Source organism: Phocoena phocoena, chromosome 4, assembly GCF_963924675.1.
Source record: "Phocoena phocoena chromosome 4, mPhoPho1.1, whole genome shotgun sequence".
Taxonomy (NCBI): Eukaryota; Metazoa; Chordata; class Mammalia; order Artiodactyla; family Phocoenidae; genus Phocoena; species Phocoena phocoena.
In genome coordinates, this window is record NC_089222.1 from 134,008,780 (window position 1) to 134,069,727 (window position 60,948).

The following is a 60,948-nucleotide window of genomic DNA, read 5'->3' on the forward strand; positions in this document are numbered from 1 at the left end:
TGAATGGCTTATCTTACAAGTTTGGCCCGGTATTTGACTAACGTTGGCCAGTTTCTGAGAAATGGGGTGTGATGAACCCAAGTTGATGAATCAGAAGCAAGAATGACATTTCTCTAATCGTGTGGATTTTTTTTTAAGTCAACAGTTGTGGCTCTTACTTACACAGATTAACCTTGCCTGTTTTTCTCCTCTTCCTCTCCAAACTCTATAAAAATGACAGTAGAGGAAAATTTTTAATGGTAAGCCCATGAGGATGAAAAGAATGACGCAGGAGCCCAGATAGATTACAAAGTAGATGAAGGGGTGGTAAATGACTAGTAGAACTAAAGAAACCTCAGAGAAGTGAGCCAGTCCCCACCCCAGGGAACCATGGGAAAGCCGAGGAAGCAGAGACAATAGGGACACAGGAAGTGAGAGGAGGTCTCAAGGCTGAAAAAAGAGGACAGTTTCAACTGTACACAAGACAAGTGAATCTCCATTTTTCCCATCCTCATCTAGACCTGAGATAGGAAACTTGTTCTCTAGAGAAATTGAACTAAAGAGGCTCTCAACTCAAGGAATAAAGCAAGCAAGAGGGAAATTGGGTTGAAAATATGGGAACCAAGCAAAAGTCTATTTACAAAAGGGTGGAATCCTTGTACACTTACTCCACTCTTTCTCAGAACCCTGGAAGGCAGTTAAACTTTCCTCTTGAGATTCTGAAGAAAGAGCCCCAGGATAAAGACCTCCAGATGTGGCTCTTTTCAGATTCCCAATTGAAAAGGCTGCCTCATTTTCCCCTGACTGTACAGTGAAACCTACCCATCAAGAAGCCCCTCCCCACACAGAGGATTTCCACGCAGCTCTTCCTTACCTCACTCAAACATGAACAGAAATCTGAATTTTGCCTGGTGTTTGAGGAAAGCCCTCAACATTAAAGACGAATACCAAAACAAACTAGGAATAAAGAAACCCTGAGTTCTAGAGGTACTGTTAGAAACAGAAAAATATACGTTTTTTACAAACACAAAACAACTTCTACAGGAAAATTCATTCCTCAGAAAGATGAGAAGATTTTGAATTCTCGAAACAAGCACAAGGCGCTTTGTAAAACAGAGGACAGAAAATAGCTCTTGGGAAAATTTTTTAATTGTGGAAACACACATAACACAAAATTTGCCATCTTAACCATTTCTAAGTGCACAGTTCAGTGGCATTAAGTCACACTGTTGGACAACCATCACTCCCATCCCTCTATCTCCAGAACACTTTCCGTTTCGCCAAATTGAAGTATTTGTAGTATTGTTTAGTGTTCCCATTAAACAATGACTCTCTGTTCTCCTCTCTCCCCAGTCCCTGACAACCACCATTCTACTTTCTATCTCTATGAATTTGACTACTCTAGATTCCTCCTATAAGTGGAATCATACAGTATTTGTCTTTTTGTGACTAGCTAATTTCATTTAGCGTAATGTTCGCAAGCCTCATCCATGTTGTAGAATGTTTAAGAATTTTCTTCCTTTTTAAGGCTGAATAATATTCCATTGTATGTCTACACCACCATTTGCCTATCCATTCATCCATCAGTGGACTCTTGGGTTGCTTCTACCTCTTGTTTATTGTGAATAAGGCTGCTATGAACGTGGCTATACAAATATTTTTCAAGACCCTGCTTCAATTCTTTTGAGTATATAGCTAGAAGTTAAATTTCTGGAACATATGATAATTCTGTTTTTAATTTTCTGAGTAACCTCTACTCTGTTTTCCTGGAAAAGGTTTTTATGTAATAGAAGGTTTTAAAAATACTCTCATAATAAAGGTGGGAGACAACATTAAGAAACTCTGTCAGAAAGTAGAACAAAAAGACTAGAAATATAAAACATAAAATAAAATAAATACACAAATAAAATAAAAACATAAAATAAAAGACAGAGGATCAGTCTAAAATCCTACCAAGAGGAGTTCCAGAAAGAAGGAATAGAGAAAATAAGGAGGAAAACAATGTTATCTTAAAAAGTGCATATTACTAAAAAAAAGAAAAGTGCATATTACTAAGTGAAAGAAACCAATCTGAAAAGGCTATGTACTATACAATTCCAACTATGTGACACATTCTGGAAAAGGCAAAACTATGAAGACAGTAAAAGATCAGTGGTTGCCAGGGATTGGGAAGGGAGAGATTAATAGGTGAAGCACAGAGAAATTTTAGGGCAGTGAAAATACTCTCTATGATACCATAATGATGAATAAATGTCATTATACATTTGTCCAACCCACAGAATTTCAATACCAAGAGTGAGCCATAATGTAAGCTCTAAACTTTGGGTGATTATGGTATAGGTTCATCAATTGTAACAAATGTACCTCTCTGGGGAATGTCAATAATGGGGGAGTCTATGCATGTATGGGGGCCAAGTGTACATGGGAAATCTCTGTACCTTTACCTCAATTTTGCTGTGAACCTTAAACTGCTCTTTTAAAAAAGAATAAAGTCTTAATAATAAAGAAAAAACAGAGCCGGATATTTTCCTCAGAACTTAAGGAAATTAGTTTCCAAGTTGAAAGGGCTCACTGAATGCTTAGTACATGTCATCGTGAAACTTCAGATTCCAAAGAGAAAGAAAGATATTGAAGTTTTTAGAGACTGAGAGGGGAATCAGACTACATACTAAGGGGTGAATTTAGAATGGCACCTTACTTCTCAATATCATCCCTGGAAGCTAGAAAACAAGATAGTGATACCTTTAAAATTCTACCTAAAAGTGTGTTTCGACCTAGCAATCTGTACCCAACTAAAAATCAATCAAGTGTGAAGGTAGAATAAAAACATTTGACAAGTACAAGCCCTGGAAATTTTACCTTGCAGCACATGCTTTTAAGATACTGGGGACTTTTTTTTCTGCTAAACCAAGGAGCAAACTAAGAACTAGAAAGGCATGGATCCAATTCACTGAACTCATAGATTCAATTCAGAGAGAGGCACAAGAAAGTCTCAGGAAGCAAGTAAAGAGAAGGACAAGAACCATCCTGCTGAAGGTGTAGAGGCCATAGGGAGGAAGTCAGCAGGAAGAGGAAATCAAACAAATGAATTACAGGACATGTTTGCACATTTGTAAAACAAATTGTTGATGGGGCAATTAGAGGGGTTCATGGAATATGAAGCAAATGAAAAGAATGCAGCAATCATTAACTCTGGGGAAAAAATAAACAAAAAAATATACAAGAAATAGAAATGTGTGTAATTACAACACTGAAAGAGTCATAAAAACTTAGAGGTAATTTAACACAGCAACCCTAGAATGTAACTTTCAACAAAGAAGACGTGGCATTGATAGATAAATGTCACAGCCTTCCATGCACTGGATGGCCAGTTCTGAGAGGCAGTCTGTATACTCCTCAAAAGTCCCGGCAGGATTGAGCCACCCTTGCCTACCTCCATGACTTTACTAATACACCTTTGTATGGCTTTATCCTTCTTCTCTGTCTCATTCTCCCAGCTCCATCACTCCTGGTTTCTAGGATTACATCTCAAATAAACTACCTGCACTGAAAACAAACCCCACTTCATTCTTCTTCCCCCACCCCCTACTTAAATCCACTCTGCAAAGCTAGTCTTTGCCCCACTCTTTGAATGAAATCTAGAGCAAGTTCTCTGATTTGTATGTGTATACAGTGGTCTTTATTAAATAATTTAAAAGCTCCCTGGCCATCAGAAATCATAAAAATGTCTTGTTTCAGTAATTAAAATCTCCAGACCTACCTAATGCCCTCTGACTATTTAGGTCTATGGCAGGTTGGCTGTCACAGGGGGTGGACAGCTCAGCCTTGTGTTTCCTCTCTCTAGTCTCAGCTTGCTAAGCAAGGGTTCTGGCCCCTTTAGGGTGGGAACAGAGGGAAGAAAAGAGAGGTAAGGGGGGCAAGAAAGGCTTTATTTGATGAGTGGTGTCGTGAAATGGCAAAGCTGTTTCTGAGCTGGGCGTGTATTTGAAGATGATGCCTTCTCTTACGGTGTGCTTTTGTGTGGGTTTTGGAGATACCCTCACCTCAACAATTCTTGGGGATTTCTCACCTGTAATTCTCTTGGCAGAGGCAAATGCCTTTCCCCATCTGGCCACCAATTGTTCCCCCTTTGGCTCCTGAGAATCCAGTGGTCTACCCCTCTCTTTGGGACACCATGCCCCTCCAGGCTGTCCTCTTAGACATAAGATGATCTCTCTCATGTGGGCTATCTGCCCCAGGGCTTACTGTCCTTCAACTTTTGCTCTGATGAACTCTGGGTGTGCAGGGCATCCCCAATGCTACCACCTCTTTTGTCTCCATCATCAGAGTCACAGGTCTCACTTTTAGATTTTCAGACATGATTCAGATACCACCTACTAAGTCCCTTTGAGCTCTTGGAGATTTAGATCAGGCTCTGAGGGGACCCCCTGAAGCCTCTTTCCCTAGGCTGGAGGTGAAAGAAAAGTTTCTCACACCTCTCTCCCGTGTATGTTGCTGTCGGGGTGGGAGGGTGTTGGTGTTAGGATCCTCGGCACTCTGACAGCTCTCTCCAAATACATTCACCTAATCTGCAATCCCCTAGTCTTCTACAGCCTTTCTTTACAGGCTGGAGCTGGCTGGTCAGCTAAGAGCAGAATCCAGTTATTGGATTCTCCATTGCAAGTCCTGCTCAGGCAGCCTCAGGCCTCACTTTGGAATGTGAGGATCAGCAGCATCTGTCGTCTTGGAGATTCAGTCTAAATTGAGAGAAAAAAGGGGGGTCCCGTTTTAACATAATATGCAACTTGACTCAACAATAAGCAACATTTATACCGTCCTAACCACATAAACACTGAAGACTGATGTAACCAAAAATGGTGATGGGACCATAATGGGAGATGAGCAGGGTGGGAGAGCCACAGCTTCATCCACCCAGAGTGTAAGTCAAGGCTCTTAGTTGCAAACAACAGACTCCACTCTGGCTTGTTAAAGTAGGGGATGGGTTATCAAATCAGATAGCATTCTAGACTCTCCAGGCACAATACCTAATTCACCATGGGCTGTGCTGGTGGACGCCTCACTGTCTCCAGTGCCCAGCACCTATGCTGCAGCCAGCACATCACACCGCCGACACCCAGGACCGTGCATCAGAGACTCACGAAAGCCAGACCCTACACTACCATGGGTGCCAGAAGACTCCTTCCCCTATAGGCCCCTTTCCTCACGTGCTCACTTCGGAATCAAAACTCTAGCAGGTGCATCTGACTGATGAAGTCTCAATTACATCTCTACACCCCAGCTGTAAGGGAGGCTGAGAATGCAATTTTTATGGCTTCTATCTTCAGCACACAGGAAATGGCCAGAATACGAGGAGTGTTCAAAAAATATCCAAACTCTACAAATAACAAATGTCTATTTCCAGAAGTCAGCAGATAATGATGAAAAGCGATGAATCCAGAAATTGCAGATGGGCATCTTAACTGGAAAAGTGTTGGTAAATACCACAGGAAACGGCTCAAGAGTTGAAAGGCCTGGAAAGAAGGATGGAAGGTAGAGGGTAGTAGGTTAAGGGACAGCTGTTTTTTCACAGAAGTCATTGGGAAATGTTCTTTTTTTTTTTTTTACACCACGCCTCTGTGATACTCTGATGAATATAAACCTGTTAAAGGGGTCACACTTCAGAATCATCAAACTTTAAAGGTGACGCCTCTCAGCTATCCCAGGGCAGCTGGCCTGCTAGACCCACTGGCCGGGGTATTTGGCACGCTGCCAGACAGCGTGTTTTCTGCCGGTCTGTACACAGCTGTCTTCTGTGGATAGAGTTGCTGCGTCTCTTGCTAACCGTGCAACATTGGCCTAAGGAGGGAAAGTGACTGGCTTTTGTGGGACTTTTTATTGTTTTTAATTTTTTTGGTTTATCCACCATAAATAGGAAGATCGTGTTGACGTTTAAAAGAAAATTTTAATGCTAAGTTCACCAACCGTTTCTCAGTGCAGGATATTGCAGTACAAGGCTATGGTTTCAAAACCAGACGGAAGAGCCCACTGTGCCTCTTTGCCTCCTGTACCCGGAGCCAACTCCCAGGTGTGTGCCCCATGCAGAAGGACCCCATGCTTCGTTTACAGCTCTGCTATTGCTGCCTCACAGTTCCTCATAATTTTTGAGCGAGCGGCCCCTGCATTTTCATTTGGCATGGGGTCCCGCAAACTCTATAACCCATCCTACATGTGCCTTAAAGTCCCAGACTAAATGCAAGGCTCAAGAGAAAACTTTAGTTGAGGTTTTAGTGCATTTCTTTTCTTCTCCATCTCTCTCTCTCTCTCTCTCTCTCTCTCTCTCTATCAGAGATTCTTAATCTAGAGGCTCCTGAAACTGCACACAAAATTTTCCGTGGATGTGTGGACATGTGTTTTTCTAGAGAGTTCCTCTTGTTTTATCAAGTTTTGGGACCCTTCCTCCAAAGTCTAGGAACCACCAATTTATATGAGCTTTGACCTTCTAGGTCCTTTTGAACAACCCAGCATAAACGTGTACTTCCGTCTAAATTTTGGTCGTAGGTGGTACGTAAAGTATAACTACATCAAGTGTTCGTTCTGTAGAGGCTGATCCATGTGCTTGAACTCGTCACCAGGCCTCCCTTCCAATGGGGGAAACAGAGCCAAGCAATGGGCAAACTCCCCTTGTTTGAAATGCTTGGAAATGGCACAGCTGGTTGTCAGATTCTCTTCTTAGGCAAAAACGGAGGTGCTTATAAGCCAAGTAGTCGCTATGGCTCTTGTTCTTGAAGGAGCCGTTCTATTGATGTAAGGCAGCTCATCTAAAGGAAAATTCATTTGATACAGTGTGGCTTTAAGAGTTACTTTGCCTTTCATGGAATCCTCTAGATAATAATAAACTCTGAAAAAATAGAATCGAAGCATGTTAAACCTGGATGGGTTCCTAGAGATGGATGAGAACTGCTCTCACAAAAAGCTTAGCGTATGTTAAAGCATTTTAGGGACAGTTTGCCAAAGTTTATTCAGTCTTGTGCTTTTGACAGGTTAAATGGACCCTTTGAGATCTTTCCTCCTCACACAGGCTCGCTTGCTTCATTAACAGAGTCCCGGAACAGCAGGGGGCTGAGTCTTTGCTTTAGCATCTTGCCCAGGACTCCAGGTTAGCAAAGGGCTTCCACATGCCCAAATTATTACATTTGATCTCACTTCTCTTTGGAGTAACATCAACCCAGTTGTTCTGGTAAAGAAATCAAAACTCAGAGAAGTTGCATAATGTGCCCAAGGCCATAGAATAGGGAATGGTGCTGTTTGACTTTTTTTTTTTTTTACATCTTTATTGGAGTATAATTGCTTTACAATGGTGTGTTAGTTTCTGCTTTATAACAAAGTGAATCAGTTATACATATGTTCCCATATCTCTTCCCTCTTCCATCTCCCCCCCCCACCCTCCCTATCCCACCCCTCCAGGTGGTCACAAAGCACCAAGTTGATCTCTTAATCCAGCTCTTTCTTCGACTGTCTCTCCAGCCTTGGGAAGGAAACACTTCCCCAGACAGGTTCTCCTCTTGAAGACTCCAGCAGCTCTACTGGGAGGTGCTGGCACCCATTTCTTATCTGTGTGAACTTAGGCATTTCATGTAAACTCTCCATACTGTTTCTTCAAGCTGACTATGGCAATAAAAATACCATCCACCCCATAGAACTGCAGTGAGAATGAAATGAATTGTTATTTGTAAAAAAAGAATTTTTAGCACTAGCTCATAGTAAAAACCCTGGTGTTTATGTCATTATGATTATTAATAATACTATTATAATTATCCTTACCCCTCACCCATATTGAGAATTATTTTTCAAGTAGCTTCAATAATTTGAAGACAAAAACAATTAGGAGACAAAAAAGAAGTATCTTGGTGGTGTTTTTTTGTTTGTTTTTATATATTTTGTTATTTATTTATTTTTGGCTGTGTTGGGTCTTCGTTGTTACGCACGGGCTTTCTCTAGTTGCAGCCAGCGGGGGGCTACTCTTTGTTGTGGGGCGCGAACTTCTCATTGAGGTGGCTTCTCTTGTTGCGGAGCATGGGCTTTAGGTGTGTGGGATCAGTAGTTGTGGCTCGCGGGCTCTAGAGCGCAGGCTCAGTAGTTGTGGCTCATGGGCTTGGTTGCTCCGTGGCATGTGGGATCTTCCCAGACCAGGACTCGAACCTGTGTCTCCTGCAGTGGCAGGTGGATCCTTAACCACTGCGCCACCAGGGAAGTCCCTTAGTGTCGTTTTGATTCGCCCACTTGGATACCTGGAGAGGGTGACCTCTCTTCTTTATTAGCCATTTGTATTTATTTTGTGCATTGTCCCACCATTTCCTTATGGGTTTTTTTAGGGAAGTGTAGTTGATTTATAATGTTGTGTTAGTTTCAGGTATACAGCAAAGTGATTTGGTTATACATATATATGTGTGTGTATATACATATATAATATTTTTTGATTCTTTTCCATTACAGGTAATTACAAGATATTGAATATAGTTCCCTTGTGCTATACAGTAAACCCTTGTTGTTTATCTATTTTATGTATGATAGTGTGTATCTGCTGATCCCATACTCATAATTTACCCCTCCCCCCCTCCCTTTTGGTAACCGTAAGTTTGTTTTCTATGTCTGTGAGTCTGTTTTGTAAATAAGTTATTTTGTACTGTTTTTTCGACTCCATGTCCTTATGCATTTCTGACACAGCGTCAAGAAGGGCTTTGGGCTGACATTGCCCATTGAATAGAACTGATGTATTTTAATGTGCCTCGGGCCCCACTCCCACTTCAACTCAGGGAACACTATGATATCATGATCACAGACAGTCCTTGAAAATTAATTTCATTGTTCACTTGGAACAAAGTTTGGGAAGCAGAGATGTTTTCTCCGATAAATCAGAGCAATTTCATGGTTGTTGAGGAAAAGATGAACAATATGACCCACTCATTATTAATGGAGGCACTAAAAGTAGAGCGACTCTTATTTCTTTAAGATGACTTTTAAATTTACATGTAAGCTCCTTCTTTGTCCAACCAGTCAACAGCCCACACAAGTCAACCAATGGGCAAGATTTTCAACTGGAGAAATGAAGGAGGAAGAAATTGCAACGGCTCCACCAAATCACACCTCCCTCTTCTCTCTCATTTTCAATCGGGAAATTATCTGCACCCCCTTCCAACTGTAGTTTTTAACTGACACCTCAGACACCATCTTCTAATGACAGGGTCTGTTTTGGGAGATGGCTACCATCTCCCTACGATCCTTTCTGCAAGGTGCCCTAGAGATAGGCAAACTCAGCCCTCTCCCCACCAACTTTCAGCTGTACTCTGAGGGCAATCCTAGGCGGGCAACCGTGATGGAAGCTGTAGGGAAGGATCTATGCTGGACGGGGGATTAGAAAACTAACGAGCTTCCTGTCCCTGTTGCTGACCATTTGGCCAGGCCAGACATTTCTCCAAATGGACTTCATAATAACACAAACTGCAACAGCAGAAAGTAGAAGGAAAAGAAAGATGACCAGGATCCTATGTACAAAGAGCATAGCCCACACTGCATGATTTAATCCCCACCCAGCTGCACTGAGAGAGTCACTTTAAGTTTTTCAGAGACTAAATATCTGATAAGACCCCAAACTCCATTTTTTCCCCTCCCAGTCCTCTATCTCAATACCCACAAAGACACTACGTGGGCTGCACTCCATCCCTCCCCACACACTCTGATTTTAGTGTCATAGATACCTGTGGGGAACTGTTTGGTGAATAAGAAGCTTGTGGAAGAGAGAAAATCTAAAATTAATAATGCTTTTTAACCAGAGGGTGAGTATGGGCTGATTATGCTATTCATGAAATCAACCTGCTGCAGGGAGATGGGACAGAGGCAGGTCAAGTGGGAGAGGAAAGACGCACATCAAGGCGATCTGTGTGTTTTTTGTTTGAGCGGCCGGATGACTTCCCCTTACATAAAGCTGTTATTCACATTACTCAGAGAGGCCTGATATGTGTCAAATGCAGAGCGATCACAAGGCGTGACTTTAATGTGTCCTGAAAATGCAGTCATGCCTTTATCCTTCGACTTCCCAGGGTCGCAGGAACATGAAGCATCTCACTGCTGCCATCCTGTCCCTGAATGCCCCAGACTTTGCTTTCTCAGCTGCAGGGCCCTAACTGTTATCCAGCCATAAAGGATGCTGTTCAAGAAGGAGCTGGAGAAGTCACACTCTCACACCAGCACCTCCAGGAGAGCCGAGGGCCATGTGAGGAAGAGGAGGTGCTGGTCTCGGTTCAGAAGCCCCCTGGCCAAGGTAGGGGGGCAGCTGCTGAGGACACAGGGCAGGAAACTTTCCGGGCTTGGATGCTGGTGACTCACCTTGAGGCCCAGTACTTCTCCAGACTCCATTTGCAGAGCTGATCAAAGTCTCCAAGTTTTTACCTGTCAAGTTGCTGGAGACGATCAAGTCAGATGACACATTGCGTTGCCAGGGGCTGGGGAACAGAGAAGTTCAAACATTGCTGCTGGGAGGGTGAATTGGTACAATCTCTGATATGGGCACCTTGGCAAAGAAAATCTCTGTCCAGATAAAAAGTGCATCCTCCCCTTAGCAGAGTCATCCTTCTTCTAGGACTTTATCCCGTGGGTATCTTACACATACACAAAATGCAGTATTCCTAGGGTATTCAGAGCAGTATTGTTTGAACTGGAAAGAGATTGGAAACAACCCAAATGTCTATCAGTAAACGACTGGTTGTAAAAATGAAGACACGTACGTACAAAGGAAATCAACCCTGCCATTGAAAACAAGAATCAACCCTGTACCTTCTGAAACAGAATGAGCTCCATGATAATATGAAGTGAAAAGAGAAAGTACACAGTACTATGTATAATAAGATACTATCTGTACAACATGTATGTTTATGTACATATATGCTTCTGTATATGCAGAATTGCCCTGGAAGTATCCACAAGAAAGTGGTTAACTGCAGTTCCTTCCAGAGAAGAGAAGAAACAGGTGGCTGGGAGATAGGAGAGGAGAGAGAGTCTCTTTGCATTATATGCCCTTTTCTAACTTTCAAGTATGGACTGTATTCAAGTATTAATTTTTTTAACTGAAAAAAATTAGCTATATGACTGTTAGTATTATTCGCAGGAACTCTTCTAATGTTCTTGAGGTCAGACGTCCAAAATCAGTCTCCGTGGGCTAAAGTCAAGGTGTTGGCAGGACCGGTTCTCTCTGAAATCTCTAGGGGAAGATCCAGTTCCTTGCTTTTTCCAGCTTTAAGAAGCTGCCTGTATTTGTTGTCATGTGGCTGTGTCACTCTGACCTGTGCATCTGTGGTCACATCTCCGCTCTGACCCTGACCCTGCTGACTCCCTCTGAAAAGGGCCCACGTGATTACATTGGGCCCATCTGGATAAGCTAGGACAATTAACAGGGGATTACGATGTGGACGTATTTGGGGGCCATTATTCAGCCTACCACAGGGAGCACGGAAGGAAACACTTCTGTCTGTTTCATTCCTTTTTCTCTTGTCCTCTAGGAAGAGCTCACCAGTGAGGGGAATCACACCATGAAAGGTCGTGCTCCCTCACCCTCTGGGCCGCCCACGCTTCACTCCTCCACTTTTCTTCTCCGATGAGCAACGCAATCAAGTCCACCTGAAAAGCCTGGAAGCCTCCACCCTGGGATGAGACACGAGGCTCCACCCCATTCCCCTGGCCGTTCACTCAGAGCCCCACATCTTGGCCGCCGGTGAGGCTCTGCCTAGATCGTTCATTGCATTCAATCCGTTGACATTCCCGACAATGCCAGACCCACCAGCCAGAACCTTGGAGGGTAAGAGACCTGGATTTAGACAAGGTCACGAGAGTCCTAGTTAGGGAAACTTTGTGCCACACTTCCCACCTTAATGAAAGGTTGACCCCTTTATTAATTTTCTTCTGTGTGCTCTTAGACTTTAAAAGCTTTTTGTCTTCCAAGAAATTTATACTTACTAAGCAGAAGCCCATGTGTTCTAATCACAGACTAAGTCATAATTTTTATTAAGCTTTTAAGAATCCTTAAACCCCTATCACCATATCTGGGAATAAAAGTCTCAAGAGTGTGAGGAGTCTAGCTTCAGAAACCTGGATTCAAAATTATGAGTAGAGACAACCGCAATATTAATAATAGCACAGTGGGCCCTGGGCTGAGCGTCCGAATGCTGGAGTCCAGTCCACTCGCCGGCTGTGCAGAATTGGGAAGTCACCTGCTCATGGCCTCAGTCTCCTCATTTGAAAATCACAGGCCCCTCCCAGAGCCTCTGATTTAATTGGCCTAAAGTGGGATTCAGGTTTCGGTCATTTTTGGTTGCTGTCGTTTTTGTGTTTGGAGCTGTGCAACGTGGCCTGTGGGATCTTAGTTCCCCCCCCCAAGGATCGAACCCACGCCCCCTGCAGTGGAAGCGCTTAACCCCTGGACCACCAGGGACGTCCCTCAGCATTTTTAAAGGTTCCCCAAATGATTCTGATGTGAAGCCAGGGTTGAGACCACTGGCTGGACAAAATCGAGCCATGCCAGAGCACACCCTGGGCCTGTGTCTGGTAGCTGAGTCCAGGACGCCAAGCGGGAACACCTGGGACTCTGTGAGAAGAAAGGCATCTGGGAGGCAGGTAGGGCAGTCGGGGGGCAGGGAAGTAGGCCAAGCAATGCCTGGAGACAGCAAACGTTGACTCCCAAGGGGCTTGGGCCACCTGGTGAGGCCAAGCAGAAGAGCTATTGGCAATTCTGACTTTGCTTATCAAGTCAGTGACAGCCACAGGCTAATGTGATTTGAAAGCCTCTGAAAGAGACATTGCAAATCAGGGTCAGAGCCAGGGCCAGTCAGCAGTCTGCTGCCCAGGCTTGCTTGCTGTCTCTCCTGCCCTGCCGCAGGGGGCGTCTTCCCCCTGCACTCACACTGTCCGGTCTAAATCACTTTTCCAGCAAAACTTACCGAGGCGGCATTGTGGGGCAACATCTGGGAGATATCTCTGGCTCTGGCCTGACTGTTAAAAGCTTTTCCACTAGCTGTTCCTAAACAGGAAAGAGGGTGGCTTCCCCACAAGGCTGATTTCCCAGAAAATGGGACCCAGATAGGCCAAGAAGCAAGGGATAGTGGCGTGAGGTGCATGCGGGGTTGGGTCATGTGCTAATAATGTCTACTAGGGAATAGTCCAGGACTTAAAGGAGGTCAGGATATATCACCCTAGCTCTAGAGGGAAGGCAGAGGCTGGCTGAATGTAGGCATCTTCTTTTTGTTTGCACATAAACTGCTGTCTTTCTTCTTTGCCCTTTGTCCTATAGAGGATTAGAAGGAGGCTCCTGGATTATTTTGATTAGCCATTAGTCACCTATTTCCCTGGCATGTGATGACTTTGTTTCATGATTAGCGTAACCTAGATATCTGAACCAGAAATGGAAAGACACAGTTTAGTGTAAGCTGTTTGATGGTAGGTTTTCCCATTATTTGTAACTATATAAACAAAAAGATAGCAAGATAGAATATCAAAATTTAGACCATGATGAGAAATCGAAGATTCTAAGGAAGTTCCAAAACTTTGTGGTGCCATCATCATAAAATACATTGTGTGGGATGTCAGCAAACATGGTGGACCAGTGGGAATTACCTGGCTGTCCAGTGGTTAGGAATCGGCACTTTCACTGCTGGGGCTCAGGTTTGATCCCTGGTTGGGAAACTAAGATCCTGTAAGCCATACTGCATGGCAAAAAAAATAATAAAAAAAAAATGGTGGACCAAGAATCTCTGAAACACCACCCCTCGATAAAAACACTGGCAAAAACTGTCAAAATCAAAATTTTCAAAAATGTAGAAATTAGCCAAAGGCTAGCAGCAATCTAGGTGCACTTATTAAAGAAAAATGGCTGAATCTTTGTAAGAGCAGAGAACTTTGTAGCATTTTAACTTGCTCTAGTCCCATCCACTCACTCTCAGATCTGTAGTACTCATGAAAACCAGTAGCTCACAGTGAAAACCAGCATACTGGCAGCCATTGAGTAGGGCAGAACAAGGTTGGAGCTCCTTCAAAGCCTCATTTCCAGACAACTATCATTATCTGACCAGTCTGGTGGTTCCTGGAAGAACTTGACAGATACAGAGTAACAGGACAAAGTAGGTAATTAAATAGTTAATCTCACTAGAGGATGGTAAGTAAAGAAAAATGTGTGGGAGACCCCTGTAAGTTAATGATCACTCAAGAAAGCAGGTTTGCTTAATGGCAAAACCAAGCAGGCTTGCTTAGCAACAAAACCATGCAACAGAAGCATGAGACGTCTCGAAACAACAAAACAATGGTGGCAGGAGACACATATCCCGCCCAGTGAGTTCAGTAAGGTGATGATTCCTAGGAAACACTCCTCTGCACGCAATAAAAATGAAAAGATAAGGAAAAGGTGACATTATACTAAAACCTGAGATGATTTACCATTTTTAGCATGTGTTAACACCTTTTTGTTCATTTCCATTGTGCCATGACAGTCCCGACTTGACCATGTAGGGACAAGAAAACTCCCCCACCTGACATGAAGGAGGAGCTGATGATGGAAGCTTGACGCCTACTCAAGCATGAGGAAGAAGGTGGTCTTTTCCCCTCCCCACTTTTCCTTTGATTATAAAACTGTAGCCCACTAAGTTCTTGGGACGTGGCACCCTCTTGCTGGCCCACTTGTAAGCCTCACAAGCATCCTATTCTAATAAAACACTTCTTTTTTTAAAAAATTTAATTTATTTGTTTATTTTATTTAGTTATTTTTGGCTGTGTTGGGTCTTCGTTTCTGTGCGAGGGCTTTCTCCAGTTGTGGCGAGCGGGGGCCACTCCTCATCACGGTGCACGGGCCTCTCACTGTCGCGGCCTCTCTTGTTCCAGAGCACAAGCTCCAGACGCACAGGCTCAGTAGTTGTGGCTCACGGACCTAGTTGCTCCATGGCATGTGGGATCTTCCCAGACCAAGGCTCAAACCTGTGTCCCCTGAATTGGCAGGCAGATTCTCAACCACTTAGCCACCAGGGAAGCCCTAAAACACTTCTTATCTATCATTTTGCCTCTCCCTGAATTCTTTCTGCACTGAGACATAAAGAACCGGAGCTCCTCGGAACCCCCAAAATGCCACCTAGCGGTTTTAAACTCACTAGCAAGACTGTCTTTTCTTGACTCAGAGCTCTCCAAGTACAAACAGCCTTTTCTTCAAGACATTTGTCAAAAACAATCAGAGACCGTTGTTTAACATCATGGCTGCCTGAGACAGTGCATAACAGCCAAGGCAAACAATAAGCCAATCAAAAAGCTTAAAAGGAAAGTATGGGGGATGAGTTATTCAGAGGGAGCTTTTCAAAGCTCTGACATGTTCCTGGGAATCTAGAAGGCCACACACATGCATAGGACTATGGGCATGACCACGCTCAGGCATGACCACAGCTGTGTCACGCTCAGGCAAGACCTGAGAAGGTCTTAAGCTCTCAACTCTGACTGACCTTGTGGCTCTGTGCAAGCAGGAAGTAAAGGCTAAGGCAAAGTTGTAAACTACTTGTCTGAGTGTTAAAGGTAAACGCCCAATACACACACAGAGCCCTCACAAAGATTTAGAGACTTATTGGTTCTGGGCATTTAAGAAATCTCTGTTTGGGCTTCCCTGGTGGCGCAGTGGTTGAGAGTCCGCCTGCCGATGCAGGGGATAGGGGTTCGTGCCCCAGTCCAGGAAGATCCCACATGCCGCGGAGCGGCTGGGCCCGTGAGCCATGGCCACTGAGCCTGCACATCTGGAGCCTGTGCTCCGCAACAGGAGAGGCCACAACAGTGAGAGGCCCGCGTACTGCGAAAAAAAAAAAAAAAGAAATCTGTGTTCAATCATTAGGATACCACTAAGCTAACTGAGCAGAGACTTCATGGCCACCCACGACAAAGAATACAGGCTTTACAGAATTAATTCCGAAAAGTCACTAAACAGACAACAACAAGCCCTGGAGAAGGGAAAGAATCTGCTTCCCAGAGTTGGCACGTTATATTATTTAAAAGATCCAGTTTAACCTATGACCTAGCAATTCAACCCATGACTGCAGAGTAATAGATGCTGTTGGTGTCCCACCCATCTCAGGGAAATAAAAACATATGTTCACGCAGAAACATATACACAAATAATCCTAGGAATCTACTCAAAATAGCCAAAAAAAAAAAAAAAAGGAAACAACCCATCAATAGATGAATGGATAAATAAAATGTGGTATATAAATACTATGAAATATTATTATTTGGCAATAAAAAGGAATGGAGTGCTGAAACATGTTACAACATGGATTAACCTTGCAAACATGCTAAGTGAAAGGAGCCAGTCACAAAAGATCACATATTATACAATTCTGTTTCTATGAAATGTCCAGAATAGGCAAATCCATAGAGACAGATTTGTGGTTGCCTCTGGCTGGGGTTTCTTTTTGAACAAGTGACAAGAATGTTCTAAAATTGACTGGGAATTCCCTGGCGTTCCGGTGGTTAGGACTCAGTGCTTTCACTGTGGCGGCCTGGGTTCAAGCCCTGGCTGGGGAACTAAGATACCACAGAGTGCATGGCATGGCCAAAAGTTTTTAAATATTTTAAAATTAAATTGATTGTGATGATGGTTTCACAACTCTGTGAATGTAGTCAAAACCACTGAATTATATACTTTAAATAGGTAAATTGTATGGTATGTGAATTCTATCTCAATAAACCCGTTACCAAAAATACAATGGTGGCCTTAAAATTTTGCCTTTCCTCCCTCCTTCTCTACAGGGTATTTACTAGACAGTGAACAGAGGTTAGAAGAATCATCAGGAACGTGGAAATTATCATTTTATCTTGTCCAGCTTGGACATACACAGCAAGGTTGTTTCTATTTGAAAACAAAACGTAGCCACAGAGGGGCAATTGTCTAAGCTTCCTTAACATTTACATCCTAGCAAAGAAATAAGAGCGTTCTCCTGGGTTCCCTTACCTGCTGCTCCCTGCCCGGGCGCCCCTTCTCAATAAAGTCTTTTGCTTTCTCAGCACGTGTGTCTCCTTGGACAATTCATTTCCAAGTGTTAGACAAGAGCCCACTCTCGGGCCCTGGAAGGGATCCCCCTTCCTGCAACACGGTAATCAAAATGACTAGCAATGGAGAAGGAATTTCAGGCTTACTGGCTTATGTTCAGCTTGGGCACAGAGAATAAAGTATGTAGCAGTCACATATTTGGTTCTGGTCAGAATCACTTAGGTTTCTTCTCTGTAATTGCTTGACCTCAGCCGTCGGTTCTGTGCCAATTCTTATTTTACTGTCTTGGGCGCATGTACTCATCTTGCTGGGAGTTGTGACTCAGGTCATCTGATCTTGCAGGGAGGAGCCCCTGGTTTGATCTCTGGGGTTCTAGGCATAAACCGAGGTGGCTGGGATTCGCAAAGATCCCCCGTGGCCCTGCTCTGCCTCACCTTGCCCCTGGCAATGGTCATTTGATCCAAGGAGGAAGGTGCTGGACTCAAACTGGGCCAAAATTTGAAAGAAACACAAAGTTAAGCATATTCTACAAAATACCTGAACAGCACTCTTCAAAACTGTCAATGTCGTCAAAAACAAGTCTGGAAACTCACAGTCTAGAGGAGCCTAAGGAGTCATGACTACTAAATGTAATATGGTGCCCTGGATGGGATGCTGGCACAGAAAAGGACATTGGGTAAAAACCAAGGAAATCTGAATAAACCATGGAGTTTAGTTCGCAGTAAGGTATGGATGTCAGTCCATTAGCTGTGACAAGTGTACCATACCAGTGTTAACAATCGGGAAACTGGGTGCAGGAAATCTTTCTAACGTTTTTGCAACTTTTCAGTAAATCTGAAACTATTCTAAATTAAAAACTGATTTAAAAGAGTGAGAGAAACAGAAACATAGAGACCAAAAGTGATTGAAGCTGAGTGTTATGTCACCACCCTAGGAAGCAGTCCATGAGGTTCTGCTGCTGCGGTCCCTGGGGTAGCCCTAATTCCTGTTCAGCCTTAAGATCTTTCTTTGATTCTGCAAGCTCTTCCAGTTTCCTTTCCATAGTCCCAAATGTGCTGAAGTTAACCAGGGATAAATTCTGTTGCTTGCAGCCAAAGGAACCTTACCATCAAGTTCTGCTTCTGAGTCCTCAGGAAATAGGTCATGCCAGCCTTCAATTTATAAGGCAATGGCTGGGCCATAACACAAGTCTTGTTCTGTAATTTTCATACCCTTCATAACCAAACCTCTTAGTAGAGACGTTGACAGAGCAGACTCTATTTTAGTCCTTCCTATTCTCATAGCATGAGTCTCTACAGAGATGGGGCCCATGCCCATGGAAGACATTACTAACTGATCACAATACCTGTACCCTGAGCGTGACTGCAGAGTAATAGATGCTGTTGATGTCCCACCCAGATCCCCTTTATTGGAAAGTATGCCCATCCATCTCCCAGCTGTTATGAAGGTCGGCTGCTAGAGGCTCACAGCTGCTCTCATCTCCAGAGAATCGCCATCAATGGAGTGGGAGGTGCCTCCCCCAAGGCAGCCTACAACCGATAACTGGCTAATCAGGGGCCACAAAAGAACGGCGCCCTTGCCTCAAGGTGAGACCAACTCTGAGATGTGATTCATGCTCCAGGGACCCCACTGGGCTCAGGCTGAAGCTAGGTTGCACTGCGACCACGTTCTTCTGTAGCTCCTTCCCCTGCCCTGTATGGCTTCCTTCACTCCCATTCTCCAAAGAGTCCTCCCTCAATAAACCCAGAACATCAGAATCCCTGATTCAGGTTCTGCTTCAGGGAACCCAACCTAAGACATGCGACACAGAATCCTTCTCAACGTTGTGGCCGTGCAGCCACTACCAATATACGAGTTGATACATGAGGTGAAACCTGTTTGACATCTCTACTGGGAATAATACTAACAAATGGGAGAGACTACACCAGCAAAAAAAGAAACATCGGGCTTCCCTGGTGGCGCAGTGGTTGGGGGTCCGCCTGCCGATGCAGGGGACACTGGTTCGTGCCCCGGTCCGGGAAGATCCCACATGCCGCGGAGCGGCTGGGCGCGTGAGCCGTGGCCGCTGAGCCTGCGCGTCCGGAGCCTGTGCTCCTCAACGGGAGAGGCCACAACAGCGAAAGGCCCACGTATCGCAAAAAAAAAAAAAAAAAGTGGCAGTTGGGTTTTAAAAAAAAAATAAACATCAACAAAGAAGCTAGAAGCCTAGATGACTCGCCAATTTAACTATTGGCCTCTGCAAAGACAAAGGAGAGTAAGCAGCCTTGTGACTCCTTTGTTGTGACACAGGGTTTAGGTATGATTTGTAGACCTGTCTGTCCATATTTCTTCTTCCTCAGTCCACAATTTAGGACAAGTGTTTCGACAGGAAGGATGCCCGCAGAACAAAGTGGGAAAAGATGAAGTTAAAGAAGTACATCTTTACTCCAAGAAGCTGTCATGTCTAATAGCTGAAGGCATTTCTCACTCTCCTTGGCTGGGTGAGCTAGTTGAGGAGCAGGTACACCATCTTAAGAGCATCAGGAAACTAGCTGCAAATGGACGTCTTTCCTACTAAATATAACCTTGCTTGTTTTCACCCTATTGTTTAATGCCAGCTGAGTTTTACCAAAGAAAAAAAAAGGAGTGTATTGGGTGGAAAATGGGTAAGACTGCTGAACTAAAACTCAAAATAATAATGGCAAAAACTAAATCAAAATCTACTTATCTCTCGTGCAAAAGTACAAGCTGGTATGGCATAGATCTCGAAGGGCTACAAATTCCTAGTACCTTGCTGATTTGTCATCCTTAGAGTGTCACTTTTGTCCACTGGTGGTCCAGCACAGTGCTAAATTTCAGCTGCCTGGAGGTGGGAAAGTGTAGAGGAGCGGGGATCTGCCCTTTCCTTTTTTTTTTTTTTTTTTTTTTTGCGGTATGCGGGCCTCTCACCGTTGTGGCCTCTCCCGTTGTGGAGCACAGGCTCCGGACGCACAGGCTCAACGGCCATGGCTCACGGGCCTAGCCGCTCCACAGCATGTGGGATCTTCCCGGACCCGGGCACGAACCCGTGTCCCCTGCGTTGGCAGGCGGACTCTCAACCACTGTGCCACCAGGGAGGCCCTGCCCTTTCCTTCTAAGAAGATGATCTGGATCATGTATCACTTTGGCTCACTTTCCATTGACCAAGAGTTAGATACACAGCCACACTTAACTGCCAAGGAGTCTGGGAAAGGGAAGACTTAATCTGACAGCCTTGAGTCCAGCTAAAAATTAAGCCTTCTGTTTCTGAGAGAGAAAAGAGAATGGATTTGGGGGGGCAGCTATTAGAGAGAGAAGATGCCAGGAACGTAGGTAACGACCTGAGAAGGACACTGTCCTTTTTAGGGACACTGGGCTGACTTAAAAGTCTCAGACATTCCCATTCAGTGCCTCTGGTACATTGTATTACTGTTCACCAAATTCTGTCTTCCTCTTGTGGTTTCCCTCCCCCCACCATCCACTTGCTTTGGCCAATGAAATGTGGGCAGAAGCGATGTGTGTCACTTACAGGTAGAATTTTAAAGGCCAGCACCTGGTTCACGGCCCCTCCCCTCCCTCTACCATGAGACCAGTGATGTTCTAGACAGAGGCGGCTCCATCAGCCTCTGAACTGCAGATGTTGAGAGCAGAGCCCCTGCTGACCTGAGATGAGCTTGCAGCACGAGTGAGAAACGAGCCTTGATGTTGTTACAAGCCACCGAGGTTGCCAGGTTGTTGCTGTATAGAGAGAGATTCAGCATTCCTGTCCTCCTGCCAGTGGCATCTTTGTTCATAAAGTATAGCTCCATTGCCATAAGCATAATAGTACTAATGGCTGTCTTTGAATGAACACTTGCAATGGGTTAAGCCCTAATAATTTTATTGTGTTATCATTAAACTTTACTTGGGTTTGATAATCAATTTACAGATGGCTCCTAATTCTTTCACCATATGGTAATTATAAAATTCATCACTGAAGTGCATACAGGTTACTGCTAGTTGAAACAATTCTATCTGATAAATCCTTTTATAAAACAAGAATCTTTGGGGAATAAGCCCTGCCCTTAAATGTGTTTTCTAAGTTTAGCATCTCACAAATGCAAAACTATAAAATTATATTGTTAATAATTAGAAAAATGATAATATTAATGGTTTTATTGTTAGGGTACTACTTAACATTAAACAGACAGCTAGAATACTTTGACTGCAAATAGGTGAAGAACCAACTAAAAGTGATTAAAATGATAAGGGTGTTCTAAACTGACTCAACCAAAAGCAGAGAGACAGGGAGGCCTAGGGTTGTTCCTTGGCTTTATGATGTCATTAAGGACCCATGCTTTCCATATTTCTGCTCTTCCATCCTTAGAATGTCAGGGATGTCTCCCCTCATGATCACAATGAGGCTGCCACAGCCCCAAGCACCATATCCACATACAACAGCATTTGCCAAAAGAAGAGAATGGTACAAACTTCCATTTATAAAATAAACAAGTCATAGGGATGTAACGTACAACATGGCGACCATAGTTAATAATACTGTATTGTATATTTGAGGGCTTCCCTGGTGGCGCAGTGGTTGAGAGTCCGCCTGCCGATGCAGGGGACACGGGTGCGTGCCCCGGTCCGGGAAGATCCCACATGCCGCGGTGCAGCTGGGCCTGTGAGCCATGGCCTCTGAGCCTGTGCGTCCGGAGCCTGTGCTCCGCAGCGGGAGAGGCCACAACGGTGAGAGATCTGCGTACCGCAAAAAAAAAAAAAAAAAAAAAAAAATACTGTATTGTATATTTGAAAAGTTGCTAGGAGAGTAGATCTTAAAAGTCCTCATCACAAGGGAAAAAAATGTGTGACTGTGTGATGATGGATGCTAATTAGACTTATTGCAGTAATCATTTTGCAATATGAACTTATATCAAATAATTGTTATACAGCTAAAACCGATGTATATGTCAATTATATATTAATTTTTGAAAAAATTAAGAAGGGAAAAAAGCAGTTTCTCCTCACTCATCTCTTTTCCTGAGGCAAGAAAGTCATTTTCTGAAGCCCCACGGTAGGTCCCCACCTGTGCCGATGGGCAACCGCCCACACCTAGCCACGCGCAAGACAAAAACGGCAAGGTTCTGTCACTTTCAGCCTCCACTGTGGGAATGCGCACGGCTAAATTAGTCAGGAGAGAATAGGTTCTGCTGTGGTAAGAAACACCCCCAAATCTCAGTGGCTTAACACACTCACCTGCCAAAAGTCTGTGGAGTCTGTCAGGGGTCTAGAGTGCACCGCCTGTAAAGTAAGGCTACCTTGGTCCCCGCAGAGGGAGAAGAGGCAGCTGGGGGCTCACACACCAGCTCCTCTTTACTTCAACCTGGAAGTCATTTACGTTACTTCTACCTACTTTAATCATGACTTGTCCCATGACCCTGCCTCGCTGTGAGCAAGCTGCAGGAGATGTAGGGACAGATGAAACCCTGGTCTCAGTCATGCTGGCTTTTCCCCTTTAAAAAACAAAATTCAACCGAGTACATTTGCAGATCCAGTTGGCTTTATTCAGGGCTTCATGAACTGGGCAGAATCTCGTGCAGTAACTAGAATAGCATTTCAAGGGGTTGTACAAAAATGAAAGGTTTTTATAGGTAGAAGGAGGGTGGAGCAAGGAAGCTAACAGCAAAAGGGAAAAAAAAGGATTGTTTTCAAGCCAGGTCACCTTCTTTAGGGGGGTGGGGGAGGGCCCATCATGCAGGTTACCTCTGCTTCCTTGCGGGGATGGTACGGGGGCGGGGGTGGAGAGGGCCCACGTGACAGATCACCTCATTGGTTCTGACCAGAAAATTCCAGACTGGCCTATAAGGAATACTCTCCTGGGGAAGGTCGAAACTGCAATTAGGGCAGGGATTAAATCTAGGTTTGGTATCTTGGGCTTTAGCACAAGTGATGCCATTTTGGGCCTGTGGTTTCCTCTTTAACACCCCTTCGTCACCACTCCCTCTCCGTTATCCCCTTGCCCCTTCCTCAGTCAACCCCAATACCATCCTCACTACACCCTACTTTTTCTAGCCCCTGCCACCCCTCCCTTCCTCAGAGGGCCACAGGTGCCAAGTCCCTCTGTAACCAGAAAGGGCAGGGGGTCCCCAGAGAAAGAGAAGCAGACACTGCTTTCTTGACAGAAGAGAAGCCATTTTTGGCCTGAGCTATTTTGTGATCTAAGCCTGGCCACAATGCTTGCCCTTGAACAGGTCTCAGTAACTAATGATCTTAAGGGAACAAAGGAATGCAGAAACAAATGATGTTATCAGGCAAGAGAAGTACCAATAGCAAAGATAATATTGATAATATCAGTTGTAAAGACTCCCAGTTCTGTTTCAATGGTAAAGATTAGGCTGAAGTTCAACCACCACATCAACTGGAACCTGAGGGAGGACAATGTTGACCTTTTCTGACCCTCGTGACTTCAGTCAACTAAAGCTTGGACTCTGTCGACTGCCCAAGCCCCTTCATGAAAATACGTGTACACTTAGCTTAAAACTTCCCCAGTTTGGGGCTTCCCTGGTGGTGCAGTGGTTAAGAATCCACCTGCCGATGCAGGGGACAAGGGTTCGAGCCCTGGTCCAGGAAGATCCCACATGCTGCGGAGCAACTAAGCCCGTGCGCCACAACTACTGAGCCTGCGCTCTAGAGCCCGTGAGCCACAACTACTGAAGCCCGCGCGCCTAGAGCCCGTGCTCCGCAACAAGAGAAGCCACCGCAATGAGAAGCCCGCGCACCGCAGTGAAGAGTAGCCCCCGCTCGCCGCAGCTAGAGAAAGCCCCCGCACAGCAACGAAGACCCAACGCAGCCAAAAATAAATAAATAAAATAAAAATGTAAAAAAAACCAAAGAAACTTCCCCAGTTTTGCTGTTTAGGGAGGCACTGCTTTGGGGAAGATCCCCGGTGTGCTCCTTACTGGCTGCAAGTAATAATACATCCTTCCCTCTCTTGATCTTTGGCTTCATTGTGTCTTTTGCCTCAACACCCACCAAGAAGTGAACGCAGTTCTCAGGTAACACATCCTGCATCTTAAAGAATGCACCGCTTCCAATGACCTCCATTAAGTCAAAAGCACTCTTGCCTCTGCCTGCTGCTGCTGTCAAGAAGAAGGAGGGGGGAGTTTGGGGGCCATGGATAGAGGGAGAAGGACATTAGGAGTCCTCCAGGTCAAGGCAGTTTGCTTTTCCCCAAAACATCTAAATAATCATTCCAACCTCACACTGTGAGGATTAGTTTCCTAAAACAAACAAACAAACAAAACCTTTCTTAGCTCTGCATAAGAGATACAGATTCCAGGCTTCCTGGGTGGTGCAGTGTTTGACAGTCTGCCTGCCGATGCAGGGGACACGGGTTCGTGCCCCGGTCCGGGAAGATCCCACATGCCACGGAGCGGCTGGGCCCGTGAGCCATGGCTGCTGAGCCTGCGCGTCCGGAGCCTGTGCTCCTCAACGGGAGAGGCCACGGCAGTGAGAGGCCCGCATACCTCAGATGCAGGTTCCTCTTGTTGACATAACAGTGACTTTTTAATTTCAGTTGTTTTTTAAAAAAATCATATATGTGCACTGGGAAAAAAATCTTAGCCAAATATTAATAGTGTTTATACCTGTGCAGTGGGACTATAAGTAATTTTTACTTTCTTCTTAACATACAAATGTAACCCTTTTAATAAGGATGAGGGAGGGGCTTTTTAAAAGAAAAAGCTTTCATATAATTCCAAGGTATATCTTTTCTACCCTTGCTATCAGGATGACCAGGAGAAGTTGATTCCCAGCACAAATATCAATTATTATAAATATCAGGGATTCGTTTTCCCGTGGGGAGGCAGGAGCGAGGGACAGGGGGAAGGTTATTTTACCCGAACTTGAAGTTGAAGTCATCTGTGCAATGTCTGGTTCCCAGAAACAGTCTTCCAGCCCACCTCAAAAAATCTTCAGAGCCTAGCAGATACTGATAAGTTCTGACAAACTAAAATTCCAATCACTTTCACCCCGAAATGCTGAGAAGAAGGCCGAAGAGGGAGAATACCCATCGTCATCCTTTCTTGAGCGGCCCTCTCTGTTATTCATGACTCTAACCAGAGAAAGGTCCCAGTGGAGGGGCCAGGTACGCGTGTGAGGTCCTTGACAAGACAGTGTCCTCGGGAAACTTTGATAGTATTCTGGTCACGGAGAAGCGACAAGGAAGAAAAGGGAATGGCTCAGCTGCGTTCTGCCCTCAGGTTTGGTGTTTGGTGTTTCTTTTTTTTTTTTTTTTTACGCGGGCCTCTCGCTGCTGTGGCCTCTCCCGTTGCGGAGCACAGGCTCTGGACGCGCAGCCTCAGCAGCCATGGCTCACGGGCCCAGCCGTTCCGCGGCATGTGCGATCTTCCTGGACCGGGTGCATGAACCCGCGTCCCCTGCATCGGCAGGCGGACTCTCAACCACTGCGCCACCAGGGAAGCCCTGCTGTTTCTTACATAAAGAAGCCTCCAAATCTATCAAGCCCTTCGTGGAAAAAAAGGGCACATTGTTACATGCCCAGGGCATTTCCTAAGGAGAAAGTCTTTCATGGGTTAAAAGAAAAAAGACAGTGTGATTTGACAGCAAGGGGCTCCTGGGTTATTCCCGATCACGTTTCCTGAAACACAGACTTCTGTTTCTTCGTGGTACTGTGAAAACAAAAGAAGTTCTGAGGAAAGAAAGAGGAAACTTCGATGTTAGAATTGGATCTTAATTGCCAGAAACCATGTGGGAATCACAGACCCATGTCTGTAGGGGACACTCAGGAACATCAGTGCTGGAAGGGTCTGGAGATGAAGAGAACCAACAACGACGAGTTATGTGACCCTGGGCAAAATCAGGAGATAGAGCCAGCCTCAGTTTCTCCATCTGTAAGATGGGAATAATAGGAGCCCACGACATTGCTGTCAAGATTAAATAAGACTCAGGTACACAATAAAAGTCGACTCCCTGATCATATCTACATAGCTATCTTCATACGCACACTCTATACACATGAGCTGCGGCAAGCATCCATGTCAGAAAGGTTTATGTAAGTCACAATTTCATTGCTATTTTTGAGCGCTGGTTGGCTTGGCTTTTGTTTTCTTTTTTAATGACTAAAGAAAACGTGTCTAGAGCTCACTTCTCAGTGGACAATTACAGCAGAGGCCATTTACGTGCCTCCTCCCTGGTTTCATTTATTTGTGACTTATTTTCCTAACAGCCACTACAGTCCCCATAACACAGGAAGTTTTGTTCATGGCTCACTTCTGGGAGACTTGACAGTTGCTGGTTAAATATTTAGATATTTCTCTTTAAATAAAGGAGCAAAAAATGAGGCCTCTTAAGCTGCTGAAATGTGGTCCTACCCCTCAAAGTCACATTTAAATGTCAAGGTTGTATTTGGCTTTCAGTGTTTTTAGAAAGGCCATAGTGATTTTATACTTACGTTTTTTTCAAAGTCAGTAGAGAGGGTACTTACCAGTTCATAACTTTCATATACAATTTCACAGCTTTGACCGTTCACTGTCAGATTCAAGTAAAATCATTTGGTGTACTATTATGAAAGTAGAATTTAAATTCTTCACCAACCAGGGAATGTAAATTGGTGCAGCCACTATGGAAAACAGTATGGAGGTTCCTCAAAAAACTAAAAATAGGATTACCATATGATCCAGCAATCCCACTCCTGGGCATATATCTGGACAAAAACTATAATTTAAAAAGATACGTGCACCCCTATGTTCATAGCAGCACTATTTACAATAGCCAAGACATGGAAACAACCAAATGTCCATCGACAGATGAACGGATGAAGAAGATATGGTATATATGTATAATGGAATACTACTCAGCCATAAAAAGAATGAAAAAATGCCATTTGCAGGAACATGGATAACCTAGAGGTTATCATACTAAGTGAAGTAAGTCAGAAAGAGAAAGACAAATACTATATGATATCACTTACATGTGGAATCTAAAATATGACACAAATGAACTTACCTACAAAACAGAAACAGACTCACAGACATAGAGAACAGACTTGTGGTTGCCAAGGGGGAGGGGGAAGAGGGAGGGCTAGATTGAGAGTTTGGCATTAGCTGATGCAAACTCTTACATATAGGATGGATAAACCACAAAGTCCTGCTGTATAGCACAGGGAACAATATTCAGTACCCTGTAATAAACCATAATGGAAAAGAATATGAAAAAGTATATATGTACAACTGAGTCACTTTGCTATACAGCAGAAACTAACACAACATTGTAAATCAACTATACTTAAAATAAATTAAAACAAATAAGTTCTTCACCAACTGAAGGGAACACAATTAAAATCCAAGCAACCTTCCAGTGGAGAACTGCTTTATTTGAAGAAGCAAAGTGTCAAATCGACAAGCAGAAATGCTCAAGAAAGTAAGAGGGCCAACGTTCATAGATCTGACACCAAAGTGGCATCTTGAAAATGGTCACTGGCCCACACTTCTCCACCAGTGAAGATGGGGTGCTAGGATGATGTGTTACATCCTGAGTATGTCCCTTTTTGAGAAGGAAGACACATAAAGTCTTTGAAAATTTAGAGAGACTCAGAGCCTACTTTCCCAGTCTCATTATTTGTCTGCTAGACCCGACAGTCTGAAGCAAGGAAAACAGAATCAGAGAAGAGACCGGGGATTCTCAGGCTGGGTTTCTGACACCCCCTTCGTCCCCTGATGCACAGAAGATAACAGATATCAACCCCCAACAGGTAACATTTCATTATCAACAGCACCATTTTGAAAGACTGCCTTAACAAGCTATTTCCATACCTCACTGAAGGCTCAAAGCAACTTTGCTTTGTTGATCACTAGAGAGTTAATTCCTTACAAAACAAACCTCTTTACAGCAGCAAGAAACAGCCTGAGACTGACTGGTTTCCCAGTGTGAGCTGTAAGCCACTTCAGGAAGAAGGATGATAAAGGTTCTACTGGCCGTCACTTCTCAAATCTACTTGAATATGGACATTTTCGAAGCTGAAAAGCAGTGCCAGTTTCCTCATTCACGTTCTTTTATTGCAAGAAATAGATAATCTTAGGTATAAAAACACATTGTCATATTTTTCCACAGGATTTAATATAACCATTTCACTTTGGGGAAAAAAGTCATAGGACACAAACACATTTCTTCACCTGAATTACATTATACTTTAAAAAGTGTTTCTCAGCGCTGCTGCATGGCAAAATATCTCTGTCTGCTCCTCGTTTGTGAAAGTTATTCTGTGAGCAAAAAGCCTGCCTCAAAACGTGACTTCCTGTGTCTTCTTAAATGTAGAAAGTTTTCAGCTGGTCCATGGTTACTCATTTTATTCAACAAATATTATTGAGCATCCCCTACGTGACGGCCCTGTGCCGCGCTTACAGAAAGGAATGTCACCATCCCTGCCCTCCAAAAGCTGACAGGGCTGTGCAGCTGTGATCGAAGGAAGGGGCAGTGAGGATTCACGGTGCGGAGGCCAGTTCTGCCTGGTAACGTTTTAAGAGAATTCTTCCAATAAAGGTGTGAGCTGAGTCCTAACAAATGAGTGAACTCTCTGTTCATTTGTTGATCCATCTCCCCAGGACAGTGTGGTGTTGTAGGAACAGAATAGTGAACCTAGAAACAGACTCACACAAATATGACCAATTTTTCACAAAGGTGAGAAATGATTCAATGGAAGATGGATGACGTTTTCAACAAATGGTGCTGCCGACTAGACATCCATAGGCCAAAAAGAAAAACAAAAAACCCAGACCTTTAGCACAAACTTCACACCTTCTACAAAAGATAATTCAAATAGACCATAAACCAAAACGAAAAACAAAACTTTAGACTTTTTAGAAGAAAACATAAGAGAAAATCTTTGTGATCTTGATTTTGGCCAAGAGTTTTCAGGACGTCAGAGAAGATAAAATTGTTAAATTGGACTTCATCGCAGTTAGAAACTTTTGATCTGTGAAAACGCTGTTCAGAGAATAAAAGACAAGCTACATATTTGAAAATCACGTATCTGATAAAGGGGACTTGTATCTAGAATATATCAAGAACTCCCCAAAATCAGCCGTAAGAAAACAAACATCCCAACGTTTTTTAAAGTCCAAAAGCTTAAACAGACACACTTTACCAAAAAGTAGTATAGGTGACAGACAAGCACATGAACAGGTGTTCATCATCAGTCTTTAGGCAAATGCAAATTAAAATGCCAGTGAGGTACCACTGCCCCCCATTAGAACAGCTAAAATTAAAAATCTGACAATAGCAAGTGCTGACGAGGAGGCAGAGAAACAAGAACACCTAAACTTTTCTTATAAAGGTAAACCTAAACTTACCATATGACCACTCAAAGATTTTTATGCAAATGTTCATTCCAAGTTTTATTCATAATAATCAAAAATTGGAAACAACCCAAATGCCCATCATCAGATGACTAGATAAACCAACTGCAAGTATATCCATACAATGGGTCACCACCAGCAATAAAAAGGAACAAACCCCTGATTCCTGCAATAACATGGAGGATCTCAAAAGCAGTACGTTAATGAGAAAAGTCAGATACTGAAGACTGCACACTGTCTGATTCCCTTCATATGAAGTTCTAGAAAAGGGAAAACCCTAGTGACAAAAGAAAGAACCGCAGTTGCCAGGGGCCAGAGGTAAGAAGGAGACTGACTGCAGAAGGGCACGAAAGAATTTTGTTGGGTGATGGAAACGTTCTATATCATCATTGTAATGGTGGTCACAGGACTGTATCCGTTTGTCAAAACTCATCAAATTGTACACTAACTCTATTTTCCACTAATGTTATCATACGTAAATTATACCTCAATAAAGCTGATTTTTAAAAAATCAGTGGGAGGTAAAAATCCATACAGGAAGCCAAGAAACTTTGGGAAAAGCATAACAGTGGGAGGATTTGCTCTAGGAAATATCAAAATATACCATAAGGTTATCATAATTTTCGAAGTGTGCTGTGGACACAGCAACAAATAGATCAGTTGACATAAAATAGAGTCCCAAACCAGATCAACGTACGTATTGAGTAAATAATTTAGGCAGCAATTTAAATTAGAGGGGAAAAAATGGACTATTGCAAAAGTGGAGCTGAAATCTGGATTCCGTTCAGAAAATTGCATTAGCCCTGTAATTCACACGTTCTCAAAGTTACAGTCTTAATTGGTTAACTGATCATTTACTTCATTACCCTCTTAAATGCTTAGGGGATCATTTAGCCCATTATGGTAGGGTCATAAACCGTAAATGAATTCTCCCAAACACCCAAACTGGTTGTAGTCACTTCTGCCTTCTAATGGAGGGTGGCATTTTTCATCATCAGTGGAAAAGTAAATATCTAAATTGTTCCCTTCCGCCTACACAGACAAAGGAGAGAGAAACTGCAAAGTCCCTGCTGGCTCTTCTGAGATGATAAAGGGTGAATGCCAAAGTAGATGATAGCAGAGTCACTTAATGTTCCTTGGATGTGGAGGAGGTGAACTGCTAAAATGAAGAAGGAGAATTTTGCAGAAGTCCCTTCAAGGTACAGAGGATCCTGCAACACAAGAGGGGGACAAGCCTTGGGAAGGAGGAACCCAGGGAGGAGTTTTTGGTGGTGGTCTAGCCATAGGACTTCCAAAGGCAAGGAGGGCCAGCCGCGCGTACTCCGTGTTAAGCTGCTGGTGTCCTATCAAACCTCTCACACCTGAATGTCTTGGGTGCGTGTCTTGGGGAGACAGCAGTATGGAGGAGACGCTTTTCTTCCCTATTCTTACATTTCCTCTCCTCAGGCAGGACATTTACTAGCATAACACTCAGCCTCTCCCTGGAAAGACCCTCAGTGACTCTTCCGTCATTTGTTGGAAAGAGTCACCAAACCAGCATCACTCAGCCCCTGGCGTTTAGATCTGGGACACACCGCTTGGTCTGTTCCTTCTTAACCACTGGTTTTACAGGCCTGTGTCTGACTCTATGGCTTCTATTAGGAGACGTGACTGTGCCCTGGGGGCTCATCCTCCGTCCCTTTTTTCTGATCATCAGTTATTGCAGGATTCAGGCAAGGAAGGGAGAGTGCGGTTTATTGAGCCCCTTAACCCCAACAAGGGTTTCTGAGTAAAGTAAAAGCCCCAAGAGTCATTCAAGTGAACAGTCAACTGACGGCATGCTCCTTGTGGGAACATTCCAGAACCAGAGCTGAGGAAATCTTCCTACTCTTTGATTGTCTGACTCTTTTTCTAACTCCTTCACTTTGTCACCAAGGTCCAGGTTGACCCATTTCAGAGGCTTCTCTCTCAGTAACTGGACTTCGGAATTTCCAGGGCGGCATCTGGAGCTGCGCAAAGAGATTCCAGCAGAGTCGGCCAGAGCTGGAGCCCAGCAGACAGGGTGACGGCTGAGGGGAGCAAGCAGAAAGTGTCTTTCTCTGAGACTCCCCCCAAAACCTGTGCTGCTTTGGCTCCGAAGGGCAGAAGTTTCTCTGTTTCGGTTTTGTTTGTTTGGGGCGGGGGGCCTGGTTTGAGGGTGTTTCTTGTTTTTTGGTTTTGTTTCTTTGGCCAGAAGAAAAAGAGATGAGTTACTTTTGACAAAAAAAGTCAGTCATGGAGGATGGCTGGCTCCAGCCCAAGCAGCGATTATGGGAAACACTCCATTCTAAGCAGGCACAAAACCTTTCCCAGTGACTTGAGCCAACACCAATTACTTACCCCTCACTTTGGCACTCTGCTCTTAACTAATGTGCGGCTTGGAATCACGGGATCCTCAGGTCATTGCGCCCACTCACCTCTACCTATCCTCCCCATCATACACACAAGAAACAGACTTGAAAGGTGACATCTCTGACCCACTTGGTGAGCAGTGGCACAACACAGACCCGAACTCCCAAGTCCCAAGTTTGTATCCTCCCCAGGGCTCGAGGTTTGTTTCATGGCCCCAGGCAGGCAGCATCTCCCCTGGAGAAGGATGAGTGTTTTGCAGGGAGAAGAGGAGAGGACCCACATTTCAAAAGAGACTCCTATGTTCCCAGCCCTGATCTCAGGCTGTTCTAGAGCAGACAGCTGTGGGCTTGTCTTCCCAGCCCATGACAACCCTCTTTGCTGGAGGGCATTGGTCTGGGCTGAACTGCGTGCCACAGAAATTCATATTTGATATTCTAAACCCCAGCACCTCAGAGTGTGACCGCGTTCAGACATAGGGTCTTTAAAGAGGTAATCAAGAATGAGGCCACTAGCGTGGGCCCTAATCCAATGTGACTGGTGCCATTATAAGAAGAGGAGATTAGGACACAGATCCTCCACAGGGGAAAGACCACTTGAGGACACGGTGAGAAGACCCCCAGTTGCAAGCCAAGGAAAGAGGAGAAACACCTGCCAACACCTTGATCTCAGACTTCCAGCCTCCAAGACTGTGAGGAAATCAAATTCTGTGGTTTAAGCTTCCTGCCCCACCCTTCCTGGTCTGTGGTACTTTGTTATGGCAGCCATTCCCCATCCTCCCCATGCTGCTAGGCCAGGCCCTGCCTCCCTCAGCCACACAGACGCCCCCTGGTGAGAGGCAGAGCGAAGCAAGGCACAGGGAGCGGCAACGGAGCGGAACCTTGTCCTGGAGACTTTGTGGGGAAGACACGCCCGCTGCCGAGACCCCAGCATAACCCCGGTCCGGCCCTCCCGCTGGCCCCTATACTTAACCTTTCAGTGAATTCCAGGAGAGACCCCAATGCCCTTCCAACACCCAGCTCCCTTTCTTGGTTAAATTTGTCTGAAGTGGGTTTTGTTCCTTGCAATCCAAAGAACTTCAGGACATTTATATATGTTATCTCATGCAGTTTAATTTCTCCTCTAGGCGATCTTCTCCCCATCTTACGGACAAGGGAGCTGAGATTTAATGCCATTAGTAGCTAGCCCAAGGACCCAGGTGCTGGATTCGTACTCATGCTTTTTCCATTCTCCACAAAGCCCTTGTTGGTATATCTCTTCGGTTGTCTATAGTAGGTGCTCAATAAAAGCATGTTAAGTCAAATCGAACACATGGACTGGGTCCCATTTGTAGACCAGAACATAGACGAATACACAGCATGTTCAAGCCATTGGAGCCAAAGGGAAATAAAACTAGTGTCAGAAATTAACTCATCTTTCTGCCCTTCTTTATTCAGACCTAACGGGGTCAGAGATCTTAACATAGGCTCTCAGTGGAATTCTTTGGTTCACTCAATACAAACATGACATCATTTTGGCCCCATGGACTTCATGAGTCCTCTCTAACTTTTGCCGTATGTGTGATGTTTATTTAACCTATGGACCAGGGGAGCTACTTCACCAGAATAACTTCATATTCTCTAGAAAGAAAGATCTGAACCCAGAGTCTCTCTTACTTCCTCCCCCTCCCCCATCTGTCTCACAGCAAAAGAATATAAACCACCCTTTGTTCGAGACAGTAAACTTGCCTTACTCCAGGCTCAGGAAGTTACAGGAGTCAAGAAGTTAGGAAAAAAAGATGAAGAAAGGCCTCAGCTGGCAAAAGGTTTCTGGGTATTTTTTTCTTCTTTATATAAATAAAATTACTTTTCCCCTCGAGCTTTGGAAAGCCCCCAAAATAAATCCAAGATCGCTTTCTTAGCTGTCATTAAACTTCCCAGCCTGGGCAAGGCTCAAGAGTTTGCTGGCAGGGAGAACGATGGCTTATAGGTCCTCACCATCTTGCATTTCAACACGGTGTCCTAAAGTCTGGGCGGGAACCCTGGCCTCCTACCGCAGCCTCACAGAGCAATGAGGGGGCATTATTCGCTGACAATTTACAGACCTGAGGTGAGAGGCTGAGCATGGGGGTCTTTTTCCCCCTCCATGCAACACTCTGTGTGTACAGAGCCCTGCAGATATGCTGCATCTCCTTGTCTCCCCAAAACAGGATTACCAGCTGAAGAAAGACACAGCGTAAAGGCGATCAAAATGCTGAGAAGACACTCATTGCTGACGTTCGTGTTTCTCTCATACGTGAGTGATAGTTGACTCTGTCTTGGAGGTGAAAGCAAAGGGGAGACCCCGTGGATCTTCCAGTCTCAGTGGGGGAAAAAGCACACAAACTTGTTGGTGAGACCTTACAATGTTTATGGGGAGTTTTCACCTAAGCCTCTCAACCGCTCTGTGAGGTGTCATTTAAGCCTTTCAACCACCCCATTTCACAGAGGAAAACACTGAGGCTCAGAAGATGGCTGCTTCCTGAGGGGAAAGAGTAGGACAGAAACAAAAGCGCCACCTTCTGACTTCAGACCCAACATTCTTTCCCTGACGTTAGGCCCAGCCCATGAGCCAACCAGCAGCATGGGGCCCACCAGTCCCTAACACTGAACCTAACTGAGCCCTGATTCATGCCCCAATTTTTTTTCCCCAAAATGAAAATATCTATACTGGGGTTTTTTCCCTAATTATAAAATACACACTAGTTTAAAAAAAAAATTTTTTTTTGAACAATATAGATGTTCTGTACCAACCAAGCCTCCCTCTCCCCATAACAAATCCCTAAAGACAGCCAGTTATCTTTGTAGAGACACATATGCATAACCAGCATGCTGACCATTTCCCATGTTGACTGGCTGGGAGCCAGACCAGGTCACCCTGCTCTGACACCCAGACTGCCAGGACTCCACATGCTGTCTCTCCAGTCCCCCAGGGGGCTCACATGCAGCCACCTACCCCTTCCCCGCCCATAGTCTTTCCTCTCCAGCACTTGGTTCCCCCATCTGGGGTCCAGCGGAGCCCCCAGGGCTTCTGGAAGGAGCCTTGCTGCCCATAGGTTGATTGCACAGGTATAAGATTTAATTTTTCTCTAACCACCCAGACTCCCTGGTATGGCCATTCTGCTACTACCCCCTCTTCTCCCCTCTTTCTCAGTCCAGAAAGTCTGATAGAATTGTGAGCCCTGGAGGTGGCAAAGAAGGGGAAGGAAGGGTTTCCAACAGATTTCCTCCAACGCTGTCTCTAAAGAGGTAACGAGGTATAAGTGAGTCTTTCTCTCACCTGCGTGAACAGCCTTGAGGAAACAATATTCCAGGATGATTTCTGCGGCTCCTAAAAGTACCAATTCAACTCACAGTGTCTGACTGTCTGTCTGTCTGTCTGTCTTTGTCTCTTGCTATCTCTTCTTTTCTCCCACACTCCCTCTCTTCAAGTTATCTAACCCCAAATTCCTAGATCACTAACCATCACTTCTCCTTAAGAAATGATTCTCTCTATGTAAACTGGTGCTGCCACTATGGAGAACAGTATGGAGGTTCCTCAAAACACTAAAAATAGAGTTACCATGTGATCCTGCAGTCTCGCTCCTGGGCATATATTCAGAGAAAACGAATTGGAAAAGATACATGCACCACAATGTTCGTATCAGCACTATTCACAACAGCCAAAACATGGAAACAACCTAAATGTCCATCGACAGATGAGTGGATAAAGAAGATGTGGGGTGTGTGTGTATGTACACACACACACACACACATACATACATACATACAGTGGAATACTATTCAGCCATAAAAAAGAATGAAATAATACCATTTGCAGTAACACAGATGGACCTAGAGATTATCATACTAAGCGAAGTAAGTCAGACAAAGACAAATATCATATGATATCACTTATATGTGGAAACTAAACAAATGAACTTATTTACAAAACAGAAACACAGACACAGAAAACAAACTTATGGTTACCAAAGGGGAAGGGGCGGGGAGGGATAAATTAGGAGTTTGGGATTGGCAGATATGAACTACTACATATAAAATGGACAAACAACAAGGTCCTACTGTATAGCACAGGGAACTATATTCAATATCTTGTAATAAATTGTAATGGAAAAAATAGCTAAAAGTATATATATGTGTATATATATATGAATCACTTTGTTGTACACCAGAAACTAACACAGCATTGTAAATGAAGTATGCTTCAATTAAAAAAAAAAAAAGTTTCCCCTTAAGCACTTTATGCTGGGGTCTGGGAAGCTCAAAACAGAGACATAACCTTTAACCTCTCAGCCCCCAAGTGGAGCTTTTGAATATCTCCTCGTGAACTTAACATTTAAGAGAATAAACCCATATCAATCTGCCTCTCCCATTATGATTTGCCAGCAATTGAAAAACTGAAGTCATCAAACAGAAATAGAAACTTGATATTTGAAGGCCACCACAAAAGTTAGCTATTTACTCCAAACGAACGCCTTTTTCCAGCCTCTGTTTCCTGCAGGCAGGAGACCGTCTCTATGTGCACATGAGATTAATGACTCTCAGAAGCATTCATGTTTCATTGTTTATGGCCTAAAATAGGACACTGCCTCGTATTTATCAGGTACTACAAGTCTTTCTCTATAAATAGCAAATAAAATAAAGGTCAGTTTTATTAATAGGGCCCCCCATCTTCCACTCCATCGTCATACAGTTTAAGAGAATTGGGGAAATGTGCTGGGATGTTTAATTGGTCAGCATTATATATCATACTTAAGTTAGCTGGGAGAACTTTAAAAAATTGCAACCGAGATACCTACAACAAAGAAAGGTCTTTTCAAAACCTAGCACTTGTCCATCTCTGCTCTAGTAAAATGAGTGGACTCTTGTCGGTCAGCTCCAGCATGTGGCCAGAAATAGCCTTTGCTTTCTCCCTTACTTAACTCAGATGGACTCCTACCACACTGAGTTCCAGTTTGGGGACCTCTCCATGGATGGAAAATATGTTAACTTTACAATGCACATTTCAGATAACTCAGAATTGTTGTCTTTACAATTTTGCATTTACCCCTTTCCTTCTAACCCAAGACATCTTCCTCCTACGTGGGTGGGAATAAAGTTATTTTCTTTAGGAAGCTGAGAATTACCGTGCAGGTCCTGCAGGCTGCATCGTTGGCAGGCTAGGGGTGCCAAGGTCTCCCGTGGGTGGGTAGGAGGTCCTCAGCTTCCCCTCTCTGTGTCCTGTACTGTTTACTCCTCCATTTGGTGAGCACAAAATGAGCACCTACTATGTGCTCAACATCTCCCCGAGGCAGGGGAGGAGGAAAGAGACAGAGTGTGTGTGGCCCATGGGGCCTCTCCAGCACGAGGGGATGCAGTATCTCACAGAACACCGTGTGAATGGTGCCCGCCCACCAGCGTGGGGCATCCTGGGGACAAGGAACAGAGGGCAGGAAGGCTCTAGACCCCTTCATGTTTGGTGGATAGCATTTCGCCCTTTGCTTTTCCCTCTTATGGATGAGTGACAGGTACGTGGGAGGCATGCAGTTTCCAGCTGTAGGCTTGTCCCTTGTCCTCAGGCGGCAAATTTCCATTCATGCTCCCTACTTGTCCCTCTGGGGCCCTCACCCAACTGGAGCTGGAATTCCCAGGATTCTTTGTTAAAATATTTTCCCCAGACTTCCCTTGTAACAGCCGTTGTTATCTCTGACAGCAGGCTGGCCTCTGTCTCTCTCAGGCTGGACAGGATCAGGCCCAGATCACTCTCCAGCTTCAGGGTAGCCTCCTGGCTGATGGGAGCCGGAGGGAGGGTGAAGGGGCCAGGGAGCGAACTCCCCGCCCCCCAGGATCACACAGCAAAGGGTGCTGCCTCTGCGAGCTGCGTGCTCCCTCTGCCTTTGGTGTGTGATCATCCAGGGGGTGGCCAGGCTGCCTGATTCGCCTGTAGCTTTCTATTAGCTTCTGCCTGGAAGTGCCCATTCAGGGACCACAACTTCCAAATTACCCAACACTTGTTGATTGGCTCAGAAAAATCCATTTTCTGGAGAATGTCAAAAATTAGAAACTGTTTTAGCTGACTTAATGGAAAAATTTTAAATAGCATTTTGAAAAGAAAAGAATACGTCCCTCTACGGTAAATGGCTTTATAACTTACCCCATTTAATCCTCACATTTGTCCAGTACAAGGGTCAGATTCATTCATCATCTCTATGTTTTTGTAAAGTCATTACAAATAAGAAAACTGAACCATGAAATGGTTAAGTGACATGTTCAGGGTTGTGTATCTGGGTGGGAACCAAAACCCACATCTCTTCTTCCATTCTTATCGTGTGTTTATTCCACAGGCGAATCACAGACGGTGCCCAGGGCTAGCAGATCTCAGCCCTCAGACCTACTGCTGCATCACACACTCCAGGTTCATTCACTATATGTGCACAAAGATTTTGCTAGAAGATGTTCAATACCACATTGTTTATAATACAAAAAGTCTGGAAACAAACTTCTACCTAATGCCAGGAGTTTGGTTAAATGAACTATTCAATACTGTGAACTATTATACAGTCATTAAAACAATGTTGTAAAAGTCTGTTTGTTAACATGGAAAACTTCATAATTAATAATAATAATTACTGCAGCTGTCATTTTTGTAATTATACGTATAAATAAATGCACAGGAAATACTGTGGAAGGAGCCACACTAAAATACTAATAGTGTTTAGATTTACAGATGGTTTTATTGTCTTTATTTCAGTTACCTGTATTTTCTAATTTTTCTACAATAAAAGTACATTTCTGGATTACTTTTCAATGATCTGAATGCTTGTATTTTGCCCCCCACCCCAAATTCATATGTTGAAATGTTAACTCTCAGTGTGATATTATTAGGAGGTGAGGCCTATTGGGTCATGAAGGTGGAGCCCTCATAAATGAGATTAGTGCCCTTATAAAAGAGACCCCAGAGAGTTCTCTGACCCTCTCACCACCACATAAGGAAACAAGAAAACAGCTGTCTGCAACCTGGAAGAGTGGCAGTGGTACTGCCCCCCAGATCTTAGACTTCCAGCCTCCAGAACTGTGAGAAATAAGTTTCTGTTGTTTATAAGCCACTCAGTCTGTGGTATTTTGTTATAGCAGCCCGAAGTAAGACATAATTTTAAACTTTTAAGATTATTCCATCAGGAAACCTCATCTGGCTAAAAAAAAAAACATGTGCTTACACCTGAGGTAAGTATATTTAACACTATAAAAGGACTGCAGCCTTTTCCGTTTATTTTATCTTATCATTAACTTGCAATATATGGCAAACTCAGTTTATTTCTTTGAGGATAACAATAAGTATATTTCATAAGCTTACTGATGTCCACTTTGAGTGAATTTCTTTACAGAAAATAGGATTAATCATAACAACGAACTGTTTTCATATTTATTGTGTTGGGATTTTTTTTCCCCAGAAGCCTGCTCAAAGGTAAATCGTAATTACTCTAGTCTTGACTGGATAAAGTCACAAATCTGCTGACTGGGGCCAACGAAAACTGTGCTCCCTCAGCGACAACCAAGACCTCCAAGCCTTTTCCATTCATTTCTGTTTGATTCCCTGTCAAGTCTCCCTGAATGACTGTTCAAACCCTCCCATGTTTCTCCATTTTTCTATTCCACTCCCACCTGATTAAGTCTCAACAGATGACCCGGAATCTTCACCACTTGAGCCTAGCGGTTTTCAAACTCTTTTAGCCGAGGGGACCTTTGTTCCAAAGCCTCCTTACCATGCAGCGCAAAAGATGGGGCGATGTACACACAGGCTAGCCTGGGAAGGTTTACATCTGTCATCCTGGCCTGACCCCCCTTTTACCCTCTGATGTGTCTTGGTTTGGACAATAAATGTTATAGTTTCACTAACAATGAGAAAATCTTGAAGATGGAAGCTGTTCTGGTTGGGGACTGTTCTCTGCCCCTTTTTCTGCATTTTGGCCCATGCTAATACTTCATTTAATGGCAAAAATTATTTCTTTTTCCTGTGAGACTTCTGACTGTCACTTCTTCATCACTGGAAGATCATCTAGTGATTCTCAGACCCATAGTGTGTGTATATTTTAAATCTGTTTTTAACTGCCCATCCCCAAATAGTTCAATTCAAATCCTCATTTCAGAGCTAGAGAAAATAAATGTGAATAAGATCTATCCTTGCAGAGGTAAAACAAACACAGGGCTGGAATCAAAGTCTCCTCATTCACAGATCATTTCACCCCACGCTGGTTCTCTTCGGAGCCACGTCAGGACGAGATTCTCCTAGGTTTCCCTTCAGAGTGAAGATACAGACAACAGTGGTTGCCTTGGAAACTCTGCCTGGTGAGCTGGTATCACGGGATTTCACTCGTCCTACCCTGTGGCTGACATCCAACCCCGACTAATTTAAGTTCTGGTTGGTTATGTCTTTGCTAAGGGGACACAGTGATAGGGCCGGGGGAGAGAACAGGGGGACAAGCAAAAGTGAAACGACTACAGAAGGAGGTATATTTTTTTCATTGAAAGCAACTCAAGCAGTGACAAAAGAAATCACTAATGTATTTTAATAATTAAGATTCTCAATCAAACGTTGGTGACCAGAGATGCTGTTAAATGCTCACACACCCACGTGTTAATCCTATTCAGGATTCCGTGAGCTGATTCAAGAATATCTTCAAGACGCGCCACCTGCCAGCCACCTACGACTGTCGATGCCCATCAGATTACAGACGCTTGGTATGACTCTCTACCAGCTATTGACAGAGAGAGCTGACAGCTATCAGTTTTCGATTTCAAATCAATGCTTAATTAAAACAACAAAACTTCTGATTGCTTTTACTGGATTAATTAAAGGAGGAGACATATAGACCATTCTAGTTCAGCCTCCTCATTGTACAGTTGAGGCAACCGAGGCTGGGAGATAGGAAGCGAGGACGCGAATTGCTCTGCTAGTTAGAGCACAGCGGGACCCACGCCCTAAGGCGCCAGGCTTCCTAGTCTGGTCCGACCTCACAGCATTATTTGTTTGCCTCAGCTATATTCTATCGAGCAAAATAATTTAATGCACGAGTATAGAAAAATCAATCTTCTGCTTCAGTGAATAGAAGTCTGGTTCAAAATGGAATTGTCTGAATTTACTTAAGATGTTGGAAAATGTTTTAATATGAATAAAATGCTTTCGATGCCTCATCCTATAAAGAAATAACAGTGGCCCTTAATGTTTCCAAATGAATAAATGGTACTGATAGAGGCGAGGATTCCTGGGAAGTCTTGTGCGTCAGACACATGAGCCAGGTGATCAGAAATCTGCTTCCTTGGGAAGGCTGACACCCCTCTTGGCAATTCCAAAGGGAGCTGGCAGACGCAGCATTAAGGTCTCAAAAGCACTGGGGGAGGGGACTTGGTAATGAACCTGAGTCATGGAAACATAAGAAATGACTGAAAGAGAAAACATAATTAACTTCCCAGTGTAAAATGTAAATCTCTTGGGGGAAAGCTTGTGGGCGTGTAGGTGTAGACAATTTCAGAATGAATGCTGAGTAACCCAAGCCCTTGGCACTGGTTGGGGGCTGGCGCGGAAAGCCTTGCCCGTTACTTTAATTAAGGAGCTTGGTTACAAGAGCTGAGATGGATGAACTCCAGGTTGAGGCTCAGGGGCCTACTTCTGGGAAGCGGCTTCTGCAGCGACTCCGATTGCCGCTGTGGATGTGATCAGGCTGGACGCGATGAGTATTTATGTGGTGAAATGCGGCCCCTTGTGGTCTGATTAAGAAAAAAAAAAAACCTCAAAGGCCGGAGAGTAATACTAACCTACTTTACAAGTGTCAAATGAGGCGCTGAAAAAATGACTATGGTGTTCAGAGGCATTAGTAATCGTGACCAAACAGATGAGCCTACGAAAGGGGCGTTTATTCCCTGTCCTCCAAGCAGCGCATCTCCAATGTGAACGTGAGTGTGGATTACCGGGGGTCTTGTTGAATTCGGGCTCTGGTTCACAGCGGGCCTGGTGGGGTCTGGGAGGTGATGCCCGTGCTGTGAGTGGCCAGGGGCTCGCGGGAAGGCCCCTGCCCTCTGGGTGAGCCAGGGCTGCTCCAACACAGCCCTGCACTGTGGACCACAGGCGCCCTGGAGAGCATCCCCAGGGGTTACAACTCCTTCCCACAGCCAGACACTAAGGAACCCAAATAACCACTTTTCTTTTGCCTCTTCAAGCTCAAGGGCCTCTCTCCCCAAGCTCTGAGACATCCTTTACTACCCGCAAAAAGAGTGTCTTGAGAAGGCAAAGGCCCTGACACCTTCCTACCCTATCAAGTACCTTCTCATGAGAGGAAGCAACAATTTCAGGTTACCATAGGGTGGATTTCCACGTTATTAAGAGCTGTGGTTTTCTTTCGTGGCTTTCCTGATGGCTAAAAGCAGCAAGATATCTCCAATGCCATTTATTTCCAAACCTCCTCTTGCATATTTGAATGTGGCTTAGATGTCTACCTGCTTAGCTTCTGTCCCACACTGACTGCACACGTGAGGCCCGTTTGCATCTTGCTCCAAGCGGCAGAGTTGCATCCACACCCCACCCCCAATTCCAAGAATTCATTGTATTTGGTTAGGAAAAAAAAATGATACAAAGTATTTTTAACTGGATGTGGGAGGAGAAAGATGGAATACATAAGACAGTGGAGTGATCACAGGTGGGTAATTACACATGTAAATGAGTTCAACTTGGTATTTTTCCCTTGAATTCCTATTTACATTGGTTAACAATGAATTTTCTAACCCCACACCACCACTGCATTTTGGGGCAGTTTCTTTTTAGTCTTACATGTCAGTTCTGAAATATTAAAAGCAATTCAGAATGCTTGGGTATACAATTTTTTCTCAGACATTTTTCCGTTTATCATCATAACTGTACAAAGTAGACAAGGGATTAAAATTCTTCTCTGATTTAACAAGTATTAATTATCTCCAGCACACAAAGTCTCGTAACACATTGGGCCATGGGGAAAAAGAAAATCCTAGTCCTGCAGGAAAGTTTCCCACAAAATTATTATATGAAATCATATGAGGCAAGAAGAACATTCTGAAGTAATTCAGGAATGGTGAGGTGGGAGAAGTTACTTCTGACTGAGAAATCAGCAAGGGCTTCCTGGAAGAAGTGGCATTCAAGCAGGACCCCGAAGGACAGTAAGAACTCTATATATATAGAAAAAGGGCAGGGGTGAGACACAAGCGTGTTCTGGTTGACAAAAGCTTAGAGTGCCAGATAGGAAAAGTGGGCGATATAGCTGGGAAGCCATCTGGGGCCAGATCAGGAGAACTGGAGTCTCAGATCGAGAGAACTGTATTCCGTGTGCTATGATGTAGTACCGAACGTGAGAAGATTCATTTGACAATGGTGAGTTCATTGGATCGGGGATAGGAATTAAAGCATGAAGACCAACTAAGCAGTAATTCAGGCAAGAAATAATGAAGCCTGAATAAGGACAAATGGTAATGGAGAAATGGGCAGGGAGGGGAAGAAGAGGCTTTGGGAAAGAAGAGAGGGCACCTGACAGTTGACTGGAGGTGGGGCAAGGAATGGCAAAGAGGCTGTCTGACTCTAGGGTTTTGCGACCAGGGCACAAGAAGGAGGACGATGTCACTGAGAACTCAGGAGGCATGGGAAGGGGACGGGGTGTGCAGGGCCTTGAGAAGAAATGGTCAGTTCCCATCAGGGCAAACATGCTGCATGCATCTGGAGGGCATGGGGCTAGGGTGGTGGAGGGATTTGGGTCATTGGGAATTCAGAGCAGGGCCTGGGGAGACAGTTCAGGGCTGTAGGAGTTAGAGACCCAGCACTGGCCACTGAGGTCACGGCAGGGTGGGAAGTATCCAAGAGAGCCTAGAGAGAGAAACAAAGGCAAGGGCAGAAGCAAAGGGAGGCAACAGGAAGGAGAGTGGCCGGAAAGGGCAACAAGGAGGAGGGCAGGTCAGATGCCGCTAAGGACGGAGCACGAGAGCATTTGTTTTTTGGTCTGACAAAAGCTTTCACACAGGGACTTCCCTGGGGGCTCAGTAGTTAAGAATCCGCCTGCCAATGCAGGGGACAAGGGTTCGAGCCCTGGTCTGGGAAGATCCCACATGCCGCAGAGCAACTAAGCCCGTGCACCACAACTACTGAGCCTGCGCTCTAGAGCCCGTGAGCCACAACCACTGAGCTCACGCGCCACAACTACTGAAGCCCGCATGCCTAGAGCCCGTGCTCCGCAACAAGAGAAGCCACCGCAATGAGATGCCTGCACACCACAACGAAGAGTAGCCCCTGCTCACCGCAACTAGAGAAAGCCCGCATGCAGCAACAAAGACCCAATGCAGCCAAAAATAAATAAATAAATAAATTTATTTAAAAAACTTTCACACACACACAACAACAAAGATATAATGAAGCCCGATAGCCATGCAACCATGACTAGTGATCAAGCCATGCCCATGCGATCCCTCCCTCTTGCTGGATAGTTACTTTACCGAAACGTTTTACAGCAAATCCCAGGCCTCGTGGCATCTTGCCCCTGCATATTTCATCATGTGTCACTGACAAATACGGACAACTGAGAAGAGAATTTTAAAGGGGAGGACAATTTTAAATTGTTGGAAGTTTTAGGGCTTTCAGAGACAGTAGCACTTTGAAGGAGCTCCTTGGTGGCTTTCAAAAGAGTGGATTCAGTAATGCCCAGGGTGGAATACCACACGGGGTGGAGTGGGTACAGTTACAGGTAGGATAGCAGGGTCACAGGGAGGATGTTTGTCACCAAGAAGAGACCTGGGCATGCTTGCAGGGTGAGATTCGAGAAACCGGAGTGGACGGAGGCTGACGATGTGAGAAAATAGGTACGTGATGCAGCAATATTCATGCAGTCCATTGAACAATAAATGAGCATCTACCACGTGGCTGCATTCCTTGCAGCACAGGCCAAAAGACAGATAAAATCGCTGCCCTCGTGGAGATAACACTCCAATAGAGAGACAGACATTAAACACACAAACGTAAAATATGATGTTCGGTGTGGTAAGTGCAGTAACATCAATGACACACAGAAGGTGGCTGCGAGGGAGACGTAAGATACGTGGAAAGGTGAGAGCCTGAAACAGGCCAGCCAGCACCTCTGGGCAGAGCAGGGGAGAGGCCGGGAGATACGACAGCCAGAGAATCTCAACGTAGGGACAAAGGAAGGGAAGGCAACTCACATCAAGGGGGCTCAATCAGCTTCAATTATAAGAAAAAAACAAGGGAGAAGCTCATGACTTCTAAACCCTCTGGGCACTAAATTGCTAATACTATAGTAACGGATATAGCTTCCCTTCATGTGTTTTACTGCTAGGAAGCAAGGAGGCACCACAAATGCACCCAGTGTAGAGAAGAAGCAGCGTTGCACAAGAGGAAAGCCCAGGCTCCGTTCACCAGCCGAGCGGGACTTCAGGCACTTTATTTAACTTCTCTGAGCCTCAGTTTCTGCATCTATAAAATGGGAATAAGGATTTCTATGAAAGACGGTTTTGTGAGAATGGGGTGAGACAAGCTAGGTGGAGCTCCGAGCACAGCCCTTGGTACACAGCAAATGATCCCTAAATGCTGCCTAAGAACAGAAAGGCGATCCCTGGGGAGGCAACTGTGACAGTGAAAAGCAGTTGTCTGTCCCCTTCAGGGAAAACTCTTTGATGGCTTCATAAGATTTCTCTTCAAAATGGTCACACACTCTTGTATTTGCTTTGGAAAGTGTTACTCAATGGAACATACATCCTACTTTTGCAAAATTTCTATGATTCTCAAGAAGCCTCCGAAATTACAAGCCTGCAGCTGAGACAAAGGTGACGGCATTAAGAGAACTAAATTATCCTCAAGTCTTCGAACAGCTCCTGGATTCTCATTTCCTTCCTTTGAGTTATTTCTGGTTTCCTTTCAGCTTACATGAGTTGTAAGGTCGAAAGGGCCCTTGAGAAATTACCTTGTCCCCCTCTCCGCCTTAAAATTAAATCGAGGATCTAAAAACCACGGTGGTCATTGTTTAGGGGAAAAAAGTTATCAAGTTAATTAAATTTTGTCAAGCTCGCAGAGGTCAAGAGGGGGCTGATTTGAATGAAATGAGGCCAGTTCTCTTTGAAATCACATTTGGGCCAATAAAACTCCAGACTCCAGAACATCCCTTCCTCAGACCCCCTCACTTCACACTCTCTGCCTCTCAGATTTTATCATCACAAGATTTTAGGCAAGTGTCAACACTCCAAAGAGACTACAGTTATATAGACTGCCCTTGACAGCACTCGGACCATCGTGATCAGAGGCCTGGATAACAAAACACCCTACAGACGGAACCCAGCTCTCATTAAACACAATTAACCATCAGTACCCAGAACATGTCTGGGTTGAAGAGTAAATTATCTTCCCTCAGTTCAAAAGTGATGGCAAACGAACTTTCTCTGCATGTTCCCAGGCAAGCAACTGCCCAGTAATTTATCTTATTCAGGAAGAACAAAAAAATGTGTGCAACATTGACTATATAAAATCTTAAGTCATTTGCTTTCAGGTTTTTTACTTTTTCCTCAGAAGAGGTCAAGACTGTGACTACTGAATCACTGAGGTCTAAAGATACAGCATTTCACTTTAGATTTATTTAATGAAAAGATCTTAGGACTTGGTCTTCTGGGTGTTGAAGAGAGAAGTCATTTTCTCAAACTTCAAGTCAAACAGTATAGAGGGAGGTTCAAAATATACAGTAATGTGCTGGGAAACCAGCTCTTTGGGGGGAAGAAATCCTGACTTTTTTAGCACTTGCAAAGTTCTCTGGTGTAAATATTCCTAACCGTGGCCAATTTGAAGCTACCAAGGATTGAACAACTGGCTCACAAATTCCTGAAATTTTAACCACTGGCTCTCAGCTCCTACACACCCTGGTGTTAGACAAAGAGGTGACTGGCTGAAGATTTCTTTCATGCCTCCTCTCTTATTTGACAAGTAAACTCAATTGTTAAGCCACTAAACAGTGTGAATTTCATACCATAGGATCACTTTTAAACAGGTTTTAAAGTAGATGTTTCCTCCTAGGTAGTCATTAAAAATCAGGTTATAAAGGAATGTTTAATGATGCAGAAATGTTTAAAATATTTTTATTAAAAACAATATGACAAGAACAATTCCAAATTTGCATATAAAACAAGGATATACTCCAAAAAGTGAATAATTATTCTAGTTGTGAGATGGCGTGTGGGTTTTATTTTGTTCTTTGTACTACTGTTCTACTTTTCAAATTTTCTACAATGTTCATGTATTTGTAATTAGAGAAAGAACTAAATCCCATGTATATGTATATATATATGTATATATATATATATATATATATATATACACATATTATATTTTAATATGGTGTTTCAGATTTTTTTCTTTTACATCCATACAATCTTATGGGTAGACTGGCTGGAAGACTAAACCAGATCCACCCTATTTAAACAAGGCTAAATCTTTGTCACTTGTTTTTGGATGCTTTACAGCTTTCAAAGTACCATCATAAGCATTGTCTAATTTATCTGATGCAAGGGAAGCAGGTTATTATACTTCATTTTACAGAAGAGGAAACAGGCTCAAAATGACTAAATGATTTGCCCAAGGTCACATGGCTAATAAAGCAATTAAAGGGGGGACTCCAGCCCAGGATTTCTGCTACCCTGAGATTTCCCTCAAAATCTCATCACATCGCTCATCAGGGGCCCTTCTCTCAAGAAGTTCCTACTGAACACCCAGACCCATCTCTGCAAGGAGGCACTCTCCTGGTTTTGCCCATTTTAAATTCCGGAAGCCTGACTAGAATCACCAGGGAGGACGCACTCCATTCAGGTATCAATCCTACACAAGCAACCCCCAGAGCAAGCGCTTCAGCTTGGAAGTTTATGAACATAACAGGATAGCTTGCTGAGGACAGCAGAACCCACACACTGGGATGAAAACCATGTACAATGTTCTACACACACGCATTTACAACGATCTGTAAACGTCATGTAACAGGCTCCTGATACTAGCCTCCACAGCTACTCCCTAAAGGACTGGGTAGTAACCTTTCACAGAGATGGCCGAAGAAACAACTTCCGGGTAGATCCTATCTGAAGCCTCTTTGTTGAGTCCTGTGCAGTTTGCACTGGAATGTCCACGTCTAGCTTCAGGACTCTTACTCCTGCTCACGGGCAGTGCTTTGCCAGGGCTTAGTAACCAGAAACAACAGCGCACAGCATTATTCAGTGATAAGGAACAGAAACAAGAACTCGTTCCTCAGGTCGTAGGTTTTAGTATGTGGCTATATTAAGGCAAGTTTAAAAAAGAAAAATAGCATTCTGATGAGACATCATGCAAAGCCAGAAAAGCCAGGCCACCAGCCTTCGGGGAACAGGTGGCCTCAGGAGAGGCTGGCCCGGAGTGTGGGAAAGGCCCGTCTCCTCCAAAGTGCCACAGAGCAGCACACAGGGAGGATGAAGCAGTCCCACGTGGACCGCTCGAGTAAGCAGTGTGGGAGCCTCAGAGCTCTCTCTCCCATGGTGATGGCAAGGCCATCCCTTCAGTGACATCACAGGCGGAAGCCAGATACGGACTGCGCCTTACAAGGAGATATATATTTTATAAATATATATTATATATATAAATATATATATTTCCTGGGATTTGCTTTTAGATACTTCAGCAAAGACCACGTGATACGAATGTGTGCGAGCTCTCCACCTACACCCCAGGGACGGGTAGTTAACTTCATCTGAAGGACCCTAACTGGAGATAAATTTCCAGGGGTGGCGAATTTGCAGGGAAACACTAATGAAAGGCCCACACTTGGAGAAGCCACCAAAGGCACTTGGGCTGTTTACTTCCCAAACCACAACAGAGGCTTGGTTAGCACTGTGGATATTAGAAATTACTCTTTATTGGTGAAATGGGTAGTTTTCAAGATGTATGGATTAGCTAGAAATTCTGCCCCAGAATGAACAGGGTAAAAGGAATTAGGGAGCCAAACTGCCTACCTCTTTGGAATGGCCCTGAAAGTGACTGTTGGAGAATTCTGTTACCCGTGCAACCAGAAAGTTAGCAGAATCTCGCTGTTAAAATACCCTCCCATCTGTTCTAAATGAACTTCCATGCAAGTGCCACCAAAGCACCTAAAAGGACAGGCCCCTGGGACTTCCTCAAGCTTACTGAGGCAGGATGACTGTTTTGTTGCCAGCAGATGTTGAGAAGAGACCTGGACGGCTCCCTAATTTCAAATTGTCAGAGGCTGCTGACAGATACATCAAAAAAGAACTCAATAATTGTGAATGATCAACGATCGAGTCAATTTGACTTGGGAACTTTTATATGACGACTTTAAGTCTCCTCAGACATAATCAGGGAAGTTCTCAAACATGCTGAGTACTAACATTATGTGGCCTCATGTCCACTCAAAAGCAGAGACAGCCTGGGGAAACATGGGGTTACCTTGACGGTCCTAAGCTGGACCCTCATACTGCCATGCCCGGTAAATGTGTAGAGTTCATGACACCAGGATTTCTGAGCTCAGGTAAATAACTGTTTTGGAAAAATCAACTGTAAAGCACTTTGTTTTAATCTTTATTTTCTCCCTCATTATAAAAATAACATGTGCTTACTCTAAGTCTTACATTATAGAAAACTGGAAAACGGAAAACTTCCCCAGAACCCCACCCTCAGAAATGATTACTACTCTTTTTGGTAAATATTCTGCCAGGTTTTTTTGGCATATAGTAGTAAATAAACAGGATCAAGTGGAATTCTACCGCCACTAGAATACATGCTATTCTGCTCTTGTGCAAGGTTTTGAATAGTTCTGACAAATAACTCAACTGACCAGTTTCTCCACAGAGCTGTACGCATTAGTTTTCAGAGGAGATTCAACCACACAGTGGGTGGGAAAACTTCTAAGATTTTCTTACCACTCAATATTAAATGTTGTTCAAAGTATTAAAGGTGAAATAAAGTTTAAAAAAAATAAGAAATAAAGAATAATGAATTTGGTACTGAGGAGAAAACCGTTCAGAAAATGATGGCGGTTTATCAAAATAAAAACTACTAAATTTCACTTCCTGGAAGTATCATGACTTTAAAGTTGGAATTTAGGAAACAATCATCTTTTTACCATCAAATACAGCTGGAAAAGTAATTCTACAATTCTTCTCATTTGATCAGTTGATCAGTTCAAGAGAATGTAAAGTACATGACCATTTTGAATTCTTTCAGTTCTAAGTGAAGTAAATTATAACAAGAATTGCTACATATGAAACAACGAAGGACTCCAAAACAGCGAAGGACTCCAGAACGGGAGACTTGGAACAGATTTCAGCTTTTGCAGCTGGTAAAGGGCAATTTTGATTCAACCTCCCAAAGCTTTGTTTGCAATGCTGTCAAAACATCTTCCATCTATTGAATTGAAATAAGAATATTAAAAAAAAATACATGATTAAAATCATACATGGTTAAATATGATTAAAATATTCGTCATTAATACAATTTCTTATCATGTTATGCATTACACACAGATATTAAGTATTTAACAGAATTCCATTTAAATAAGACATAAGTTTATTAACAGTAGTTCTCAACCTCTAATCTGTAGCTTTTTTATACGTTCATCACTATCTTGCCTATCTGTGAGAGGATGTTAACATTCAAAAACAAGGCTATTTTTACCGTGAAATATTGATTTAAGAAGATATATTTCTATTTTAATAGTTTTAGAATATATACTGCTTTGATTTTAGTATGAAATGTCTTCTTTATTATTTTTTTGATATAGCTTTAGCTTAATTTGTAGTTTGGCTCCCCCCCAAAATCAAGTTTACTAACAACTGAAATAAATAAGTAAGAATAAAATAAAATAAGCACTCTCTTCCCATGAAAGTGCTAAGGTCAAAACAGAAAACACATTAAGGATTATTCACGGAGGAGCACTTGATCACTGACTGGAAGCTGTTCATACAGAGATACAAAAAGTGCAGAACAAGATTACCTGCTTCAGAGATTTTTCTATTTCAACTCGGCTTTCAAGGTTAAAAAGCTCTTTATCTTCTGACACAATTTGCTTTTCAGAGGACCCTAGAACATAACTGAAGTATAATAACAGTACAGAGTTAAAACATGAAAAGGGAGTAAATATAAAATTTACATGAATAATATTAAGGGAATTCCCTGGTGGTCCAATGGTTAGGGCTCTGCGCTTCCACTGTAGGGGACACAGGTTCGATCCCTGGTCGGGGAACTATGATCCCACATGCAGCGTAGCACAGCCATAAGTAAGTAAATACAAAAAATAATGATATTAAAACTTGAATATGTATATCAAACTATATATTAGTACCAAGTAAACACATAAAACAACTACTTTTGTTAACAGCAACCTACATAGGAAGCTGAACTACATGAAATCATGTTTTTCTCCGTAACAGCTTTGTCCGAGAGCCCTACATATTTCCCAATATTGTAAGTATTTTGTTATTGGAAATCAACTTGCTCTGTAGTAAGTTGGGTGGCAAAACATTACCACTCATGGTTCAAAATTCTATTTTAAAGTTTTAAAAGATCCTGAAGAAGCCACTGCTTTATATCACTTTTTTTTTTTTTTTTTAATGTAACTTCTCAGGAACGTGTGCATTTTCAAGTTTGACTTTTAGTATATAATTTGTGTAGTCAACTCTTGATTACCTAGATTTGGGCAACTTCAACAGTTATCCTGTAACTTATGTTTTGCTCCACTCTCTGGGGTGATGAGATGCTGTGGTTTAGAAAATACAAAGAACAGAAAAATTGGCCTGGTAATGGAAGGAAAAGAGGCCCAGCTTTGGTAACAAATAAATCTAAACAGTAGGGAAGGAGGTGCTGGTATTTCTCAAAAAAAGAAACTTGATTCTTTTGCATTACTTTAGTAGAAGTCTTTCATTACATGTTAACGACTTCAATATGTCACTTCTTTTGTCAAATAAGAACAGTCTTCTCTTGGAAACCCAAGATTAAATTGATTAAATTTCTGAAAAATGACACAGGGAGGCAAAATTGCAGAAGGCAATTAATATCTTGTTTAGAAAAGAAAAATGAGATGGGGGAAAAAATTAAACGGTATTGAGTAATTTATAACACTGTAAATAAACATTACAGAGGGCATCCACTTCTAAAACAAACCAGGTTCCTTGTCATTAAAATTATGCCCCAAGAGGTATTCAACTGCTCAGGAAAAAACAGCTTCAATACTATGACCCTCTATGGAGAAATCTTCCACACATTTTCTTTTATACAGATATGCATCACTTTTTTTTTTTTTTTTGCGGTACTCGGGCCTCTCACTGTCGTGGCCTACTCCCGTTTTGGAGCACAGGCTCCGGACACGCAGGCTCAGCGGCCATGGCTCACGGGCCTAGCCGCTCCATGGCATATGGGATCTTCCCGGACCGGGGCACGAACCCACGTCCCCTGCATCGGCAGGCGGACTCTCAACCACTGCGCCACCAGGGAAGCCCCGATATGCATCACTTTTAAAGTTTCGTACCAACCGTACTTCACGTTGTTTATACCTGTACTCTCCCCCACATAATTTTCACAAATCTTAGTAAAGTTCTCATGGAGATTAAGGGAGCAGTTGTTTGGGCCTGGGTCTTCTATTTAACACCAAAACAGATCTGATCCCTCTCTAGGCAGGCCTACATGCTTTACATCAATGAGCAGTGCTTGCTATACTATTCTCTTGTGTAAGGAATATAAAAAGTTTGCAGATTTTATAATTTTGACCTAAACCTGTCTAGTTTCAAAGAAGGTGGCAAAACTGCAGTCATCAAAGAATAATTAAATGAAAAATTGTAATTATAAGAAGAAGAATACTGTTTTAAATTCTTTAAAGAGAAACTCTAAGAAATTCAACCGGAGTGACGAAATACCTCCAGTAATGAAAGTGTAGGCATTGTTTTTTTCTTCTTAAATTGTTCTTCTTTCCTGATACTTAAGGTTTCCTAGGCGTCTTTAAAATCTTAAGGGTTACATCTTTTCCAGGATAAGTGAAAATACACTGGGGTCAACTGATTGTTTCCTGTTTTAAAAAGGCTAGTGAATTAGAGGGCCATTAAGATATCTGTCATCAGACCCTAATTCACCTAGTCTCCTCACGCTTTTTAGAAGTCTTGAAAAATGAAGGTACTTTCTTGCATCTCTCAAAACAAGCAGACAATTATTTACCACCCTCAAGGAAATAGTTGGACTTTGTATTTCTACTTTTCCAGAACACCAAAGGGACTTCTTTCCTGACCATTTCTGTCCTATTTCTTTATGATATTCTAGGAGACTAAAAACTAGAGGGAAAAACAAAATGGACAAAATATATTGATCCACACAAAGGCTTTTAAAAAAAAATCCTATTAAACTAAATTCGATTGCTAAGAAAAACAACATATTTTTACTCTGAAAAATGTGCTCAGTGTTTTCTCCTACAATTTAGAATGACAGATTTTTCCAATAGCAAATAAATCGGGTCCAAACAAAAAATCACTAGCGGGGCTTCCCTGGTGGCGCAGTGGTTGAGAGTCCGCCTGCTGATGCAGGGGACACGGGTTCGTGCCCCGGTCCGGGAAGATCCCACATGCCACGGAGCGGCTGGGCCCGTGAGCCATGGCCGCTGAGCCTGCACATCCAGACCCTGTGCTCCGCAACAGGAGAGGCCACAACGGTGAGAGGCCCGCGTACCGCAAAAAAAAAAAAAAAAAAAAAAAAATCACTAGCTTTACTGTCAGAAGTTACTTAAAAATATATTTTAACCAGTGTTGATTTAGTTTCGATGTTTTCATACCAATTTCTCTGGAAGCAAGTTTCTGAGAATTCATTTATGAGCTATTCATTTATACATCAAACTTACCTTTCAATGGCTTCAACACTGAGACAGAACAAGTCCCTCTTGTAGTCTAGATTCTTGGGTGTACACCTGTATATGTAGCCGAGGTTGAGTGAACACCCTGCGCAGTACAAAGTCTCCAGGATGCTGCAACGAGAAATGCCACTGCTTTAGCAACTGGTCATAACAAAAATCCCACTGTTGAGATCCATGAACACCTAAACATTGAAGTTGCTAAGTATGTTATTCTGACCCTACTAAGTCATATGTACAAAAAAAGGAAAAAAATGATAGTAAGAAGCTTACATCAGAAATGTAGACAGTCGCCTCCAGGCGGCATTGCCTTAAGTATCCAGTGACAAAGGGCATGTACAAAAGTGACAAGAAGAGGGTGTACTAAGGTAGTGTTTTCCTAGAATGCAAATGCCTCAGTTCAGTATTAAGAGAAATTAACTAAAATTTTGAAATAAGACAAAAAGATTCTACATGTCCTTTTAATGTTATACTGTCCACCAAGGATCATTAACATTCCGCGGAAGGGATAGGCAAATTTTTTTCTGTAATGATCCAGAGAACAAATATTTTAGGCTCTCAGGCCATACGGTGTCTGTTGCAACTACTTGCCTCTACCACTGTTAGCACAGAAGCTGCCACAGATAATACATAACTGATCTGTGTTCCAATAACAATGTATTTACAAAAACAGGTGCTTGGGGCTTCCCTGGAGGTCCAGTGGTTGAGACTTTGCCTTCCAGTGCAGGGGGTGCGGGTTTGATCCCTGGTGGGGGAACTAAGATCCCACATGCCTCGGGGCCAGAAAACCAAAACATAAAACAGAAGCAATATTGTAACAAATTCAACAAGGACTTTAAAAATGGTCCACATCAAAAAAAAAATCTTAAAAATAAAAACAAACAAACCGGTGCTTGGCCCATGGGCCACAGTTTGGCATAAAGGATGGGTTCAGGTGATACAAGTAAACAGGACTTAGAAACACTGGTTCAGAGTGAGAGTCAACTCCCTTTTCAATTCTCTAACAATCCTGATTATATATAAAGAGAAGAAAGTCTCAGTCTGGTGCTAGAATGTCTTTAACCTGCATCTCACAGTTGGAAATCTTTTAACAGTAGGAGAACAGACCTCAGGCTCAGAACCAGCCAGGCAATACTATCTCAGCTAGAATTTAATAACATGTGTTTTCAGTGTAATTATCTTCACAGCTACTTTCCAGTTACAACAAATGACACATTTATGGCAGTAACATAAAGATTCCTTTTTAAATAAATGTAAATAAAAATTAGGAGTCAATTTAATGAAAAATATTAAGTACATGATAGCACAGCTGTTACACGGATATGGCAAAAATGGTAAAGCTGACGTCAAAATGACTAGAGCTGGGAAGTAGAGTACACTCTGCAGGAAACAAAGAGAAATAACAAAGCATCATCCCCGCCCTTACTAATTAGTCCTGCGTCCTGAGTGAAGCTGTAACCTCCTCAGGCCTTGCTTTCTTCATCTACAAAGTAAGAAACGATCTAAGGCTGGGTTTTCCAAATTTTAATCACCAGCATGCCAACAGTACAATTTTTGTTATATCCACATACTACCTGTCCTATTGTGAATTTAATTCTCCTTAAATAGAGTCATTTTTTAAATTAAAATAAACTTCATTTGAATGGGACAATCTAACGTTACTAAAATTAAAAGCCAACATTTTAAAATAAAAATACATATGATCATTAATTTCTGTTTAACTGTTTGTGTACCACTTATTCATATACACCAGTACGACACGTTTCGGGCAACCATACTAGAAGGCAGAGCTTCCCATTCAGTTTGCTGAGGACGCCACTTGCAGCAGATGCGTAGCAGGTATAGCAAGATTCTGACCACTTCAACCACTGGAGTGGCAGCACAGGGCCTGCCAGTGCTGGAGGCCCCATGCTGCTGTTTCTCCAGCCCTGTCTGTTTACCTCAATAGGCCGTATACGTGTGTATGCATGACGTTAGCATTTTCTATGGGTACCATGACGTGAAAAAGGTAGGGAGCATTCATCTAAAGCATCCTTTGGCTTGGAGATTCCATGATACAGATATTTTCCTTTTCTATTTTTATTTTCGATTATCTTCACAACAAGCGCCAACACCCAAAAAGCGAGTGTCAGAGTGTGCCCCGAGAGGTTTAGAAACTCTTCCATCTCATGTCTAAAGGAGACCACCAGCACTCAAGAATTGGTATATTAGAATGACTGATTTTATACTGATTACCATGAAAAAAGTTTTATCCCAAATCTTACTGCTGATGGTCTCCTTAAAGACTTTTATTTGAAAAATAAACATTTTCTCTAATGTACATATTCACATAGATATAGCCTTACTCACCAACCATTTTCATTTTTACGTTTGGATAGTATCTGTTCCTTATCCACAGAAACATTACAGGAAACACCTAGAAAGAAGAAAGTAACAATAATTTATCAATGCAGTTTGTTACAATACACATGCAGACATTGAGAGAACTTCTAATTCAACTTTTATTTTAGAACCCAGAAGGCCAGAAAAAAACAAAGGCTTGGGCTTCCCTGGTGGCGTAGTGGTTGGGAGTCCACCTGCCGATGCAGGGGACGCGGGTTCGTGCCCCAGTCCGGGAAGATCCCACATTCCGTGGAGCGGCTGGGCCCGTGGGCCATGGCTGCTGGGCCTGCGCGTCCGGAGCCTGTGCTCCGCAACGGGAGAGGCCACAGCGGTGAGGCCCATGTACCGCAAAAAAAAATAATAATAAAAAAATAAAATAAAAAATAAAATAAAAATAAAGGCTCAAAAGTCACACACACGGGGTAGTTTAAAACTAAATGTACAGGGTCTTCTGGAAAAAAGATAGCAGAATAAGAGTTATTTCCTTCCATTCCCAGAAAACACTGAAATTAACAAAGTGAATAAAATTAGGAAGAAAAAATTCAACTGACAGTAAAATTTGGGACAATTATAACCTCAAATCACGGATTATCAAGAATACCCGCCAGACACAGTAAAACTGGGATCAACCCAAGGAATAGGATAAAAGCCTGTGCGTACATCTCCAGATCTCACACGCAGAGCTTGTTTCTCTAGAAGTAACTGAGAGGGTCCTCAGGAGCTCAGCCAAAAACCTTTTAGACCACAACCTGGACAGGGGTCACAGCTAAACCCTAGAAGCAGCAGGAAACATTCCCGTTTCCCAAGTTCAGAACACTAAAGGCGGGGAATCGGGAGCAGAGGGACATGAAGAAAGGACATCAGACCTACAATGGCCAGAACAGACTCTTGATTTCACCTCCTCTACAAGTCTACCTTAACTCAGTAAATTCCACTTCCATCTACCCATCGCTCAAATCAGAAACCGGCATCACCCCTGATTCACTGTCTCCTTACACTTCTCCGCGCACTGACACTCCACAGATAAATCCCGTCAATTCTACCTCACAACCCTCACTCCAGCCCCCAAACCACCTCCACCTCCTCTGCCTGGACGGCTGCACTAGCTCCTCACTGACCTGCCCACTTCCATGCTTATTCTTCTCTTCAGTGCATCCTCCAAAGAAAAGACTGGGTCATATCACTCTCCTGCTTAAACAACAACTCATGCACTAGAATAGATTCTCATTCCATAGAACAGCCTACAAGGCCCTAAATTTTCTGGCCCCTTCCTTCCTCCCTAAATCTTATCTTTAATCTACCATTCGGCCTCGCTAGCCTCAAGGCCTTTGCACTAGCTGCTCCCTGTGCCTGGAAAAAGCAAAGAGCATGACACCAGAACTGAACATGCAGCCAAGTTGACATTCCTGTATAAAGACAACAGAAAGACATTTTCAAGCACCCAAACTCGAAGTTTTCTTGGGGATGGGGAAACCACTGGTGAAGATTAACCAAATAAACAACACAGGAATGAGAAAGCTATTAATAAGCCTTCTCATTATTAATAAGAGTCCTGGACTTGAGAAATAAGTTCACAGAAACATTGTATTAAAGCTAAATGACGATGCTATGGCTACGGAACAGTATGTAAATGTTATAAACCTTGACAAGGTAAAAACAATTAAACTAACTCTAATTGGAGCGGGGAGGGGAATGGAAATTAATCCAACGTTCATTTTCTAATCTTTCACTGGGAGGAAGGGGGGGGAGAGTGTTAAATCAATTTGTCTAAAGCTGATAAAAAAGGATATTTATATATACTTTTTAAATTTTAAAAACTACTGGTACAGACAAACTAAATAACAGAATAGTGTTTTCATAGATAAAACAAAAGCGCCCACGTGATAAAGGAGAGAAAAGACGTAAAAACAGAAAGGATGGTAAAGATTTAGCACCAAACATATCAATATTATTTCTTAAAAATAAATGTCAATGACATTTATGTAAATGACATAAACTCACCTACTAAAAGGAAGAGCTTCTCCTACTGTATCTACATCAACCCAAATACATACATGTTGTTCTAATGGTGGCAACACTGGGAAAAAACCCAGACCTCTGTCAACAGGGGCAGACTGGGCGGATGAACAGCATCTCCATCAAAGATACCACTTACGTGGCACTTCCTATGTCTTCTGAGCACATGACACCCATCAACTCACTTAATCCTCCTATCACTCCATTAAGTATTATCCCCATTTATACAGAGGAAAAAACTGAGGCACAGAGAGACTAAGTAGCTTGCCCAAAAAGACACAGCTAGTAAGTGGCAGGCCAGGATTCAAACCCATGCAGTTGAGGGCTGTCATCTATACTGCCTCTCAGCGGGGGTACAACAAGCAGCTATTAAAAACGTGAAGTATATCTATATACACTAATAAGGAAAAATACTCAGAATATACGTGCAGAATAAAAAAGTAAGGATGCTTAACAGTATAAATAATATAATCTCAAGTATGTTTTGAAAAATTTACCTCTTTAGGGAATTCCAAAAAATTTACATATTTAAACACGCTCATACATGCATGGAGAGTATCTGGAAGTATAAATGAGAATAAAGTATGTTGAACTGTGGGGACATGAGAGTGTCAGCATTGGGGGATAAGTCCTTTTCCATTTATTTTAATAGCTGCAAAGGGTTAATCTCAATGAATTGTATGGGAAATGTATGTTCTTAGGCTTTTGTTTAACAACTGAAAGGGACTCAGCAATTATCGTTAATTGCATCCTTAAGGAAAAGAGGTTCCAAAAAGTTTCAGGTTAACAGGTGGACACTGCTGTCCTCCTTTCTTCCCAATATATCCCAGGAAGGAAAACATTCCACAAATGTCAACGAATCAGTGGTGAATTTCTGCCATAAAATATTTACAGAATTCAAACAGAGCATAAATTTCATCTTGAAAACCACAAGTCCAAAAAGAACATACATTTTTACACCAACTCAGAAAAAATATGTGAACCACTCCCCTATACAAATACTATGAAAACAACAAAACCAGGAAACGTTGGGGAAACATAAAGGTTTCAAAAGATACTGGCTCTACCAGTTATCTGTATGTTTACTACATCCTCCTTCCTCTGCAATTTTGATAGGATTGTTGGTGCTTTTATTGCAAGTCTCCTTTAATTTTTTTGATACCATTATGTTCTGTCAACTCTACGGTTGTTAACACTTCAGACGGTAAAGGTGTCCGCTGATACAACTATGAAGACTTGAGAAATCAACCCTGACATCCCCCGAAGGAAGCAGGCAGCTGAAAAGCTTAATGTCCTAAACCATTAACAATACTATTTACTGATTAACAGCCCGCTAATTTCTATGAGGAGTAACACAGAATATCTACACCCTAAATGCTTACAACCTAGTTGGTCATTTTTTTCTAAGTAATGCTCACGACGACACTGATTCATCCACTGCTCTTCCGGGATGGGGGAACCTCAGAAAAGAACCTGTCACTCGTGAGTCCAAGGTGCAGGGATGACTCTCCTCCTCCCCTTTTTCTGGGACAGCTCACCATCTCAGATTTTTCTGCTTGTAAAGACCCTGGGAGGGTCTTCCCTGGTGGCGCAGCGGTTAAGAATCTGCCTGCCAATGCAGGGGACTCGGGTTCGAGCCCTTGTCCGGGAAGATCCCACGTGCCGCGGAGCAACTAAGCCTGTGTGCCACAACTACTGAGCCTGCGCTCTGGAGCCCACAAGCCACAACTACTAACCCATATGCCACAATTACTGAAGACCGCGCACCTACAGCCCGTGCTCCGCAACGAGAAGCCACTGCAATGAGAAGCCCGCGCACCGCAACGAAGAGTAGCCCCCGCTCGCCCCAACTAGAGAAAGCCCACGTGCAGCAACGAAAAACCCAACGCGGCCAAAAATAAATAAATAAATTTATTAAAAATAAATAAATAAAAATAAAGACCCTGGGAGGCCCCGAAACACCTCCGCCTCCTCCGGGGCCGCCCAGGTGCGGCACACCCGGGAAGAAGGCGGTCCTAAGTCCTAAGCCCCCCCGCCCGAACTGACAGCGCAGCAGGATGCAGTTGGTGTCTTCCTGGCTCGTCACCCAGCTCAGCGAGTCGCCCAGCGGCCGCCGGCAACCAGAGCACAGAAACACCAGAGGCCTGTCCTCCTCCTCCGTCGGCTCCGCAGCCTCCTCGCGCCGCGTCCTTTCCGTGCTGGCCTCCGACGCGTCCCCGCTCACGCAGCTCCACATGCTCGCCCACTTCTGCAGCAGCTGGTGGCGGCTCGAGTCTTCTGAGAGCCGCTTGCCTAAGAGCGAGGAGTTGCTCCACTTGCCCTTGTCGCCACACGCACAGCTAGTAGAGGAGCATCTTTTGCAACAAGCCTGAGACCAAGGACCCGCCATTAGCTACAAATTGCCTGCGCCGCGGAGAGTCACGGGAAAAACGCCGTTGCGCATGCGCGAGGCGGGGCGAGGCGGTGCAGGGTGAGGGAGGAGGGGCGGCAGGCAGCCCGGGAGCGCGCTTGCTCGCGGTGGAGCGGGGCCTGGCGGGGGAGTCACTGCGCCTGCGTCGCGCTTTCCAGCCTTAGGAAATTGAGGCTGCGCGAGATCCGTTCGCTAGGCTGCCTGGGGAGAGAGTGCAGCCTCTTACATAGGAGGGGAAGCGTCTTTGAAAAAGTTAGTCCCACCGAACTACATTACCAGCCCCTCACGGAGACCTTGGCAATGGTTACGAAAGAGAATATGCCGCCTATACACCACTCAGAGATAGAGGAGTTGGGGCGCAGTCCTGCTTTCTCCGGCCTCCTCCATGTTTCTGTGGCTACAGCCCCTCAAATTTAGCGTGCCGGAGAGTCACCTGGGAGCTGGATGGGACACAGATTTCTGAGCCCCACTTTGGACTGAAAAAACAATGCAC

At 43.6% G+C, this 60,948-nt stretch overlaps 1 protein-coding gene across 1 annotated transcript; it reads right to left on the bottom strand.

Moving 5' to 3' along the window:
* Nucleotides 1-50,085: 50,085 nt before the first annotated feature.
* On the bottom strand, nt 50,086-60,434 carry MIS18A (MIS18 kinetochore protein A). Its single transcript, XM_065877023.1, has 5 exons — nt 60,092-60,434; nt 55,997-56,063; nt 53,639-53,761; nt 50,756-50,852; nt 50,086-50,166 (listed from the first exon to the last, which is right to left on the bottom strand). Exons 1-5 carry the CDS (start codon nt 60,432-60,434, stop codon nt 50,086-50,088), a joined length of 711 nt encoding a protein of 236 aa, XP_065733095.1.
* Between the last annotated feature and the right edge of the window lie 514 nt (nt 60,435-60,948).

Coding starts and splice junctions, on each gene's coding strand:
- MIS18A (XM_065877023.1), bottom strand. CDS start 60,434: ATGGCGGGTCCTTGGTCTCAGGCTTGTTGCAAAAGATGCTCCTCTACT. Junction 50,853..53,638: donor AGTGTTGAAGCCATTGAAAG/GTAAGTTTGATG, acceptor ATTATACTTCAG/TTATGTTCTAGGGTCCTCTG. Junction 50,167..50,755: donor TAGAAAAATCTCTGAAGCAG/GTAATCTTGTTC, acceptor TCAATTCAATAG/ATGGAAGATGTTTTGACAGC.